This window comes from Vombatus ursinus, unplaced genomic scaffold (genome assembly GCF_900497805.2).
Source record: "Vombatus ursinus unplaced genomic scaffold, bare-nosed wombat genome assembly UNPS02014832.1, whole genome shotgun sequence".
In the NCBI taxonomy this organism is placed as follows: Eukaryota; Metazoa; Chordata; class Mammalia; order Diprotodontia; family Vombatidae; genus Vombatus; species Vombatus ursinus.
Window position 1 is genome coordinate 22250249 of NW_020954610.1, and position 67171 is coordinate 22317419.

General features: G+C 35.6%; 1 pseudogene; it reads left to right on the forward strand.

The window, feature by feature from the left end:
* Positions 1–23733: 23733 nt before the first annotated feature.
* Positions 23734–58584, forward strand: LOC114025713 (annotated as a pseudogene).
* The last annotated feature ends 8587 nt before the right edge of the window (positions 58585–67171 follow it).

Below are 67171 nucleotides of genomic sequence, written 5' to 3' on the forward strand. Positions count from 1 at the left end.
TACATGGTTTAGATTTAAAGGCTGATACTATAAGCAAACTAGGAGAGCAATGAATAGTTTACCTGTAAGATTTATGGAGAGCAGAAGAATTTATGAGCAAACAATTTAAAACTTAAAATCTTATGGAAGTGAATGTTGAAAACTAAAATTAAATAAATCAATTTAAAGAAAAATGAAGACGTGTTGATGAGGATTAAAGAGACATGATTGGATAGGACAGAAGACAAATGATTTATATTGTATTGGTCACATTTTCCTATGCTAAAATAAATTATATTTTCCATATACTTCAGATTTTTCCAGAAGTGACACAGTTATAGTAGGATGGGAAAGGATATTTTGTTTACAAATAATTAAAATTGAGTTTTCCCTGTGAATATGAACTTTTAAAAGTAAAGTTTTTTTTAAATGAATCACACTCTCAGGATTGATCCTCTTTTTGGATGATGGACATTTGGTTAACTTCGCAATTACTTAGCATATTCAAATGCTCATGGTATTTATGTTTCTTTTTCTAGTGGGGAAGTGAGGTCACACTGTAAGCAGTTGATCTAGAAGATTCAGGTCAATTTGAGATAGCCAGTTAACTAATGTGATAATAGGCTTTGTTTGGGGGATCATTCAGATGTGTGGGCCTTCTTTAATGATAGAACATTTAAGTTCTCATTCATTCCAAGTATATAGGGACTCAAGAGGACTGACTTCTGTTGGAGAAGTTGCATATCCCTGGGGGCGAATAATTGAGTTGATGAATGAGCTCTGCCACATTTGGAGATTTCTTTTTCTCCTCCTTTCCAGAAGACAGATCAGTACATAAAAGAGCTAAAATAGTTCTTTCTGTTTAAGGGTGAATGTATATAGGACAGGGTGCTGAAATAATGCTGTCCGAATATGTGAATACCTACCATGGGGCAAAGCAGGTGGTAGTTTTATGTGCCTGTATATGATATGAAAGCAAAAAAGGCCTTGTGTATTTGATTGTAGAAAGCTGGAGACGGAGACATTTCCTTCTCATGCAAGGGGAGTCCCAGTCTTGAAATGTGTCACATATGACAGTGTTTAAGAGTTCCTAATTCCAGTGATCGGGCACTAGCGTTCTGAAGGGAAGATTCTTCAACAATGTGCTTCTTGGAGAAGGAAGGGAATCTCCACTGTGACCACCTGTGCAAAACAGCTAATGTCACATCACTGGGCAAAGTGGGGAAAAGAAGAGATCTGGAACTTGATGTTACATCCTGAGGAACAATGGATATCTGATTAGGGGAGCATTACTTGCTCAGAAAGCATTTCTATGTATTTTTGCCTTCTTGAGGGGTGGAAGGGCAGTGTAATTGGTGGTGCTAAACTGTATAGTGGTACTACAAATCTGGAGTAGAATGTAGATTAATCTGTTGGAATGAGTACTAGGTTCAGTGTTGTGCTACAGTTGGCTAGCATCAGCTCCTTAGAGCTATTAAATTTTCAATATAAGCATTTACACCTTGAAAATAAGCAAATGCTACATCTAAGGGCTTGATTTATTATTTTGTTGATTTTATAGACTGACTAATTGGAAGTGTTGCCCCAATAGTATCCTCAAGAATCTCATTTTCTGCTCCTTTTAGGGTTTAAATGAATTGATGAAAGATAAAAATATGTAGAAGAGAAAATATCATTTGTAGCCCAAAATGTTCCCTGCCTTTCTTTCATGAAAAGAGGATACATTAGTATCCCCTCTGTGATGGGTACTCATCCCTCAGGGATTCAAAAGCTGCATTACCCCATGAACAGCTTCTCTTTCTCATTGATTGATTATGGCTGAGTTTCTTAGCAGTCAAAACATTTTGCAAATGACTGAGCCTGGAGAGGCCTTCCAGAATAATGTTAACTTTTCTGGATGCCTAGTTTGTCTTCCATCTAGCCACTGAAGCATTTTTTAGAACAGTTTTATTAAATTTTCTCCAACATGCGTTCAATTAGATGAAATCTTCTTAAATATTGCACTAAATGTGATTTACAAAAATACAAAATTGTTTCTACTGTTAATTCTATTTGCTTATGTTTATTACACGATAAAAATCATCATATCCAAGTAATAATCTCAATAGGGAAAAAACCCTTTAGTTTCCTGTGTTTATATAAAAAATCATTTATCTAACAATATTGGAATTTATTCATTAAACAATATGAAATTATATGCTTTCATCTTAGAAATCTTCTAAATTTTCTATTATTCAGTGGATAAAGATGATATTCTATACAGCATATATTAAAACAACAACAACAGTGTAGGGATGGGTAAATGAAGGTTAAGACATTAATTGACTGAGGCAGATTTTGAGATAAGAAGTAATGATATTTTTCTTAAATGGATAAATATTTATAGTTCCTTTTTCATTTGTACAACTAGTTAATATATTTTAGTACCACTTTTCCTTCCTTGGAAAGTAGAATAAAGAAAAAAAATTAAAAATATAAATAAATGTGTGCTTCAGGTCAAACCAATCTGATCTAAGGGAACATTAGACATTTAGACATTTATTTTCATGTCAAATGTCTTTAAAATGATATGTCATATAAAATGGTGAAATCTTAAGGAAATTAAGAAAAAGTAAAATAATTGTGTCTATCTATACCCTACAACTACATCCAAAGTGTTATTTAAAAAAAAACTATTCAAAAAGGATGATCTAAAAATTTGTGTTTGCATGTGTGTATTCACTTCAGTTAATAAAATTTCATTTTTTCTGTTCTCATGTATTTGATAAAAGTGATAGTTAAATGGATGTGTGATATAATTTTAGATACTTAGTTTACTATTCTGTGTTTTAACTCTGATATTTTATAAATAGTTTATATTGTTTTCATGTCTTTACATAATGCAATAACTAAGTAAACTGAGCAGTAACTCAGGAAAATCAGTATCCTGGAATCCTTGTTCTTATTTTCTTGATGCCTAAAGGTTACCAAAGTAGAACTCAGGTTATATAGCCATTGTTGCTCATTCTCACTCCATTTTGTCGTTGTTATCTTCTCTTAATACTGCTATGAGATTGTGAATAAAAAAAAAAGGAGCTAAGAAGAATGGACATACTAGGCATTGTTAGGTTATGGCATATTATCAGTAAAGACTGTTTGTTTCAGGAAGCAGATGGGGATCATTGAATATATGTTTAACAATTTGTTCTTGTTCAGTTCTTTCAGTCATGTCTAACTCTTTTTGACCCCATTTGGAATTTTCTTGGCAAACATACTGGAATAATTTCCCATTTTAACCTTCAGCTTATTTTACAGTTGAGGAACTGAGACAAACATGGATAAGTGACTTGACTTGCACAGGGTCACACAGCTAGTAAGTGTCTGAGGTCAGATTTGAACTCATAAAAGTGATTCTTCCTGATTCTAAGCCCAGGGCTCCATCCACTGTGCCCCTTCACTGCCCTTGTTTAACAGCTAGCTCTCCAGAAAAAACAAAGTTCATGACAGACATACTTTTAGTGTATTGCATTAGAATACAAATTTGGTTTCTAATAAAGAATTTTAATTTTAAATAGTAAATAATAGTTTGCCTGTGTCTACATATGATTATTTAGTGAAGGAGTTTATTGCATCAAATCAGCATTAACACCCTTATCATCACCATCATTGTCCTTATCAATGCTTTGCTATGATCTAAAATGTTGCCTATTTCCTGCTGGTTTTTATTAGAGGTATTTCTCTTACATTTTTTTTTCTCCAATATGTCAGCATCAAACAATGAGATGTTGTTTCATATGACTTTAATATTCTTAATGGCAATATTTAATAGTGGCTCTATCAACCAATTATTTTATGTAACATAAATTTCTATTTGTTATTTTTGTTGTTTGGTGATTCAGTCATATCCAACTCTTTTTATAATCTCATGGACCATAGTACATCAGGCCCTTCTGTCCTCCACTATCTCTCAAAGTTTGTCCAAGTACATGTTCATTGTTTCCATGACACTATCTATCCATCTAGTCCTCTGCTGTCCACTTTTCCTTTTGCCTTCAATCTTTTCCAATATTAGGGTATTTTCCAATATATCTTGTCTTCTCATTATGTGGCTAAAGTATTTAATCTTTAGCTTCAGTATTTGACCTTCCAGTGAATAGCCTGAATTTATTTCTTTAAATATTTACTGACTTGATCTCCTTGTTGTCCAAGGGACTCTCAAAAGTCTTCTCCAGTACCACAATTGGAAAGTGTCATTTCCATGGCTTTCAGCTTTTCTTATAGCCCAAATCTCACAGCCACACATTGCTCCTGGAAAAAACAACAACAACAACATATCTTTAACTATATGGACCTTTGTCAACAAAATATTGATGTTTCTGCTTTTTAGTATGCTGTCCAGATTTGCCATAGCTTTCCTTCCAAGAAATAAATGTCTTTTAATTTTATGACTCTGCTTCCATCCCTTCTCCTTCTATTTGCCAGGAAGTGATGGGACCAGTTGCCAAGATAGTCGTTGGCGTTTTTTTTTTTAATATCAAACTTCAAGCTAGCTTTTCCACTTCTCTTTTTCATTCTCATCAAGAAGCTTCTTAATTCCTCTTCACTTTTTGCTATCAGAGTTGTATCATTTGCAAATTTGAGATTGTTGGTATTTCTCTCAGCAACTTTCATTCTGGCTTTTGATTCATCCAGCCTGGCATTTTACATGATGCACTCTGCATATAAATAAAATTATGGGGTGACAATATACAGCCTTGTCATATTCTTTTTCCAATCTTAAACCAATCAGTTTTTCCATATTTGGTTCTAACTGTTGCTTCTTGGCTCACATGCAGGTTCCTCAGGAGAGAAGTAGGATTATCTGGTACTCTCATCTCTGAGGATTTTTCACATTTTGTTGTGATCCACACAGTTAAAGCTTTAGCGTATTCAATGAAGCAGAAGTAGACTTTTTTTCTTGAACTCCCTTGCTTTCTTCATAATTCAGTGAATATTGGCAATTTGGTTTCTACTTCCCCTGCTTCTTCAAAAACCAGACTGTTCTGGTAATTCTTGATTCACATATTACTTAAGTCTAGCTTGCAGGATTGTAAGCATAACCTTGCTGACCTGTAAAATGAGAACAATTGTTTGGTATTTTGAGCATTCCTTGGTTGTGCCCTTCTTTAGGATTGTGGTGTAAACTGATCTTTCCAATCTGGTAGCCACTGTTGAATTTTCCAAATTTGCTGGCCTACTGAGTCCAGCAGCACTTTAACATCATCATCTTTTAGGATTTTAAATAGCTCAGCTGAAATTTCATCACCTTCACTCTCTTTATTGTTATTGATGCTTCCAAAGGCTCACTTGATTTCATTCTCCAGGATATCTGTCTGTCGATCAGTAAACACACCATCATTGGGTATCAGTGATGTTAAGATCTTTCTTGTATAGTTCTTTGGTGTATTATTGCCACCTCTTCTTAATCTCTTCTGCTTCTGTTAAATCGCTACAACTTTTGTTGTTTATCATGCATTTTTTTGCATGAAATGTTCCCTTGATATATGTAATTTTCTTAAAGAGATCTTTCCCATTCTATTGATTTATTCTATTTCCAGCAACTGCTGATTTAAGAAGGCCTTCAAAACTCTCCTTACTATTCTCTGGAATTCTGCATTCAGTAGGGTATATCTTTTCCTTTCTTCTTTTGCTTTCTTTCTCAGCTATTTGTAAAGCTTCATCAGACAGACATTATGCTTTTTTCCTCTTTTATTTTCCCTTTGGAATTTTGTCATTGTTGTTGTTGTGACTGCCTCCTGGAGAGTATTGTGTACCTCTATCCATAGTTCTTCAGGCACTTAGTCACATCTTATCCCTTAAATCTATTCACTACCTCCACTTCATAGTCACAAAGGATGCTACTTAGGCCATATCTATATGTTTTCCCTAGTTTGTTCAATATAAATCTGAATTCTGCAATAAGAAGCTCACGATATGAACCACAACCAACTCCAGGACTTGTTTTAACTGACTGTATAGAGCTTCTTCACCTTTGGCTGCAAAACATATAATCAGTCCGATTTCTATATTGACAACCTGGTGATGTCTATGTTGTTGCAAAATAGCATTTGCCATGACCAGTGAATTATCTTGACAAAACTCGTTAGTCTCTGTCCCATTTCATTTTGTACTAAAAGGCAAACTTGGAGTACATTTATATCGATTTCCTACTTTAGCTTTCTAATCCTCTATGATGAATATGATATCTTTTTGGGTGTTATGTCTAGAATATATTGTAGGTCTTCATAGAACTGATAATCTTTGCCTCTTTAACATCAGTGATTGGTGCATAGACCTGTATTGCTGTGATGTTTACAGTTTATTTTGGATTAGAAGAGACATCAATCTGTCATTTTTGAGATTATAAACCAGTACAGGTTTTCTCACATTTTTATCAGCTATGAGGGCTATTTCCAACCACGTAGATTCTCTGACACATGAGCTATCAATGTGTAATATTTCCATCTCCCACTTGATCATATCCAGTTTACCTTGGCTCATACACGTTACTTTCCAGGTTCCTAAGCAATATTGATATAGCACCAGACATTCATTTCATCACCAGATGCATAGAAAGTTGAGCTTCCTTTGGGCTTTGGCCCAGCCACTTTATTAGTACTGGAGCTACTTGCAGTTGTCCTCCACTCTGCCCCAGTAGTGTACTATACACCTTCCTATGTCATCTCTCTTACCATTTTTGTATCATCCATGGGATTTTCTTGGCAAACATCCTGGAATTGTTTACCATTTTCATCTCCAGTGTATAATCTTTTGTCAGAACTCTCCACTATGACCTGCCAATCTTGGATAAACCTACACAATGTAGATCATAGTTTCATTGAGCTACACAAGTCCAGAAACTATAAATTCCTATGTCCTGTGCTTTATCCCAGGAATGAAGTGATTAAGACCTAATATCCATCATTCCTGTATGCCACAGCATCTAAGACATGACATAACTTATGCAAAATAAAGTGGATATGCACACATATATTATTTATATATGTAAGTATGTATGTGTGCATATATACATAAGTGTATATGTGTGCATATATACTTATGTATGTATGTATGTGTGTGTGTTTATATATATATGAAATTAACATTGATTCTATGACTCTGCATATTATCAATACATGTAATCAAGTTCTTATCAGGGATTAATGAATTAGATGAGTGTGTTATTTTGTATCATGTATATAAAATAGCAGCTATAACTAATTTTTAAAGTTTATTTTTATTGGTATTAAAAAGCGAGTTTCCAAGAGACAGAATTTTTATCTGACTTTATCTCTATACACAGAAAGAAAGATAATGACAATGATTCTAATCTCCAGTCAATATCATGTTCGTAGCTACAAGGTGCTACAAGGCAAATGAAACCAAAATCAAACTAAAAAATTCACATTCATCAGTATTTAAAGCTTTCTTCTTCCTTAGTTCCTTATTTTTTAATCTTTTTTTAAATAAAAAATAATAGTATTTTATTTTTTCCCAATTACACGTCAAGACAATTTTAGCATACATTTTTACAAGATTTTGAGTTCCAATTTTTTTTCTTTCTCCCTCCCTCTCTCTTCCCTCCTTCCTAAAATGATAGCAATTTGATATATGTTATACATGTACTTTCATGTAAAATATATTTCAATGTTAATCAACATTGTGACAGAAGAAACATAAAAAAAGGAAAAAAAACATAAAAAAGAATAAAGTAAGTGAAAAAGTATGCTTTGTTCCTCATTCAGAGTCCATCAATTCTTTATCTGGTTGAGGATAGCATTTTCCTCCATGAGTCCTTTGTACTTGTCTTGGATTATTGTGTTGCTGAGAGAGCTGTCATTCATAGTTGATAATCACACAATGTTGCCAATACAGTGTACAATGTTTTCCTGGTTTTTCTGCTCATTTCACTTTGCATCAGTTCATACAAGTTTTTCTTGGGTTTTCTGAAATTTACCTGTTCATCATTATTGTATTCATATACCACAGCTTGTTCAGCCATTCCCCAACAGATAGACATCCCCTCAATTTCCAATATTTTGCCACCAAGAAAAGGGCTGCTATAAGTATTTTAACACATGTAGGTCCTTTTTCCTTTTTTATGATCTCTTTGGGATACAGAGCTAGTAGAAGAATTACTAGATCACAAGGTATGCACAATTTGGTTTCCCTTTGGGCATAGTTCCTAACTGCTCTCCAGAAAGGTTGGATCAATATATAACTCCACAAACAATACATTAATGTCCCAATTTTCCCATGTCCTCTCTAACATTTACCATTTTTCTTTTTTGTCATATTAGCCAATCTGATAGGTGGTACCTTAGAGTTATTTTGATTTTCATTTCTCTAATCAATAGTAATTTAGAGCCCTTCTTCATATGCCTATAGAAATATTTGATTTCTTCATCTGAAAACTACCTGTTGTACCCTTTGACCACTTAACAATTGGGAAATGACTTGTATTCTTATAAATTTGACTCAGTTCTCTATATATTTGAGAAATAAGGCCTTTATCAGAGACACTTGCTGTAAAAATTGTTTCCCAGCTTTCTGCTTTTGTTCTAATTTTGGTTGTATTGGTTTTGTTTGTGCAAAATCTTTTTAATTTAATATAATCAAAATTATCTATTTTACATTTTGTGATGTTCTCTAGCTCTTGTTTGGTCATGAACCTATAATTCACTTCTCCTTTAAGTACTTGGATGCTATACCACTTGGTGCATATGTGTTCAGTATTGATATTACTTAATTGTCTATGGTACCTTTTAGCAAGATGTAGTTTCCTTTTTTAATGCTTTCAATTAGGTCTATTTTTCCTTTTTGGTACTCCTGATTTTTTTTTTTTACTTCAACTAAAGCATAATAGATTCTGTTCCAGCCCCTTACCTTTATTCTGTGTGTGCTTCTCTGCTTCAAGTATGATTGTTACAAACAACTCATTGTAGGATTCTGATTTTTGGTCCACTTTACTATTTGCTCTCATTTTATGGGAGAGTTAATCTCATTCATATTCACAGTTATGATTACTAATTATGTATTTCCTTCCATCCTATTTCTTCCTCCTGTTTGCATTCCTCCCTCCTTGGCAGTGTTTTGCTTCTGTCTTCTACCTCCCCAGGTCTGTCTTCTCTTCTGTGAGTCCTTCTTTATTTTTACTTGATCTCCTCCCCTTCTACTTCCTTATTGGGTGAGATAGATTTCTATATTCAATTGATTGTCTATATTGTACCCTCTTTGACCCAATATTGATAAAAATAAAGTTTAAGTGATGCCCATCACCCATTTCCCATCCTCTCTAATAGTATTTTTTTCATGTCTGTTCATGTGAAATAATTTATCCCATTCTACCTCTCTCTTCCTTCTGCACCCAGTGCACTCCTCTTTCTCACCCCTTAATTATCTTTATGTCATTCCCTCCATTTCACTTTATCCTCATACCTTTTGTTTTTGTATTTTACTTGTAGCTATACTATTACTGGTACAATTTTCAAGAATTGCAAGTAACATCTTCCTATGCAGGGATGTAAACAGTTCAACTCTTTTGAATCTCTTATGCTTTCTTTCCTCTTTTTACCTTTTTAGGCTTCTCCTGGGTCTTGAAATTGGAGATTAAGTTTTTTGTTCAATTCTAGGCTTCTTAGGAAAGTTTAAAACCCTCCTATTTTATTACATGACCATTTTTCTTTAATGTATTTTCTTTAATGTATTTAATGTAATGCTTAATTTAGCTATATAGGAGATTGTTGGTTGTAGTCTTAGATCCTTTGCCTTTTGTAATATCATATTTCATGACCATTGATAATTTAATGTTACAGCTGCTAAATCCTGTGTAATCCTGATTGTGGCTGCCCAATATTTGAATTGTTTCTTTCTGGCCACTTGCAGTATTTTTCCCTTGACTTGACAGTACTGAAATCTGGCTATAATATTTCTTGGAGTTTTTATTTTGGGATCCCTTTCATGATGTAATAGGTGGATTCTTTCAATGACTATTTTGCCCTCTGGTTCCAGGATATCAGGACAGTTTTCCTTGATAATTTATTGACAGGTGCTGTCCTCCTTTTGATTAAAGCTTTCAGGTGGTCCAGTGATTCTGATGTCTCTCCTGGATTTTTTTTCAGGTCAGTGATTTTACCAATAACATATTTTACATTTTTTTACATTTATTTTATTCTTTTGAATTTGTTTGATTCTTAATCATAGAGACATTGGTTTCCGCTTGCCCAATCCTAACTTTTAAGGTGTCATTTTCTTAACTTTTGTACTTCCTTTTCCATTTGGCTAATTGTACTTTTTAAGGAGTTATTTTCTTCAGTGGATTTTTATATCTCCTTTACCATTTGGCAAATTCTACTTTTTAAGCAGTTGTTTTATTTTTCCAAGTTGTTAACTCTTTTTTCATAATTTTCCTGTATCACTTTTATTTTATTCCAATTTTTCTTCTACCTCTGTCATACAATTTTTAAGCTCCTTTTTGAGTTTTTCCATGAGTTCTTTCTGGGCTTCAGACCACTTTCCATTTTTCTTTGGGGTTTTCCCCATAGATATTTTGACCTTGTTGTCTTCTTCTGAGGTTGTGTCAAAATCTTCCCTGTCACCACAATCCATGGTCAAGTTCCTTTTTAGTTATTTTCTGCTCATCTTTTTTTTCCCCTTCTTCCTTTTTGTTTACATTTAAGCTCTGCTCTCTGGGTGGAAGGAAAACTGTCTCAGGTTTCTTCTGCCAGGAGCTGCAAGAACTGGATGTTTACCTGGTGCTATACTGGTGTTGCCCTGAGGTCCACAGGCAATTTTTGTGTCTGGTGCTATGCTGAGGGGTTGCATTGGCTGGTAGCTGGTGCTACTGGAGGCCTAGTAACTTACCTAGTGCTGAGCTGGGGTCTTAGTGCTGGTAAATGCTGAAGTCAGTGGGATGCTTTTAGTTTCCCTGGGGCTACACTGGAGCAGGCGGAGTTCTGGCCACTAGAGTTTGCTCATATGTCTGGGGCTGTGCTGAAACATATGGTGCATTCTTGTGTCACTCTCATTTCTCTTCCCAGTTTTTCCTCTACTTCTCTTACTTGCTTCTCAAAATCTTTTTGAGCTCTTTCATGGCCTGGGACTGATTCATATTTTTCTTGGAGGCTTTGCATGCAGGAGTTTTGACTTTGTTGTCTTCTTCTGGTTATGTTTTGATCTTCTTTGTCACCAAAGAAAAATTTTGTGGTCTAACTTTTTTGTGCGGTTTGCTCAGGATCCCAACCAATCACTTGGGTTTTAAACTCTTTGTTAAGGAAGGGGTCTGCTTCCAGTGTGGGGAATGCACTGTCCCAAGCTTCAGGGGTTTTATGCACCTGCTTTCAGAGATACTTCTAGGGACATGTATATTTTCAGTTCTTCCAAGGTGGTATGACCAAGGGCAAGGTGTTTACTCCTTTCCTGCCCTGTGTTCTGGTCTATGAGTGACTACAAGCACTTTTTCCTGCCTTGGAACTGTGATGAGGATTCCTTCTCCACTGCCACCACAAGCTCTACCAGGCCAGCACTCCTCCTCTCCCCAGGATCACTACCCAGAACTGTGAACCCAGATCAAAGCATAGGCAAAGCAAGACAATCCTGCCTCAGCAAAAGCAAAGAGAACCCCACAATCTGCCTTTGATCAGCCACTTGATTCCCCCTCAGTCTGTGGACTGGAAGCTCAGGAGGCAACTGTTGTCTTGGGGCTGCAGCCAGGAATGGGGCTGGCACCTCTCTCACCACAGACACAGACTTCCTACTGACTTTCTAAGTTATCTTCACCATTTGTAGGTTGAAAAGCCTGGAAACCATCACAGCAGCCAGTGATTCAGTCCCCTGAGGCCTGCTCAAGATTTGTTGGGGCTTGGTCTTTGATTGTGTACCCATGCTGAACTGGGTTTCTCTCCCAGCTTGGCACAATAAACCTTTCTAATCAACCATCAAGATTGCCTTGGGTTGGAAATTTGTTTCACTCTGTCTTTTTGTGGGTTCTGCTGCTCTTGAATTTGTTTAGAGCCATTTTTTACAGGTATTTGGAGGGGTTTGGGGGAGAGCTCAAGCAAGTCACTGCTTTTATTCCACCATCTTGGCTCCACCCTGTACATGGTGATTTCTTTATTAGTTCTTTAATCAGAATTGCAATTAGGTACAATTTCCTTTAAAGATAAATTTTACTTCTCTTTTCTTCTTCTATGTGTGCTTGGGTGGTGGGTAGGTTGGAAAGGTGCTAAAGAATTAAAGGATGAATGGATAGTTGAAGAGAAAAAAGGTTATATTATTTTAAAAAACTGTGTAAGTCGAATTTCTACTTCCGGGAGCCAAGATGGCAGAGTAAAAAGGTAGTCGCTCTCACCCTCCCCTATCAACCTCTGAAAACTCAGAAAATATCACCCCAGAAAACACCCTGGAACAGTTGAACCAGAAGCAAGACGGGGAGCAGCAGTGTAGTAGCCCAGGTAGCTAGAGGGATTAACAGGAAAGGCCCCTCTTACCCTGGTGAAAGGGGAGTAGTATGAAGACTATTTAGGAAAATAGGTGAAGAAGGATTCTTACCAAATTCTTTTTATGATACAAATATGGTGCTGATACCTAAACCAGGAAGAGTCAGAACAGAGAAAGCAAATTATAGACCAATTTCTCTAATGAATGCAGATGCAAAAATTTTAAACAAAATATTAACAAATTGATTACAGCAATTATCACAAGAATAATACACTATGACCAGGTAGGATTTATGCCAGGAATGCAAGGCTGGTTCAATATAAGGAAAACTATCAGCACAATTCATCATATCAACACCAAAACTAAGAGAAACCACATGATCATCTCAATAGATGCAGAAAAAAGCTTTTGACAAAATACAACACCCATTCCTATTAAAAACACTAGAAAGCATAGGTATAAATGGAGTTTTCCTTAAAATAATGAATAGCATCTATTTAAAACCTTCAGCAAGCATCATATGTAATGGGGACAAACTAGAAGCATTTCTAATAAGATTGGGGGTGAAACAAGGATGTCCATTATCAACACTGGTATTCAACATCGTGCTGGAAATGTTAGCTTTAGCAACAAGAGAAGAAAAAGACATTGAAGGTATTAGAATAGGCAAAGAGGAAACAAAGCGACCACTTTTTGCAGATGACATGGTGTTATACTTAGAGAATACCAGAGAATCAAGTAAAAAACTACTTGAAATAATGAACAACTTTAGCAAAGTTGCAGGCTATAAAATAAACCCACATAAATCATCTGCGTTTCTATATGTTACCAGCAGCAAAGCCCAGCAGCAAGAGATAGAAAGAGAAATTTCATTTAAACTTACTGTAGATGTTATAAAATATTTAGAAGTCTACCTCCCAAAATAAATCCAGAAACTCTATGAGCACAATTACAAAACACTTTTCACACAAATAAAGTCAGATCTAAATAATTGGAAAAACATCAGTTGCTCATGGGTAGGCCGAGCTAATATAATAAAAATGACAATTCTACCTAAACTAATTTGCTTATTCAGTGCCATACCAATCAAACTACCAAAAAATTATTTTATAGAGTTAAGAAAAATAATAACAAGATTCATTTGGAAGAACAACAGGTCCAGAATATCAAAAGAAGTAATGAAAAGAAATGCAGGGGAAGGTGGCCTAGCCATTCCAGATCTTAAATTGTATTATAAAGCAGCGATCATCAAAACTGCTTAGTACTGGCTAAGAAAGAGAGTGGTGGATCAGTGGAATAGGTTAAATATGCAAGACACAGTAGTCAATGACTATAGTAATCTACTATTTGATAAACTCAAAGACCCCAGCTTCTGGGATAAGAACCCACTCTTTGAAAAAAAAAGTGCTGGGAAAACTGAAAAAAAGTATGGTAGAAACTAGGTTTAGACCAAAATCTCACATCATATACCAAAATAAAGTCAAAATGGGTTCATGATTTAGATATAAAGACTGATACTATAAGAAAACTGGGAGAGCAAGGAATAGTTTACCTGTCAGATGTATGCAGAACAGAAGGATTCATGACCAAATAAGAGATAGAGAGCATTACAAAAAGCAAAAGAGATGATTTTGATTACATTAAATTGAAAAGTTTTTGCACAAAGGAATTCAACTAAGATTAGAAGGAAGGTAGAAAATTGGGAAAGAATTTTTACAACCAGTCTCTCTGAGAAGGGCCTCATTTCTAAAATATATAGAGAATTAAGTCAAATTTATAAGAATACAAGCCATTCCCCAAATGATAAGTGGTCAAAGGATATGAACAGACAGTTCTCAGATGAAGAAATTAAAGCCATCTCTAATTATATGAAACAATGCTCTAAGTCACTATTGATTAGAGAAATGCAAATCAAAACAACTCTGAGGTACCACATCACACCTATCAGAGTGGTCAACATGACAAAACAGGAAAATGATAAATGTTGGAGAAGATGTGGGAAAATTGGAACACTAATGCATTGTTGGTGGAGTTGTGAAATGATCCAATCGTTTTGGAGAGCAATTTGGAACTATGTCCAAAGGGCTATCAAAATGTGCATACCCTTTGACCCAGCGATAGCTCCTCTAGGGCTATATCCCAAAGAGATCACACAAACGGGAAAAGGACCTACATGTACAAAAATATTCATAGCAGTTCTTTTTGTGGTGGCAAAGAATTGGAAATTGAGAGGATGCCCATCAATTGGGGAATGATTGAGCAAGTTGTGGTATAGGAATGTGATGGATACTATTATGCTATTAGAAATGGTGAACAGGCTGACTTCAGAAAAACCTGGAAAGACTTGTATAGTCTGATGCTGAGTAAAGTGAGCAGAACCAAAAGAACATTGTACACAATAACAGCCATGTTGTGTGACGACTAATATTGATAAACTTAACCCTTCCCAACAATACAAGGATCTAAGACATCTCCAGATGCCTTGTGATGGAAAACGCTATCCACATCCAAAGAAAGAACTATGGAAGTTGAATTGCTATTTTTTGTTTCTCTTCTGGTGAGTTTTGTTTCCTCTTTCTGATGGTTCCTCCTATTGGTTTTAATTTTTTACTTACAACATCACTAATGTGAAAATATGTTTAATATGAATGTAAATTTATAGCCTATATCAGATTGTGTGCCATCTTGGGGAGGGTCGTGGGGAGGAAGGGGTAGAAAAATTTTAAAATCAAAATCATATGGAAGTGATTATTGATAAATTAAAATAAATTAATAAAAAAACAAAAAGGAAAAAACTGTGTAAGTCTTAAAAGTCTAAAACCAATTAGATTTAAAAAAACTAGTGAATTCAGCATTCTTTTAAATTACTATTATCAGTAGTCACTTATTATGATGCTCAATCCTCTTGTAAGGAGGGCTTTGCTGAATTTTAACTTCTAAATAATTAGGAGACTATCACTTCAATTCAGGTGTAAGTTTATGTGGGCTGACTTCATGTGGTCGCTCAGTGAATAAAGAAGAAGACAGATAAAGGAGCTATTGTGGGTGTAGCCATTGTAATAGTGGACAAATATTCTCAGGATATTTTCCCATGACTCTCTTTGATCATGATTTAAAGTCATTACACTTAATTGAATTAATATCCCACTCCTATGCATTAGTGATTAGGGATATGCCCTGTAAGCTGCCCATGCAGAAGGAGATGGGAAACCTGACTGACTGAGAGACACATGAGCCATAATGGTGTATACACCAAGTTTGGAGAGACTTCGAAGAAGTGGAATAAGGATCAGTCAGACAGACATACATACAAACAGATTGAAATAATGAGAGAAAGAAAATCAATCAGTGACAGAGAAGAAGAAATTGTTTATTCTTTTTTACATTAATAATCTGTCACTCCTTTAGAGACATCATTTCAAAGCATTGTGATAATCTTGTTAATGATCACAGTATACCCCTAAAAATTCTCAGGTAAATTCAAGATTGTTGTTGTTGTTGTTGTTGTTGTTGTTTTGAGTGATTTGGTGAATGTGGTATTTTTGTTGTATTTGTTGTATTGTATTTTGTCAGTTTAATTCTTATATATTAGGACTGAAACATTATCCAGTGTTTTAGGTACTCTTTAGCAGAACAACAACAAGGAAGTTCTTCTGTTCTATTTTTTTTCAACATTTTTGCTTCATTTGTTCTTTCTTCATTTTTATAAGTAGCATGAAATGTGTTTATTTTGATTCATCTCAATAAAAAGTCTTTGTGCAAAAGTGGAAGAACATAGCAATCCAATGTGGATGGGCTAGAGGTTCAAAATGAGACATACATTTTTGTATTTTGAATCTAATGATTAGTTCAACTTGAGTGTGTGTGTGTGTGTGTGTGTTAACAAAGGAAGGCTTCTACTTCTCAAAGAATATGGAGATCGGTGGGTCTAATAGTGTGTGTGTGTGTGTGTGTGTGTGTATACACATCCATGCATATGTATATATGTGTATGTATGTATAAATAAAATAATGTCAATAAAACATTAAAGAAATACATAAAAGAGAGTAGAAGGAAGCTCAGAAGAGGACACAGATAATCAAGGTAGTTTGGTTGCTACGGTGTTCAATTTGATATCCATTTAAAAGACTATATATATTAGAAGTGCACAGTTTCTTATATTCATTATTTTCTCTTTTTCTTTGCATATTGAAATATTTATTTTGGTTACTGTTTATTAAATTAAAAATTAATCAGGATAACTGGAGACAGTTCAGGATGCAATGGAAAACCCTGACTCTTTTAAGTTACGGTTTTTTCAGGTCCTCACTTTGAGTGAGGTAACACCCATTCAGTGGATAAGCTTCTTTAAGAAGTGAGTCAAGGGATGGCCCCTTTAATAAAAAAAAAAATCAAACTGGAAGGGGAAGACCCTCAGGGTTGCTGGCCAAAAGAGAAACAGTGACTACATTCACTTTGAACCAGGAGGGCCCCCCAAAAAGTCATTAAGTGGTGCTTGGGCAGGGACCTATTGTTATCCAATCTATGAGCTCCAGTGAATTGGATTTAAGGCTTGGTCTTTGAGAGAGAGAAATGTAGCCATTAAATCCCAGAGAGCAGAAAGAGAAAGAGAGGAAGAGGGAGAGGGAGACATACTGAGTTATTTAACTGGAAATGGCCAGCTTGGTCCCTATTCAGGTCATCCTTCTGAGTATCTGGCCACTGGATCCAGATGGCTTTAAAGGAGAAAGTGAGTCTGGTGACCTTGCACAGCCCTCTCTCACTCAAATTAAAGTCATTTCCAAGTCATATCATCATCTCCCTGATGTCATGGTACTCTTTGAGAATGAAGGACAAGCACAACCTATGAACTAGTTTTGACACAATGGGGAGGAATTAAGAATTCATGGACTTTCTGACTATCTTCCTTTTACTTAGCAAATTTTTGTTCTTCTTTGTTCTTGATGATGGTTAGAGGAAGAATTGATAGTACTTCTCTATTACTATTTCTCTTTCTCCCTTTTTAGTTTGGAATTGGGAAGTCTAGAAAGTCTTTTGTTACATAGGCCCAAGTGGGCCCTGAAATTTTAACATATTTCTATTCTATTTGCAGGAAAGATGTGGGTTTTGAACCCTTATTGGTATAGTTAAATATTCTGGTCTCAATATATAATTTTTGTTGTTACACATGCATGTTTGCATGAATTAAGAATTTTCCCCAGACATGTACTTACTAATGCTCATAAAATAGTTCCCCCTCACACACTCCTCGATTATGCAAATTTTCTGTGTTTATTCAATGGAATTCAGTCAATCATTATCCAGTAATTATTTGAACTTTCTAAATGGGAAAAAGAAATTAGTTGCACTCCAATGCCCTTTTAGGCAGCATTATCAACATTGTAGAAAACAGTACCGGGATAAAAAAATGACTTTAAGGGCATAAAACAACTCAAATTTAATGTTAAACTATAAGAGGACTTCTCTAATGATGCCTGATGACTTCTGTTTCCAGCAATGTAATTTATAGGCAGCGCTGTGGTAGTTTAATGATTACCATGAATGAATGAAAAGCTTAATATGAATTTAAAACTAAAGATGTACCATTTTAGGTCTTCAATCAGGTTCATTTCCAGCAATAAAAATAATAAACCATGCCTCCATTTTACCTTTTGATGTTTTAGTTCAAATACAACAAGAATAAACTACTTTATGAAAAATTTAATTGCATTTGAAATGGATAGATTGAACTCTGTAAAACTGCTAACCTGCATCTAAATAGTGAACATTAATGAACTTAATGCCAACTTAGGGGACTAAAAAAGATATAAAGAAGAACTTAGCAAAATGATCTTCTCATAAAGCACCTCTAATTTGATGGAAAGTTAGTCTTTTTTTGTTTTGGTATAATGATAAAAGTAAGAAAAAAAGAAATTTCTTAAATAGAATAGCTAATCATATAATTTATCTATGCAATCTCATTATTGCCTCAGTCCAGAATTATTGGGTTCCCTTAATTCCAACTGTTTAGTTTCAACTGTTTATTTGGAAAAAAAATTTTAGAAAATACTTCAGAAAAATTAGAAAATAGCATTATGTAACTTAAAACCATGTCACACCCTAATAGTTCTTTCCTATTTTGCCTGCACCTCTGAATTCTTCATGGATGCTGACTCTCTGAACTCAGATTGTGTGTGTATCTGTGCCTGTGTGTGATTGTGTCTGTGTGTGGAGATAAATGATTGTGTCTATGCAGTAGTGAATGTATTTTTAGGGAGGACCAGAACCTCTGGTGTGAGGACTTGCTGAGCCCTGTTCAGGGTTATTCAACCACCTTTGGTATCCATTTGGCACTCAACTCTCACCTATGGCTCCAAGGAGCTGTAGTATGCCCAGAGGACACAATCAGTAAAACTTCTCAGTAGACAGGATAAACCAGGTTTAGAGTAGCTGATGGGCCACAAACCTATTGCTGAGTTAGGCAAGCATCTACCCCCAGCATGTGAAGACTTTCCTGGTGGAATGGGTGGATGAGAACTATTTATTCCAACGGTCATGAAGGTGACTGAAGCAGGTAGTATGGAGTGCTCAGAGCTGCATCAGATACTGAAAATGCCAAGGTTTTCTGCATCTCAGGCCATTTTTAAGTTATCTTCACTTTCATCTTGCTGCTGGATAAATCCCAGGAGAAACAAATCTCTTAATCATTTTGTAATCTGTATTATGCACTTTATTCTCAACCTGTGTGAGAGAGCTTGTAACTTGTAGAACTGTTGCAGGCAGAACAAATACAGAGAGTTAGATCCAGAGATATGCAAAGTAGTAACTGCTTCTGTAGTATGTGTTGAACATTAGAATTTTCCCTTGAAATAGGCTTTTAGAAGCCCTATCTTCCCATGTTAAGTGATTGATTTGCAAGTTTCCATAGCTGTGATCTTACCATTTCCTTTCCTAACTCTTTATTTTAGTATAGCTGTGGAAGGAGTTCATTTTTTGATTGAAGATGATGATAAAGTGTTCATTTTTTTAAATGACAGCTTTCAGTTCACCTGTACAATTAATAGGAAATGTGTTTGTTTATTGGGGCAAGAAAGATATTTGTACTTACAAAAGAATTGCATATAAACATATACACACATATATACACATATATCTATATGTATATAGAGATATAAAATGATATACATACATACAAATACATTTTTGTTGAACAACATACATATATATCTATATAGTCTGGATGGGGTAGAAACATAGGCCTTAACTACCTCTATGTTTTACATTCTTGGAAGGAGAGGGACCCCTAAAGTTTGTCTTTCAGATAAATATATGTTTCTAATTAGTCATTTTTTGGTCAAATTTTGTTTACACACCTGGAATGAGCATCATGGAATGCTGGTTGAAGTTAGTTCTGTGGGACATACTGAAGTTCTTGAGAAACAGACTTTTAAAAAGACTTTTGTGGAGACTTAAAAAAATTACCTTTATAAAAAGGAAGGGGAGTGCTTTTAGAAGCAGCTAGGTAGAATAATGGTTAGAGTGATGAGCCTAAAGTCAGGGATCCCTGATTTCAATTCTAGCATCAGATATTTATTACCTGTGTGACTCTGGGCAAGTCTCAACCTCTGTCTCAGTTTCCTCTTATATAAAATGGGAATAATAATAATTCTTATTTCTCAGGTTTTCTTTGAAAATAAAATGAAGTATTTTAAAGTGATTTGCATAAGATGTTAGTTTAGGGAAATGCACGTTTTTCAATTAATACTGAAATCATATTTAATGTCACATTTGGCAACAAAAATAATATCTGGATTGATGCTTCTTTTCTTTTTTAACTCTTATTTTAATGTAGTTATTAGGTTAGCAGTAAAATGTTGGATGATACTTAGTCAATTCAAGAACACTTAAATTGTTAAATGTTGAAGGTTTCTTTTTTGTTTTGTTTTTTAATCTGGGCTTTTCTGAATAATGTTTTTTAAACTATATATATTTATCAGATATATTTATCTATTTATCTATCCATATATCAGAAAATATATTTTGAAAATATTCAATCTGAGATAAATAGTAGTTCAGGGAAAAAGGATAATGAAGATCTGGTTATTAATAGATACAGAGATTTGATAACAGCAAAATCAGGAACAGAACAGATTGGAAGTGAACACATCTTTATAGCTGTAGTTATTTGGAATTTAGGAGAACCCATTAACAACTTAACAAAGACTCTGTTATCCTTTACATTTTATTCTCATTTTATGCTATGGGGATTCCTGTAGCTTCATCATGTGTTATGGAAGTAGTGTTGATTTCCTGGGGTCATGCACCTAAAAAAGGACATCACCATTAAACGATAAACTTGTTTCAACTTCTCTTTTAGTAACTGTATTGTTTTTATATTAAGGAAAATGTCCATATGAAAGTAGGTACTGAGAGATAAAATTGTATCAACAATCAGAGGGATAAGGCTATCCAAAAGGATATTTTTTTTTTGGCAAAGAATGAATTTTTAATTTTACTCATTTACATTTTATGCAATAACTTTAAGGAAAAAGTAAATAGCAATTTTAGAAAACTTTTGTAGTCTGAATTCAATACTGAAAGAGATAGAGGACATTTGTGGAAAATTATATGGAAATGACTATATGAAAAGGTTTATTATTTTGAAATGTACTATCAAAATGTGTTCTCTCTTAAAGCAAAAGTTTAAAGTATTCAACAGTCTTTATTTGGAACTTTCATAATATCAGCAATATAAATGGGAATTATTTACTTGAGAATCTTTCATAGTATTTATGAACAATGTAAAAAGGTTACAGGTGGATGAATCATTAGAAAAGTGTTTCTTATTATAGAAGTATTATCCTTTGTGAAGTCCCTTATATCCATGGTATTTTTCCTCACTAAGCTAGCAAATGATTGCAAATTATATAGAGCTCTGATTCTATGATTAGCTCTCTTCAGTAAGGAATGTAATATACGTACGTGGCAAGAACAAATACATGAATTCGCACCCTTAGCCCCAAGGGGAAATAAAGGAAATGAATATCCTTTCCATCTTTGCAGAAAGAGATTGCTAGGGATGTGAAATACTGCATGTGTTGTCACATTTGCTAATTTTGCTGAAGTATTTTCTCCTCCCTTTTTATTTTTGTAATCATTGTTACTTGGAGCAACATATTGGTTATGCCATGGTTGAAGGACATATTTATAAATGAAGGTTAGGTATAGTGGTGAATGCCTACAATCTCAATGGATCTGTCTCTTGAACTTGGTAGTTCTGAATTATAGAGGGCTTAGTCAATTAGATTTTTATACTAAATTTCACATTAATGTGATGGGTCTTCAGAAATGGGAAACCACTAGAAAGCCTAAGCAGGGATGAAACATTCCAGGCTACAAAATGAAGGTGGTCAAACTGCTCATGCCAATCAAAGTAAATTGAGCCCATAAGTAGTCTCTGTACTTCCAACATAGGTTAGATAGAAAGATTCAGTCTAGATGAGAAGGAGGAGAAAAATAAAAAGAAAATCATGATGATGTCAGAGCAAAAATATTATTACAAACCATTTCTTAAAAGAAAAAAATGTGTTTTCATATTTTAAAAGTAATCAGTGAAAATGACATAACACCAAGCTATAGTTTCACAGCAATTATGAAATGTATATAGCATGAGAATTGCAGGGAGGGTTAAGGAAGAGAATTCATTCAATTTTCAAATTATGAAAACTTAGCTAATATAATTTAAATGCTTTAAAACATTGTGTTAATCATTGATAATTCTCTGCTGTGGTTTATCATAAAAAGTGTCATCTGTAGTTGCTCTTGTTTTGTTTTGTTCTGTCTTTTGTAGAAAATTTGGAAGTAAGTGCTACAAAGGATAGCAGTAATGGAGTCTAAGAATTCGCCATGTAATATGTCCCATTATTGAAACCATATCCATGATATTCTGAATCAAATCCCAAAAGAAGCCAAAACCCACTCATGTTCAATTGATGAGTCACCATAAATCTCTCATAAACTCCATGAGCAATTTCAATTATCCAATAAAGTACAAAGATAAAATTGAGTTACAAAAATAGAATAAATTGGTTGAACTTCCAGGAGCTAAGATGTCACTCCCCCTGAAGTCATTCTCACTCTCCATTTTTTACCTCTACAAACCCAGAAAATGTTGCCCTAGGAAAAACCCCAGAACACCTGAGCCAACAGAAAGATGAGGTGCAGCAGTCTTATAGACTGGGAAGCTTGGGGGTTTAACTGGAAAGGTCCCTCTTCCTCTGGTGGAAGGGAAACAGTACAGGACAGGAGGCCTCCCAACAAGACAGTGGCAAGGCCCACCTCAGCAAACTAGAGGAAGATCTTGAGCCTCTGGGTGGAGGAGCAGGCAAGTGCCAAATCCAAGACCCCCTGAGTGCCTTAGAACATGCTGGGAAACAGATAGACTCCAGCAGTCAAGCCTCCTGGTACTTCAGCACAACACCCAGAAGCACAACTCCAGGAAGCATAACTCTGGGTACATGTCATCCTCCAGAAGCCAAACCTTGCTTCACTTCAGCACAACTCCAGGAGGCACAGTTCCAAGCCGGTAGTTTCCTGCAGCAACCAAATTTTCCAGTGCTTCAAAGCAGCCAAGGTGACCAGGAGACCTCCTGGGCCCAGACTTCAATTCCACCTCAAGAGTTTCCATGTTGTTGACCCAGCTCAGCAACTCAGGCAAGCTTCCAGACACCCACAGCTTCCAGTTGCCAGCACCCAAGGCCTCAACACACAAGAAACTTGGATCAGTGCCACCTGTGCTACAGTGGGAGAGCTCAATTTAAAAGCCAGGAAATAGGGGAATACCATGAGCTTTAAAAAAGCAGAAATGGACAATGGCCTTAAATTCTATGGAAACAGGGAAGAGCAAAACACAAATTCAGAAGAATACAACATTGTCAATATACCCACATCTGAAATCTCAAAGGGGAATATAAATTGGTCTAAAGCCCAAAAAGCCTTCTTGGAAGAGTTCAAGAAGGATTTTAAAAGTCAAATAAGAAGGTAAAAGAAAATTGGGGAAAGAAATGAGAGGTATGCAAGACAGAGTCAATAGCTTAGAAAAGGAAGGACAACAACTGACTGTAGAAAACAATTCCTAAAAAAAAAATGCAATTGGCCAAGCAAGGAAAAAAGTACACTGAGGAAAACAACTTCCTACAAAGAAGAATTGACCAAATGGAAAAGGAGGCACAAAAGCTAATTGAAGAAAACAATTTGATAAAAATTAGAATTGGGAGTAGAAGCAGTGACTTGTTTGAGCTCTTGCCCAAACTCCTGCAAATGCCTATAGAGAATGACTCTGAAAAAATTCTAGAGCAGCAGCGCCCACAGGAGGACAGAGTAAAACAAATTTCCAGCCCCGGACAACTTGAATCATTCATAGGAAGTGGGTATTGCACCAGGCTGATGGAGGAGAGCAGTTCAATGTGGGCCATGCAAGCAAAGACAGGGACAGAACAAACTCAGAGTGGACCTCAGGAAACTGAATCATGGGCAGCTCTTGCAGTTTCCAGGCTTCTTGACCCACAGAGGCCAAGGACAACTTGGAGGGAGAGTAAGAAAGGTCTATCAGTCCTGGGTGACAGAACATTGCAGTCCAGCCCTAGGCCTGACACAATCCCAGGGCAGTGGTCACATTGGCAGCAGTTGCTTCCAGAACTCTCAAGCCAAAGAAGGTGGAGGTGGGGTTGGGGGTTGACCAACTGATCAGAGGTGGAATGCAGGGATCACTTTGCTGCTGCTGAGATAGAATTCTCTTGCTTTGCCTGTGCATGGATCTAGGTCATATTCCTGGGTGAAGGTTATGGAGCAAGGAACAGCACTGGTGTGGCAAGGCTTGTGGTAGCAGTGGACAGGGAAACCTCTTCACAGTTCCAAGGCAGAAAAGAGTGCTTTGGTCATTCATAGACCAGAGGACAGGCCAGGAAAGGAGTAAACACCTCACCCTTGATGATAGCACCTTGGAAGGACTGAAAATTTACAAGTCCCTAGAAGTATCTCTGAAAACAACTGCACAAAACCCCTGAAGCTTGGGACAGTACACCCTCCACACTGGAAGAAGAGCCCTACCTTAAAAAAAGATTTAAAAAGTCAAGTAATTGGCTGGGAACAAAAACAAAACAGCAGAAAAAACTCAGACCATAGAATCTTACTTTGGTGACAAAGAAGGTCAAAACAGAATCAGAAGAAGACAACAAAGTCAAAGCCTCCCACATCCAAAGCCTCCATGAAAAATATAAATTTGTCTCAGGCCATGGAAGAGCTCAAACATGTTTTTTGAAAAGCAAGAGAAGTAGGGGAAAATTTGAGAAGAGACATGAGAGTGATGTAAGAAAATCATGAAAATTAAGTGAACAGCTTGCTGAAGGGGACTCCAAAAACGCTTAAGAAAATAGCATCTTCAAAAATAGACTAGATCAAATGGCAAAAGAGGTCCAAAAAACCAATGAGGAGAAAATGACTTACAAAACAGAATTGGCCAAATGGAAAAGGAGATCCAAAAACTCACTGATGAAAATAATTCCTTAAAAATTAGGCTGGAGCAAATGGAAGGTAATGACTCCATGAGAAATCAAGGAATTATAGAACAAAAACAAAAGAATGAAAAAATGGAAGACAGTGTGAAATATCTCATTGGAAAAACAACTGACCTATAAAATAGATCCAGGAGAGATCATTTAAAAATTATTGGACTACCTGCAAGTCATGATCAAAAAAAGAGCCTAGACATCACCTTTCAAGAAATTATCAAGGAAAACTGCCCTGATATTCTAGAACTAGAGGGTAAACTAGAAATTGAAAGTATCTACTGATCACCTCCTGAAAGACATTCCAAAAGGAAAACTCCTTGGAATATTATAGATAAATTCCAGAGTTCCTAAGTCAAGGAGAAAATATTACAAGCAACTAGAAGGAAACAATTCAAGTATGGTGCAAACACAGTCAGTATAAAACAAGATTTAGCAGCTCCTACATCAAGGAATCAGAGGGCCTTGAATATGATACTCCAGAGAGAATGACAGCTAGGATAAAAACCAAGCATCACCTACCCAGCAAAACTGAGTATAATCCTTCAGGGGAAAAAATGGATATTCAACAAATAGAGGACTCTCAAGCATTCTTGATGAAAATATTAGAGCTGAATAGAAAATTTGACTTTCAAATATAAGACTCAAGAGAAGCATGAAAAGATAAACAAGAGAGAGAAATCATAAGGTAATTGTTAAAGCTGAACTGTTTACATTCTTACATAGAAAGATGATATTTGTAACTCATGAGACCTTTCTTAGTATTAGGGTACTTAGAGGGAGTGAGTAGAATATGAAAGAATGATATCTAAAAAATAAAATTAAAGGGTGAGAGAGAATTTTACAGTGAGAAGGAGAAAGAGAGAGGTAGAACGGGCTAAATTATGTCACATAAAACAGACAAGAAAAGTCTTTTAGAGTGGAGAGGAAATGGGGGGAGGTGAGAGGGAATGAGTGAATATTATTCTCATTGGATTTGGCTTATCAAAGGAATAACATACACACTCAATTTGGTATGAAAATCTGTCTTACCCCACGGAAAAATAGTAGGGAAGGCAAAATCCCAAAGAAATAAAAAAAAATGGGAAAATGACCCATACATACAAAAAATATTTATAGCAGCTCTTTCTGTGGTGGCAAAAAATTGGAAATTGAGGGAATGCCCATCAATTGGGGAATGGCTGAACAAGTTGTAGCATATGAAGGTAATGGAATACTACCATGCTATAAGAAATGATGAAGGGGGCGGAGCCAAGATGGCAGAGTGAAAGCAGTGACTTGCTTGAGCTCTCCCCCAAACCCCTCCAAATACCTGTAAAAATATTGCTCTAAACAAATTCTAAAGCAGCAAAATGCACAAAAAGACAGAGTGAAACAAATTTCCAGACCAAGACAACCTGGATGGTTAATTGGAAAGGTATATCGCACCAGGTGGGGAGACGAGCGGCGTGGTGTGGGTGTGCAGGCCACAGCAAACCTGGAGCAGGCCTCAGAGGACTGAATCATCATCAGCTGTGGCAGTTTCCAGACTTCTCAACCCATGAACACCAAAGACGACTTAGAAGGTCAGTGGGAAAAGTCTGTGACTTTGGTGAGAGAGAAGCTAGGTCTCAGCCACAAGTCCTGAGCCTGGCAGCAGCTGCCTCCTGAGCTTCCAGAGCACAGACTGAGGGGGAATTGAGTGGCTGATCAGAAGGGGATTGCAGGGATCTCTTTGCCAGTGCTGAGGCAGGAATCACTTGCTTTGCCCGTGCTTGGATCTGGGTCACAGTTCTGAGGGGCTGTCCTGGGGCGAGGAGGAATGCTGGTGTGGTGAAGCTTGTTGTGGTGATGGAGAGGAAACACCTCACCCTTTTCATACCACCTTGAAAGAACTGAAAATTTACATGTACCTAGAAGTATCTCTGAAAACAGCTGTACAAACCCCCAAAGCTTGGGACTGTACATTCTCCACATTGGAAGCAGACTTTTGCCTTAACAAAAAGTGTAAAACTCAAGTAATTAGCCGGGATCATGAGTAAGCAGTGCAAAAAGAGTCAGACTATATTATCTTACTTTGGTGACAAAGAAGATCAAAACATAAAACCAGAAGACGACAACACAGTCAAAGCTCTTACATGCAAAGCCTCCAAGAAAAATATGAATCAGTCCCAGGCCGTGGAAGAGCTCAAAAGGGATTTTGAGAAGCAAGTAAGAGAAGTAGAGGAAAAACTGGGAAGACAAATGAGAGTGATGCAAGAAAATCATGAAAAACAAGTCAACAGCTTGCTGAAGGAGACCCAAAAAAATACTGAAGAAAATAACACCTTAAAAAATAACCTAACCCAAATGGCAAAAGAGGTCCAAAAAGTCAATGAGGAGAAGAATGCCCTAAAAAGCAAAATTGGTCAAATGGAAAAGGAAGTCCAAAAGATTACTGAAGAAAATACTTCCTTAAAAATTAGAATAGAGCAATTGGAAGGTAGTGACTTTATGAGAAATCAAGACACTGTAAAACAAATCCAAAAGAACGAGAAATTAGAAAACAATGTGAAATATCTCATTAGAAAAACAACTGACCTGGAAAATAGATCCAGGATAGAGAATTTAAAAATTATTGGACTATCTGAAAGCCATGATCAAAAAAAAAAAAAGCCTGGACATCATCTTTCAAGAAATTATCCAGGAAAACTGCCCTGATATGTTAGAACCATAGGGCAAAATACGAATTGAAAGAATCCACCTATCTCCTCCTGAAAGAGATCCCCAAAGGCAAACTCCTAGGAATATTGTAGCTGAATTCCAGAGTTCCCAGGTCAAGGAGAAAATATTACAAACAGCCAGAAAGAAACAATTCAAGTATTGTGGAAACACAATCAGGATAACACAAGATTTAGCTGCTTCTACATTAAGGGACCTCAGGGCATGGAATATAATATTCTGGAGGGCAAAGGAGATAGGATTACAACCAAGAATCACCTACCCAGCAAAACTGAGTATAATCCTTCAGGGGAAAAAATGATCATTTAGTGAAATAGAGGACTTTCAGGCATTCTTGATGGAACGACCAGAACTGAATAGTAAATTTGACTTTCTGATACAAGACTCAAGTGGAACATGAAGGGGTAAATAGGAAAGAGAAATCATAAGAGACTTATTGAGGTTGAACTGTTTACATTCTTACATAGAAAGATGATATTTGTAACTCATGAGACCTTTGTCAGTGTTAGGGTAATGGAAGGGAAAAAATTAGACAGATAGATAGATAGATAGATAGATAGATAGATAGATAGATAGATAGATAGATAGATAGATAGATAGATGGCACAGGGTGAGTTGAATATGAAGGGATCATATCTGGAGAATAAAATTAAGGGGTGAGAGGATTATACTAGGAGAAGGAGAAAGGGAGAGGTAGAATGGGGTAAATTATCTCACAAACAAAACAGAAAAGAAAAGGCTCTTGCAGTGGAGGGGAAATGGGGAAGGTGAGAGGGAATGAGTGAATCTTATTCTCATAGGATATGACTTAAGGAGGGAATATCATACACACTCAATAGGGTATGGAAATCTGTCTTACCCTACAGGAAAATAGGGGGGAAGGGTACAAGAGAGTAGGGGAATGATAAAGAGGAGGACAGACGGGGAAGGGGAGTAATCAGAAGCAAATACTTCTGAGATGGGACAGGGTCAAAAGAAAGAATAGAATAAATGGGGGGACAGAATAAGATTAAGGGAAATAGGGTTAGTTTTTCACAGCATGTCTACTGTGGAAGTGTTTTGCATAACTGCACATGTATAACCTATATTGAGGTGCTTGCCTTTTCAATGAGGGTGAGTGGGGAGGGAGGAAGGGAGAAAATTTGGAACCCAAAGTTTTAAAAACACATGTTTAAAAAAATGTTTTCACATGCAACTGGGAAATAAGAAATACAGGAAATGGGGTACAGAAATCTATCCTGCCCTATAATAAAGTAGAAGGAGAAGGGGATAAGAGAAGGGGGGGAGATAGAAGGGAAGGCAGACTAGGGGAAGGGGTATTCAGAATGTATGCCATCTTGGGGTGGGGGGAGGGACAAGATGGGGTAAAAATTTGGAACTCAGAATCTTGTGGAAGTAAATGTTGAAAACTAAAAATAAATAAATTTATTAATAAAAAAAGAAAAAAGGAAACAAAAGAAAGCCTACTTTTTGCTAGGTGCTAGGGTTACCAAGATAAAACAAAATATCTCTTAAGGAATTTGCTTTCTAATGGAAGATTCAGTTGTTGCTGTTCAGTCAGTCATTTTCAGCTCTTTGTGACCCTCTTTGAGATTTTCTTGGCAGAACTAATGGAATGTTTTGCCATTTCCTTCTCCATTTCATTTTACAGATGAAGAAACAGAGGCAAACGGGGTTAGGTGACTTGCCCAGGATTGTGTGAATAATAAGAGTCTGTGGTTGGATTTGAACTGAGGAAGACGAGTCTTCCTGATTCCAATCCCAGTGCTCTGTCCACTGCAACACCTAGCTGCCCTTCTAATGGAAGATAGGGCATAGGTAGATGACACAGTGGATGGAAACCTGGACATAGAATCAGAAGACATTAGTTTGAAATGTGCCTCAGACTCCTGATAGCTGTGCCATCTTCAGCAAGCCTCTTGACTGATGTTGGCCTCGGTTTCCTCATTTGTAAAAATGGGAATAATAATAGCACTTGCTTCACCAGGTTGTTATGAGAATCAAATGAGATTATATATTATACATATGTCTATATCACTTTGCAAACTTTGAAGTGTCATATACTACGTAACACTTTTTATAAGAAGATTTTATAAGGAGAAAAAGGGAGGCTACTTTTTGTCAAAGTACAAACTGGATCCATATGTCGTGCTTCACAAGAATAGGATCCCTCTCTTGCATAGGCTCTGGGAACCTCAAAATCTGAGAAAGAACATCTCTTCCATGAAGAAGCCTAGATGAACCTATTGCCACACTGTGGCAAGTTACCATCCGTTGTCCAGTCATTTGTGACTCCAAATATCCTTCAGTAAACTTGGTTCTAGTTACCTAAGTTGGCTTTCATTTCTCTTGCTTACCACAAAACCACCCATTTAGAAATCACTGCTGTGAACCCCTAAGCTAAATATAAAGAAAATGAAAATGTTTTCACTTCTTTATCCCTCAAGGAGGTATAAAGGTCTTTAATTAAATTGGTGGAATTATAGGTTGGCTAGACATTAGCTAGCTGAAGAGTAAGCCACACCCCCTGGGCCAATATAAAAAAGCATACTAGAAAGCTCTGCAGGGAGTAGAGAGTCAATCATCTCTAGCACTCAAGAAGAGAGCTAGCTAGCTACTTCCTGTTTTGTCTACTTAAGACCTTAGCTTGAAAAGGCCAAGGTCCCCCACTGCATCCTGGGCCATCTCTGGTTGTCCTGATATATATCTGGCCACTGGACCCAGAGGGCTCCGGAGATGAAATGAGGCAGGTGGCTTTGAACTGCCCTCCCTCACTTAAATCCAATTCATTTGCATGTCATGGCATCACCTCTCTGATGGTCCTCTTCAGGAACGAAGGACAAACAACACCAAACTAGCTACAAGGAGAGAGATTCTTTCTTGAGAAGGAATGCTTCTTCCACTTGAACTTTTCCCTTATCCCTCTTATAGAGTGCAGCAGGGGAAAGGGCTTCTGCTGCCCTCAGCAGAGAGCAAGCCCAGAAAGTCCCGTAGTGAAACCAGTCCAGCTACCAAGAAGAATAATCTAAGGAGTCCAGTAGAATGGCTTGCCCAGTAGGACACCACAAGAAGAGAAAGACGTGGGGGCTCTGCATGGTTGGAGGTGTGAGGTGCCTTGGCTGTATGCCCTCCCTACACATATGCCTCTCTCCTACAAAACTGTATGCATGCACCTATTCTTCCCATTGATGCTATGTGTAATTGTGGAAGAGTGTTCCTTAGGCTTATTTGGGTAGTGTTTTGTAACTAGTATTGTTTACCTCAGTTTCCTCATCTGTACTCTGGTATCTTTGCCAAGAAAACCCAAATGGGTTCACAAAGAGTGAGACACAACTGAAGTGACAGAACAACAATAACAAAATTCATGCTATACCGTTTTTTAATATTTAATTGTCTTTATTGATATAGTTTGGTTTTATATTCTCTTCATTTCTGAATATCTCTTTCCCCAGAAATCCTTTCCTTGTAATAAATATTTTTTTTATAAAAAAAAAAGAAATGATGAGCAGGCAGACTTCAGAAAAACCTGGAAAGACTTATATGAACTGATGCTGAGTGAAGTGAACAAAACCAGGAGAACATTGTTCACAGTAACAGTCAAAATGTGTGATGTCTGATTTTGATAGACTCATCCCTTCTTAACAATGCCAGGACGTAAGACAACTCAAAAAGACTCATGATGGAAGATGCTGTTTTCCAGCAGAGAAAGAACTCAGGAGTCTAAATGCAGATTGAAGCATACTATTTGCTCTTTTTTGTTGCTGCTGTTGCTGTTGCTGTTTTGTTTTGTTTCTTCTTTTTGTGATTCCTTCCATTTGTTCTAATTCTTCTTTACAACATGATTAATGTGAAAATGTTTAATAATAATGTTTATGTAGAGCTTATATCACATTGCATACTTTCTGGGGGAGGAGACAGGGAAACAAGCAAAGGGGAGAAAATTTATAACTCAAAGCTTATGGAAGTGAATGTTGAAAACAAAAAATAAGTAAACAAAATTTAAAAAAAGAACAACACCATTAAAAATTAAAAATATATAATAAATCAGCTATTTTTCTTTTGTTTTTTCTTTGTATAAATTTACCTTATTTTCATACTCTTTAATTCATAGAAAATTTATGAATGTTTTTCTTTTTCTTTTTTTAAACATATAAATGTATATATAATAAATCTCATTGAAGGATGACTTAAATTTTTATTGATTTTGTTGATACTGAAATAAAAAAATACACAGGATTAAAAACTCACATTGATGAAGTTATTAAGAAATTCTCCCATAAATTCTGTAAAGAACAACATTTAGAAAGATAATATATTTGAAATGTAATAGAAAAAAGTATTTTGCTTTATTACTTCATTTAATTAATATCTTTCAATTTTTACTTCATTTTGAGTCAACTCAATTGAATGTCAGAATTGCCTTAAATGGAGTCTAAATAATAGTGTTTATAATAGTGCAATAAGTATAGTTATATGTGTAACTGTAAGTCAGCTAATCAATAAGCATTCATTAATACCTGCTATGTATCAGGAACTTTCCCAGGGATACAAAGAAGTAAGAAAGACAGTCCTTGCTCTGATAGAGTTCATAATCTGCTGGGGGAATAAATATAAAAACAACAATGTACAAAAAGACTTGTAGAGAATAAATGGGAGACAATCAAGAGAAGGAAGCAATTAGCTTTAAGTGGACATAGGAAAGTCTTATGAGAGATGAGATTTTATCTGGAATTTCCATCCAGTCTCTAAAAAGCTTTGTTTATACACAGAGCAAACATATTAATGATAGATCTGTTTTGGTAATGGCAATCATTGGTACATTTAGAGAAATGGATTTTTCCATAAAGCTCCCTATGTGATGTGATGACAGGCTATTTGTCACTCTGACTGAAAGTAGAAATCCCCAACAATGTAGATTTTACAGACAAAGGAATATTCCCATCAGGAAATAGCAAAATCTGAAAAAAAAAAGTGTTCTACTTGTGTTGAGGATACCTATTTATCATATAAGTATACCAATAATAGTTTTGTCTTCCCTAGAACCAGTATGTGAAAACAGTAACTAAAAGACTCTTCTAAATAATAGTTAAATTAATAAAGTTAAAATGCTAATATATTTGTGAATTTAAAAAAAATACTTTTACTAACACTCATAGAAGGGTATGGAATAAGAGCTGTTTTAACAAATGATTAGACTTCACAACAAAATTATAGGCCCCCTAATGCAAAAACAGAACTTAGTACATGTAATTCAACTCTTTCATTTTATTTATAAGGAAAAAGATTTAGAGAAGTAATTCAAAAGTCACACAGCTAGTTACTGGCAGATCTGGCACATGAACTCAGGTCCTCTTCACTGATAGAGATCCTTCCATTATAATATGTTGCTTTTCTTATAGAATATAAAATTCTTATAGAAAATAAAGTTCCTATTCAGTAGATGCATTAATTCCATGCTTTACATAATATATATTCTAATAGAAGCTTAGACAATTAGTGAATATCTCTGTTGAGGACATTGATCAACTTAACTCCATCTCCAAGGATGTTAAGAGAAAATTGAAAAACTGAAGGAAATGACAACATTAATTTTCCTTTTCAAGGTCAAGGATTAATCAGGTGGGTTGCACTCCATTCTGAAGAATCAAGTGATTTTTGTCCAGCTCAATAGTTCCGTAGAGGTAAAGTTCAACATTCATTTTCAGAGGTCAAGTAGGCACTAGACTTCCATGACTTTGTGTGTGTGTGTGTGTATGTGTGTCTGTGTGTAAGGAAACTGACAGAACTAATAGAGTTTAAATGTCTTCCCCAAAGTCACAAAATAAATTATTGGCAAAATAGGACTGAGAATACATAATCACTCTGTGAAAAATAGTGCCAAATCTCCACCATTCATTAGCACCTTGACTAAAGTGTAGTGGAAAGACTTTGTGTAAGCAGACTGAGGTTTGAAATTTGGTTCTGCTGTTAACTGTCTTTATAACCTTGAAAAAAACTTTTAACCTCTCAGTTTCTTCATCTAAAAATAGAGATTATAATACTCCCTCCAACCAGCACAGAGTTGTTGAGAGGCTCACATGAGATAATAAAGGTAAAAATCCTTACTAATGCTGAAACATTGTAGTCATGCAAGTATAAATAAATCACACAACCTTCTTTGCTGTATCATATGTGTATCCTCCCCCCCTTTTTTTTTAAATGCAAGGTAACTCCTTCTCTAGCTATCCTCTGCATTGCTAATCTTTGAAAGGCCAATTTCTTTTCATGCCTGGAAGTGGAAAGCAGATTGCATGACAATGAAGGTGATGAAATGGAAACAACTATAGATGGTATTTTATAGGAATTTGGCTTTAAAAGGAATAAGAGATATATGATAAAAGTTTGAGATAATGACATCCTTATATCAAGACTTTCAATGGATGAAAGAAACTTGAGAATTTTTATAGATGACTGGAGAGAATTAGAAGATTATGAGAGAACAAAGGTGAGAGAGTGGGAAAGACAAAAGGGTTATGCTCTCTAAGTAGACAGGAAATAATGGGACTAAGAATCCAAGCAGAATAGTTAGCTTTGACATAGCTAAGGTGTCTACTATTTCATCAGAACCTGGAACAAAGAAGCAAAAAGAATACAGCATGATAAAAGGAGATGTTGAGATGTGAAATGTGGGAGAAAAGGGACCTTGCAATGAAAGGTCCCTATTTTCTTAGCAATGTAGGAAGTGAAGTCCTCTTTTAAAAGAGAAGGAAGAGGTCTAAGGAAAGCAGAGAAGGTTTGCAATTGCACCAATAGAGAATGTGATATGCTTGATTAGAAAAGAATAAAGGGATTTCCTGTAATAGTGGGCACTCAGTAAAGATGAGATAGCATAAATTTTTAAAGAATTCAACTGATACTGCTCTTGCTTTCATTTTTCCCTTTCCCTCTCAAATATGAATTTATTAACAAACAATCATGTTAAAGGCACTGGAAATACAAAGGCAAAAACAGAAGTATCCCTACTTCTAAGACTTTATAATCTACTGGATTCCCTCTATATTTTTATCTGAGAAAGATTTTATCCAGGAGCATTCAACAATGAGTAGAAATGGAGAAGGTATAAGGTGGGGATAATATAAGGAAAACTGTAACTGATGAATGGGCAAAAGGGCAGAATATTCAAGGGAAATTGATAATCTATGGGTAAACCTTACAATCAAGGTAGGGAGATGAGACCAGGTAGGTTGATAAAGCCAGAAAACTGGAAAGCTTTAAGGAATTTAAGAGAGGGAACATAATAGATTTTGGAGGGGTCAGGAAAAAGAGATTGAATTAAAGGAGATTGTGATAAAAGAGACATTTCAGAGTTCTGAAACTTGGAAGGGAAACAGTTATGGATAATTGGCATGTAACTCTTGCCACATCTTGTTTCTTCTACCTCTGAATTGTCTTTTTTTAATCAGTAAATAGGACAATAAAAGTTTGGGGAGAAACATACAGGCCAAACTGTAATGATGAAGCTGATTTCTCTTCTTGCCTCACCAGAATTCTTAGAAAGTGGATCCAGCCTTGGAACAGAGAGAAAACCTATGTAGGATAGAAAGGGACATGTGATATGTACACTGGTGTATAGCACTGGGTACTGGTCCTTTCTTCAACTTCCATTGAAATTTCTGAAGGCACCATAATTCTCCCATTCATAGAGGCTAACATCTTAAATGTTACCTTCTATTCCTCTTTCATATTCAGTTCACATATCCAGTCTATTTGCCCAGTCTTGTCATTTCTACCTTCGCAGCATCTCTCTTTTGTGTACTCCTCTCTATGTTTCCACAGCCACCACCCTGGTATAGGCAGATAGGCAGATGGTCAAGTAGGTAGGACGTGGACACAGACCTTTGGCTTTTCCAAGACTTTTGGTTACAGTCAGGGAGGCAAACAAGAGGCCCTGATTCTAGGAATAGTTCCCAATTAATTATCTCACATCTGTTCTATTGTAGTAGCTTTCTGGTATTTCTTGCCTATCATAAACACCCTTCCACTCAGCTGCCAAAATGATTTTCCTAAAGTTAAAGACTTTTCATGTCACTGCCTGCCACACATGCAATTAGATCCAATGACTCTCTATTACTTCTGTTTGACATTTAAATCTCCTGACAAACTATCTTTCCTATCTTGACTTGTAATTTACATGCATGCATGCATGCGTGCACATATATATTGACTGTACACAAGTATGTACATATGCACATTCTACTTTACATACTGAGATCTATGCACACAAATATAAGTATATGTAACTATATGATGAACATTTGGTGTGGATTCTCTAAATTTGTGCATCTTGTGTTTCTTTTGAGTCACTTCAGTTCTGCTTCACTCATAGAGCACAGCACCTTATATACATGTTGTGTAATGTGTATACAAGTGGATATGTATTAAGTATGCATATATAGCACTGTGGTTCTATATGTGGGTTTTATTGCATATATATGTGAACATACCTATATAGACATGTGCATATGTGTTCATATGCTAACATTTAAACTAATATTATATTTAATCCCCTAAGCAATTCTGGACCTAGGAATTCTTTAGTTTGAACAGCTTTAAGATCACTGCTGTAACATAAGCTTGACAATAGGAGAAGCTATCTAGATTCCTGTAAGCAAAGTATTATATGGTGGAACATATTTATTCTGTGGAACAATGATGTCAAACTCAAATAGAAATGGAGGCCACTAATCCATACATAAGAATCCCTGAGGGCTGCCTATGAACTTAGTTTTAAAATACATTTTATCTGTTTTATTATATTATTTTGTTAAATATTTTCCAATTACTTTTTAATCTAGTTCAGGACACACTAGGAAATGTTGTGGGCTACCTCTCCCCAACAGGAAACATATCATATTTTTGAAAACTCTGCTGAAGAACTGAGATAGTTAATACATTTGTGGCTTAAGAAGTGTCTCACCTGGTGGGAAGGTTAGATATTGCACTCCCTTGATTAAGAATCAATACAATGATACACTGCCATGCTACATGCTTAAGGAAGGAAATACGTGAGTCAAAACTTATTTTACCACAGAGTTCTATACTCCATTTCAAACTAAAGAATTTCTAGGTCCAGAGTTACTTAGGGGATGAAATATAATATTAGTTTAAATGTTAGCATATGAACATATATGCACATGCCTACCTAAGTATGTTCACGTATATACCATAAACATCCTGGTGAGTGACTGAAGACCAGTGAAAATGAAGGTCTTAGGGATTAAAGCCTTTGATGAATTGAAAGTCTGGGGTTTGTGTTGAAGGGTATATCAGCATCTGCCATGTAATCTCTGAGCATAAAAGCAGAGGTTAGGGGTAGAGATCTGATTGTGAGCCACCTACTGAACTACTTTGGTAGTGAAGGAAAATGACCTTTTGACTGATAGATTATTGCTACAAAAAAGAGTAAGCTGTATGATAGTGGCAAAGAGTTACTATGGAAATAGGAGTAAGGAGTATGACATTTTCCTTTTTAACCATATCTTTCAGCTACCAAAGGTATTTTTTCTGGGGAAAGCCAGATTTTAACAAATACTATTATCATGAAAAGATGGAAGAAATATAAATGAGGAGACATAAGATAAACTGGGTTTTTATTTCATTTTCAACAAGAGAGCAAAGATTTATGAGACACAAGGAGAGCATGATCAAAGGAAGATTAAGATTTGAAGGTATAGGGCAATCACGAGCTGGAGCCAGCTAATGCTCTACATTATATTGTGAGCATTTACACCTCAGAAATTCACAAGAATATTTCTCAAATATATAGAGAAATGAGTCAAATTTATAAGAACACAAGTCATTGTCGAATTGATAAATGATCAAAGGATAAGAACAGGTAATTTTCAGATGAGGTAATAAAAGCTATTTCTAGTCACAAGAAAAAATGCTCTAAATCGCTATTGGTAAGAACAATGCAAATTAAAACAATTCTGAGCTGTCAACCACTCTGCAACTATCACATTGGTTAATATGACAGAAAAAGAAAATGACAACTGTTTGATATGATGTCAGAAAATTAAGACACTAATGTACTCTTGGGGGAGCTGTGAACTGATTTAGTCATATTTGAGAGCAATTTGGAAACATGCCCAAAGAGCTATAAAAGTGTGCATATCCCTTGACCCACTACTAGGTGTATAAGGCATTTATATATTATATTAAACACACTGACTTTCTTATGTCAAAATGCTTCAGTGGATGCTTGAGCTAAAAGAATAAATCCTATTTGAACTTTGGAATATAAAGTTTTCTGGTTTATCAGAGAAAATAATACACATTTTACTATCATCAATGACACTTTACTTGTCTGAACTAAGTCTGTATATGTAGCCGTTAAGAACACTGACTTGGAGTCAGAGAACTGGGATAAAATACCATCTACAATGCTTGCCACAATATCAGAGTGATTTCAGGCAAGCAATGTAACCTCCCTGGTTATCAGTTTCTTTTGGTTGTAAAATAAGGTGTTGAACAAGGTAAACTATGAAGTCTCTCAAAACTCTAGTTCTATTATCAAACAATCTCTATTAGTGCTTGAAAAATAATTATTAGTATTGTTACAGCCAAGGACAAAACTTTGGGAGCATCACTGAAAACAAGATATCACATTATAGTGACAACAAGAGACAACAATAAATATTACCTATTTTCATTAGTGGACATATGTATCACATAGTTTTATGTTATGTTAGTATTTGTTAGGCATTATAAATATGTTCAGGAAGTTTTAATTTTGTTTAAATAAAATTTAAGCTTTTTTTCTATGAAGATATTTTAATTAAAAAGTGTGGGGTAATGGGGCATGCAGCATCTTTTTAATAGGACATTTTTACATAAAGTTTAGAAACCCCTTATTTTAGACCTATCTGACCCAGTGGTTCAGGTTCAGGATTAAAAGGAAATGAGATATTCATTGGACATACAATATTTATTTTTTTTAAAAAAACATTTATTTATTTTTTGTTACATTTTGAAACCTGAGCTGTCTTCTTCCCTGCCTTCCAATCTCACACTAGTAAAGGTCAACATTTGGCACACTTATATATGTGAAACCATATAATACACACTTCCGTATAAGTAAAGGAAGTTTACTCAGAGAATCAGAAGTATATTCAGCAAGAATACACCACTGATCCCATTGGATGCGCAGCATGTTAATCTTTGGAATATTGGCATGCTGTTGTCAGGGAAGAAGCTCTTGACTTCAAGTCTAGTGTATTTGTTAAGCTACCAGAAACCAGTGGCTGTGGTTTGACCTTTAGTTAGTTCTTTAAGTGAATTAGATCTCAGAGATACTTTCAATATTTTTTTTGGTTTTTTTTTTTGGTGAGGCAATTGGGGTTAAGTGACTTGCCCAGAGTCACACAGCTAGTAAGGGTTATGTGTGTGAGGCCAGATTTGAACTCAGGTCCTCTTGACTCCAGGGCTGCTGCTCTATCCACTGCACCATCTAGCTACCCCAAATTTCAATATTTTTAAAGGACAATCTATCTTGGCCAGCTGTGAGGTAGGGACTTAGAATAAGCTAGCCCAAACTACATAGCAGGGATTGAGGAAAAACTAGAAACACTTGGTGATATTGCTCTTAACACACCCAGATAACAAAATCTTTCCCTCAACAATACTGAGTAATATTCACTTACTTTTATATATTAAGTATTACAAAGTACTTGCTTCACAACAAAGGTATAAGGCAGGCAATGTAGGGTGAATATTAACCCATTTTGCAGATATAGAAAATGAGAATCTGAAGTCAAATGAATTACTTAAAGTCAACTTGGTGGTGTAACAGTGAGGATTTTAATCCAGGTGTTCTGAATCTAAGTTCTTCACTAATTCTACCATATCACATGCTTACTATTACAGGAATAGTATTGCACATTCATATGGTGCATTGAATTTTGGAATATCCTTTTCCATTTACATTTTTCCCATTTAATACCAGAACAGTTCTGTGACATAAGTAATATAAATAATATTTTACACTGTATTTTAGACAGTATTTTACATTCATTCCAGTAAAACAGGAGGACTGGATGATGAGGAAAAAAATATTTATAAGCATTTTCATTGGGCTCCACTAGATGACATCATTGAAGTAGACTTCAGAAAAATCATAGGTGTATTGCAACTGTTTCCTGTCTATTTAATATTTGGTGACAAATTTGAATTTTGGTTGGTTACTGAATTAGTGTACATTTAAAAAACATTGACCAGCCAATAGGACAATGTCTCTAACTTTGTATATCTCTGTCTGGCTCTGATTGGCTCTCTCTCTCTCTCTCTTTCTCTCTCTCTCTCTCATGCTCTCTCACTATTTCTGTCTCTGTGTCCCTATCCCTATCTGTCTTTCTATCAGTTTCCCTTCTGGTCATGAATAATACTTTAAAAATTATAATATAATAATAATAATTGGGGATGGTATCTACCTTACCTATAGTCTGCCTTAATAATAATGTGTAAGGAGTTCCACTTCTGGGAGCCAAGATGGCAAAATAAGAAGTAAATTGCTCTTATTGTCCCTTATTGACTTCTGAAAGCCCAGAAAATATTGCCCCAGGAAAACCCTAGAGCAACTAAACCAGAAGAAACATGGAGTGCAACAGTCCAATAGCCCAGGTAGCTTGAAGGGTTAATGGGAAAGGCCCCTCTTGCCCTGGGGAAATGGGAGCAGTACAGAATGGGAGGTGTCCTATCAAGCTAGTAGAAAGCCCCACCTTGGCATACCAAGGGAAGATCCTGAACCCCACGTGGTGGAGCAGGCAAACACCAACACCAGGACCTCCAAGTACCTCAGTACAGGCAGGGGAACCAGTGGAAACCAGCTTCGAAAATCACCACATGCCTTGGTGTTTTACAGCAGTCAAGTCTCCCAGTGCCTCAGAAAAACTCTGGGAGGTGCTCCAAGGGGGAAAGCCCCAGGTGAAGAAACATCCCATAGCAGGGAAAAATCCATCTGAAAGGAGTCAAAGAAAATAAAAGGAAAGAAAGAAAAAAGCAGGCTACCTCCAGGGGCCAGACTATCCAATACAACCCTTAGAGTTCCAGGGTTGCTGATTCCAGCCCACCAACAGGTAAACTGTCAGAACCCTACAGCCTCCAACTGCCAGTATTGGAGGCCCTAGCACACAAAACCAGTGAACAGACCCCAGGCTCCCAGCACAAGAAGCTTGGGTCAGTGGCCCCTGCTCCCCAGCAGGATAGCTCAATTGTTTTTAAAGGCCAGGAAATAAGCAAATACCATGAGCAAAAAGAAATATACCATAGATTCTTTTCATGGAAATAGTGAAAATCAAGGCAGAAATTCTAAAGAAGACGACATTGACAACAACTCCACATCTGCAACCTCAAAAGGGAATATAAACTGGTCTGAGGCCAAAAAAGCTGTCTTGGAAAAGCTCAAGAAAGATTTTAAAAGAGGTAGAAGAAAAATTGAGAAAAGAAATGAGAGGTATGCAAGAGACAATCAATACCTTAAAAAAGGAAGGATGAAAGTTAACTGCAGAAAACAAGTCATTAAAAAATACAATTGGTCAAATGGAAAAAAAGTACACTGAAGAAAACAACTCCTTAAAAAGCAGAATTGGGCAAATGGAAAAGGAGATGCAAAAACTCACTGAAGAGAACTCTTTAAAACATAAAATGGGCAAAGTAGAAAAGGAGGTATGAAATCTAATAAAAGAAAATAATTTGTTAAAAATTGAAATTGGGCAAATGGAAGCTATTGACTCTATGAGAGAGCAAGAATCAGTCAAAAAGAAACAAAAGAATGAAAAAAATAGATGAAAACCTACGAAATCTCATTGGTAAAACAACTGACCCGGAAAATAGATATAGGAGAGACAATTTAAAAAATTATTGGATTATCTGAGAACCATGATGAAAAAGAGCTTGGACAGCATCTTTCTGGAAATCATCAAGGAAAACTGCCCTGAAGTCCTAGAACCAGAGGGTAAAATAGCCACGGGAAGATTCTGCCTATTTCTTCCTGAAAGGGATCCCAAATTGAAAATGCCAAAGAATATAGTAGCCGAACTCCAAAATTACCAAGTCAAAGGGAAAATACTTCAAGCAGCCAGAAAAATGAAATTTAAATATCATGGAACCACAGTCAGCATTACATAGGAACTTTCAACTTCTACATTAAAAGATCGCAAGGCATGGAATACAATATTCCATAAGGCAAACAAGTTTGGATTACAGCCAAGGAACAAATACCCAGCAAAAATGAGCATAATCCTTCAGGGGAGGAGATGGACATTTAATAAAATAGGGGACTTCCAAACCTTCCTGATAAAAAGATCAGAGCTAAACAAAAAATTTAATCTTCAAATACAAAACTCAAGAGAGACATAAAAAGGTAAATGGGACAGAAAAAAAAAACACAACAAACAACATGTCATCAATAAGGGCAAACAGTTTACATCCCTACAACACAAGATGACACTTGTAACTCTTGAGAACTGTATTTTTATTATACCACTTTAAAGGAGTATATATACAGGGGATGGGTATAAGTTGACTTTGAGGTAATGATTAAAAAAATCTAATAAAGTGGGTTAAATGTATCTAAGTAAGCACATTAATCTGATCTAACTAAGAAAATACATTGAGAGAACATGAAAAGAGGCAGACAAGGATAAATTAAATTACGTGAAAAGTCACAAAAACCCATTATAGTGGAGAGAAAGAAGGGAGGGAGATGAGCATTGTTTGAACCTCACTCTCATCAGATTTGGCTCAAGAAGGGAGTAACATAATCTGTTAGGTACAAAAATCTAACTTTCCCTATAGACAGTAGGAAGGAAAAGGGGAAAGAAAAGGGAAGGGGCTAATAGAAGGGAGGCAGAAATGAGGGAGGCGGTGGTCAAAAGCAAAACACTAGTGAGAAGGGAAAGGGAGAAAGGACAAAGAAAAGCATAAATGGGAGAACTATTGTGGAAAGAAAGACACAGATAGTAATCATAACTGTGAGTGTAAATAGGATGAATTCTCCCATAAAAGGGAAGCAGATAGCAGAATAGATTAAAAAACCATAATCTTACAACATGTTGTTTACAGGAAACACATTTGAAAAGGAGTGACACACATAGGGTAAAGGTACAAGGCTGGAGCAGAACATATTATGCTTCAGCTGAAGTAAAAAAACAGGGGTGGCAGTCCTGATCTCAGACAAAGCAAAAGCAAAAGCAAAAGTAGATCTTATCAAAAGACATAAGGAAGGAAATTACATCCTGCTAAAAGGTACCATAGACAATGAAGCTGTATCATTACTAAACATATATGCACCAAATGGTACAGCATCCAAATTCTGAGAGGAGAAGTTCAGGGAGTTACAGGAAGAAATAGACACCAAAACTATACTAGTGGGGGACCTCAAACTCCCTCTCTGTGAACTAGATAAATCTAACCACAAAATAAACAAAAAAGAAGTTAAGGAGGTTAATAGAATTTTAGAAAAGTTAGGTATGGTACACTTTGGGAGGAAATTGATTGGGGATATAAAGGAATGTATTTTTTTTTCTCAGAGGTACATAGCACATACACAAAAATTAACTGTGTACTAGGGCATAAAAACTTCAAAATCCAAAGCAGAAAAGCAGAAAAATTAAATGCATCCTTTTAAGATCATGATTATATATGTATATATATATACGAATATATATATATGTATGTATGTATATGTATATACACACACATATGTATATATACACACATATACATATACATATATACACATATATACATACACATATATACACATATATACTTATATACATATACACATATATGCATATATGCATATGTATATACATGTACACATACACACACATATAGAGAGAGATATAGATATAGATATAGGTATATATACGTGTATATGGAATAAAGGGCCACAGAAAGATAGACTAAAAAATAATTGGAAACTAAATAATCTAATCCTACAAAATGAATTGGTCAAACAACAAATCATAGAAACAATTAATAACTTCATTCAAGAGAATGGCAATGAGACAGCATACCAAAACTTGTGCAATGAAGAGAAAGCAGTTTTTTGGGGAAGTTTTATATCTCTAAATGCTTACATGAATAAAAAAGAATAAGGATATCAATGAATTGGGCATACAACTAAAAAAAAAAAACTAAAAAAAGAACAAATTAAAAATTCTCAATTAAACACCAAATTAGACATACTGAAAACCAAAGGAGAAACTAAGAAAACTGAAATTAAGAAAACTATTGAACTAGTAAATAAAACTAAGAGCTGGTTTTATGGGGAAAACAATAAAATAGATAAATCTTTGGTTAATTTAATTTAAAAAAAAGAAAGAAGGAAATCAAATCACCAATATCAAAAATGAAAAGAGTGAATCCACCACCAAGGAAGAGGAAATTAAATTAATAATTAGGAACTATTTTGCCCAACTGCATGCCAATAAATTTGACAATCTTAGTGAAATGGATGAATATTTACAAAAAAAATATAAATTGCCCAGATTAACAGCAGAGGAAGTGAAATACTTAAATAACCCTATCTCAGAAAAATAAATTGAACAAGCCCTCAATGAATTTCTTAGGAAGAAATCTCCATTGCCAGGTGAGTTTATAAGTGAATTCTATCCAACATTTCAAGAACAGTTAATTCCACTACAATATAAACTATTTGGGAAAATAGGCAAAGGAGTCTTACCAAATTCTTTTTATGATAGAAATATGGTGCTGATACCTAAACCAGGAAGAATCAAAACAGAGAAAGAAAATTATAGTCCAATCCCTAATGAATTTAGATGCAAAAAAAATTTTAAATAAAATATTAGCAAAGATATTACAGGAAATTATCACAAAAATAATACACTACAGCGAAGTAGGATTTATACCAGAAATACAGGACTGGTTCAATATTAGGAAAAGTGTCAGCATAATTGATCAGATCAACAACAAAATTAATTGAAACCACATGATCACCTCAATAAATGTGGAAAAAGTTTTTGACAAAATACAACATCCATTCCTTTTAAAAACACTAGAGAGCCTAGGAATAAATAGAGTCTTCCTTAAAATAATAAGTAGCATGTACCTAAAACCTTCAGCAAGCCTCATATGTAATGGGGACAAGCTAGGAGCATTTCCAGTGAGATCAGATTTGAAGCAAGGATGTCCATTATCACCACTGTTGTTCAATATCATACTGGAAACATTAGCTTTAGCAATGAGAGAAAAAAAGAAATTGAAGGTATTAGAATAGGCAAAGAAGAAACAAAGCTATCACTATTTGCAGATGATACAATGATATACTAAGCAAATCCTAGAGAATCAAATAAATAACTACTTGAAATAATAAACAGCTTTAGCAAAGTTGCAAGCTATAAAATAAACCCACATAAATCATCAGCATTTCTATATATTACCTACAAAGCTCAGCAGCAAGAGATAAAAAAAGAAATTTCATTTAAAGTCACTGTAGACATTATAAAATATTTAGGAGTCTTCCTACCAAAACAAACCCAGGAACTACATGAACGCAATTATGAAACACTTTTCACACAAATAAATTCAGATCTCAATAATTGGAAAAAAAATCAGTTGCTCATGGGTAGGCTAAGCTAATATAATAAAATGACAATTCTGCCTAAGTTAATTTAGTTGTTCATTGCCATACCAATCAAACTACCAAAAATTGTTTTGTAGAGCTAGAAAAAATAATAAATTTCATTTGGAATAACAAAAGGTCTAGAATATCAAGGGAACTAATGAAAAGAAATGCAGGGGAAGGTGGCCTAGCTGTTCTGGATCTTAAATTGTATTATAAAGAAGCAATCCTCAGAACTATTTGGTACTGGCTAAAAATAAAGTGATGGATCAGTGGAATAGGTTAGGTATAAAAGAAACAGTAGTCAATGACTATAGTAATCTACTATTTGATAAACCCAAAGACCCCAGCTTTTGGGATAAGAACTCACTCTTTGACAAAAACTAATGGGAAATCTGGAAAAGAATATGGCAGAAACTAGGCATAGACCAAAATCTCACACTGTATACCAAATTAAAGTCATAATGGGTTCACGATTTAGATATAAAGACTGATACTATAAGCGAACTGTGAGAGAGCAAGGAATAGTTCACTTCTCAGATTTATGGAGAACAGAAGAATTCATGACTAACAGGAGATAGAGAACATTAGTAAATGCAAAATGGATAACTTTGATTACATTAAATTGAAAAGTCTTTGCATAAAGTCAATGCCACCAAGATTAGAAGGAAAGCAGAAAATTGGGGGAAAAAATTTTACAACCAATCTCTCTGATAAGGGCCTCATTCCTAAAATATATAGAGAATTAAGTCAAATTTACAAGAATTCAAGTCATTCCCCAATTGATAAATGGTCAAAGGATATGAATAGGCAGGCCTCAGATGAAGAAATTAAAGCTATCTATAGTCATATGAAAAAATGCTCTAAATCACTATTGGTTAGAGAAATGTAAATCAAAACAATTCTGAGGTACCACATCACACCTATCAGATTGACCAACATGAAAAAACACAAAAATGATAAATCCTGTAGAAGATGTGGGAAAATTGGAACACTAATGCATTGCTGGTGGAGTTGTGAAATGATTCAACCATTTTGGAGAGCAATTTAGAACTATGCCCAAAGGGCTATAAAAATGTGCATGCCCTTTGATCTAGCATGCCCTTTGATCTAGGGCTGTATCCCAAAGAGATCATACAAATGGGAAAAGGACCCACACGTACAAAAAATATTCATAGCAGTTCTTTTTGTGGTGGCAAAGAATTGGAAATTGAGAGGATGCCCATCAATTGGGCAATGACTGAACAAGTTGTGGTATATGAATGTAATAGAATACTATCGTGCTATAAGAAATGATGAGCAAGCAGATTTCAGAAAAAACTGGAAAGACTAGTCTGGACTGAGGCTGAGTTGAGTGAGCATAACCAGGAGAACTTTGTATACACTAACAGCCCTTTTGTGCCGTGACTAATGTTGATAGAAGTAGCCCTTTTCAGCCATGCAAGGATCTAAGAAATCTCCAAAGTTCTCATGATGGAAAATGCTATCCACATACAAAGAAAGAACTATGGAGCTCGAATGCAGATCAAAGCATACTATTTGCTCTTTTTTCTTCTGTTTTATTTTGTTTTGTTTTCTCTTTCTTGTGGTTCCTCCTATTGGTTCTAATTGTTCCTTACAACATCACTAATGTGAAAATATATTTAAAAGGAATATATATGTATAGCCTATATCAGATTGCATGATGTCTTAGGGAGGGAGGTGTGAAGGGAAGATGAGAAATATTTAAAACTCAAAAGCTTGTAAAAGTGATTGTTGATAAATATAAATAAATTAATAAAAAAAATTGAGTGTATTTAGGTGGCACAGTGGATAGAATGCTGGGCCTAACATTAGGAAGACTATCTTCTTGAATTGAAATCTAGCCTCAGATACTTATTATCTGTGTGACCACAGGCATCACCTAAGCCTGTTTGCCTTGGTGCCTTATTTGTGAAATGAGCTGGAAAAGGAATTGGCAAACCATTTCAATATACTTGCCAAGAAAACCACAAATGGGGTGGCAAAGAGTCAGACATTACTAAAATGACTGACCATTAATAACAATAATGATGATAACAATAACAACAACAACAATAACAACAATAATAATAATGATAATAACAATAATAGCAGCTAGCCTGTATGCTGTTTTTGAAGGTTTCCAAAAAACTTTACTAATATTAACTCTTTTTTTCTGATAGATAGATTCTACTATTATCCTCATTTTATGCATAAACAAACTGAGCCAGGCAGAAGTTAAATTAACCTGCATATAGTCACATAGCTAGTAAGTGACTGAGGCTAGATTTGAACTCAGCCCTTCATGATTTGAGGTCTACCACTTGGTCCACTGCATGACTTACCTGCCTAAGTGGGGAAGAGAAAGTGAAGCATGGGAAGCAGTGGCCTTCTGCTTCCAGAAATTTATCTCCACACAAGGTGTGATACGTTGTCATGAGTGGATTATCTCTGTTTGTCTTATTCTTTACATTTGTTTTTTCCTGTTATTAGGCAAAGATAGGTTTGTACTATGCTTCTTGATATATCTCCTCAGTTAATATCCCTTTTCAAAAGCTAATTAACATTAATTGGTTAATTATTCGTGGTCAGCCCAGTGGTATAACAGACTTACTGAATCTAAGCTACCATATCACGACTTCTCACAATTACAATATTAATATTGCACATTTATATAATACATTAAATTTGGGAACATCCTTTTACATTTACATTTTTCTCACTTACTCCTAGGACAACATTGAGGCTCTAAACAGAGGGTCAATCAATGATGCATAGAAGACAGGAACTGTAACTTGACAGTTAATATTGAGGCAAACACACCAGAATGTGTTCTCCAGCAGATTACATTAGAGAGAAACTCCACTGCCTTTCTGGGGTATCTAGAATCCCTAGACCCGATAGTAGGACATGTACCAATGTTTTGGGGATTCATAAGTGAATGTGGGAATTTGTATATGTAGCTTCAGAGTTGGAGGAGTATGTTTGAGTCAGTTTATATCTGACACAGAGTAGATGTGTATGGAGTAAATGGATGAAAAAAATTGTTAAATTTCAGTGTGAGCATTTATACTTTGGAAATTAACAAGAAGTATAAATAAAAGCTTGATTAATTATTTTTGTTGGTTCTAGACTCAACAAATGGAGAAATGTTTATAATGAAAAATTGAAACCTAAAAATGTATTGTGTGAGTTATTTCTTTTTTTTTTCCTTCAGAAAGCTGGTTAAACATTTAATAGCATGCCCCAGGCTGCTCTTATTTCATGACACAGGAAACTGGATCTCTGAGAGGAAAGACAATGCAACCAAAATTACCCAACTGAAGAAAGCAGAAAGCAAAATTATACTATGTTTTCTAATGCTAAAGGTAGTCTTTCTACCATAACATAGCAGCTGAAACCACTAGTTATGCAAATCCTTATAATTTCTTATACTGAGATAGGTGGATATGTTTTCCAAATTATCTAAAATTATTCTCAGAATCATTCTAATAGCATTATTTTTCATGTCAGCTCTTATTACAATCATATTTGTTTAAATTGTATCTGTGCAAGCTTTAACTTCCCTACTAAAGTATAAGCTCCTACTTTTATATGTCTCATAGTGCCTAGCAGCATGTACACACTAGAAAAGAACATTAAATAAATGCTGAATTAAAATATAAATAACAAATAAACTGGATTTGTCTGCCTCCACAACATTCAGTTGAAAAGTGAAAAATCACATAATGAAACACCCTCCCTGATCTCTGATCTCCATCACCCACCACCAAATGACCAGTTATGGAAGAGATTAATTCTTTATACTTGAGGTCAGGATACACCTTGATGATAATGTCTTTTATATTGAGTCCAATATAGCAAAGGAATCTCTTCCAGGGCTTATTATTCTGTACATGTTTTTAGCATTATCTTCTATAAATGATTGGTTGGAAGACCTTGTTTGAAACACAAAGAATGTCCTCAGAATTTTGTGAGTTTATGGATTACAGTATTTTAAATGGCACCAAAACCTTTTTTTTTAATGTCAACTGTCTCATTACATTTTTTTCTATTGCACCATAATGTCTTATTATGTTTTAAGCAACATTTTGTATTTTATTAGTTTTTCCTTGAATAACCTAACAAAAATTTAATGGTGGGCATCCCCATCCTCCTCACCCCCCTCCCTTGTTAAGCATAAATTCAGCACATACTTCTGAGGAGGGACAGAGTCAAAAGAAAGAATAGAATAAAAGGGGGGCAGGATAGAATTAAGGGAAATAGAGTTAGTTTTTCAAAGCATGTCTACTATGGAAGTGTTTTGCATAACTGCACATGTATAACCTATATTGAGTAGCTTGCCTTTTCAATGAAGGGTGGGTGGGGAGGAAGGAAGGGAGAAAATTTGGAACCCAAGTTTTAAAAACACATGTTTAAAAAAAATGTTTTCACATACAACTGGGAAATAAGAAATACAGGAAATGGGGTATAGAAATCTATCCTGCCCTACAGGAAAATAGAAGGGGAAGGGGATAAGAGAAGGGGGGGGATAGAAGGGAAGGTAGACTAGGGGAAGGGGTATTCAAAATGCATACCATCTTGGGGTGGGGGGGAGGGGTGAGATGGGGTGAAAATATGAAACTGAAAATCTTGTGGAAGTAAATGTTGAAAACTAAAAATAAATAAATTTATTAATAAAAAACCACTGATAGACCTCAACTTAAGTGACAAATTCAGGAATTTGCAGTCCAATATGAATATATAATCTCTGTACTTCATTCTACCTGCTTTCCCACTCAAATGTTCTCAGAAAATTGATTTGTTGACCTTCTGCTTAATGAAGAAATACTTAAGTATAGTCCACATGTAAGATAATTAATAGGTATGTAGTCTGAAATTCTTTGAAAATATTTTTGTGTGGCTTTTTTCATTGATTAAGAAAGCTTGATTGTTATCAGATTCTTCTGTTTACTGTCCTCTACGGAAACCAAAATCTCCTTAAATATAGGCTTGACATTTTACCAACATCAAAGACTCAAAACAAACTTGTGAAATAGAGGGAGTGGGAACATAATTCCTTAGTGTTTGAATTTTGTTGTACATAACTTTTATGCAATTGATAATACACTATTCAATATTTTCTCAGTGATATAGCTTGTAAGTGACTGAGGCCAGATTTGAACTTAGATTTTTCTGGCTAAAAAATATCAGATAACCTCTTGTCCCTTTCCAGATAAAGAATTAGAGAATTTAGTGCTTAAAGAGTTCCTGGAGATTTACTATTCCAATTGGCTCCCTTTTTAGATAAGAAAATTAAGACCCAGAAACAAATAAAAAACTTTACTGAAATCACAGTGGTATTCTAGAGCACTGGTAGATCCTCTATTCCCAAAGCCAGCTCATTTTCTACTAATAGAATTACTAGTAATATATAAATTTTCATATACTAACCTAACAATGAAATTCAATTTCTTCCATAAGGATTTCATTAAAATCTACCTTTTTCCTTTAAAATTGTATATGCTAATTAGTTTCAATATTATTCTTTCTACTTTCAGTCAACAAGTGCATTTGGACAAGTTCTTTTGAACATTATAGGTACATTTAGAAATATGTTTTGTCTGACTAGAAAAGTTGATAAAATTGAAAGTCTTGACTCATAAGTTACCTTCAGAAGGCATCAAAGGATAAATCTTGATTTAGCAGGAATCTAAAACCTTTTTTTGTACAGCCTTCTCATCCTACAGATGTGTATATTGGAGCAACCTCAGAAAGGATAATTGTCTTACACAAAAAAGCACAATTTGTTAATGAAGGGGTCAGCACTAGAAACCAGGTCTCCTGAATCCTAATATAGTCTTCTTTCAATTCTATCACACTGCTTTCTATGGGCCACAAAGAAGATGTTTTGATTGGTCTTATATCTTCCATATTTTATACCCTAAATTTGGGAAAGGAGGAGTATAGAAGATTCTAAGATAATTTAATTTTATCGAGTTCTTTCTCCCAAGGTCCAAAGCCTAGTTACAGCAAAATATTTTACAAAACATTGTTATGTAGTATGTCATAGTATACAGCCATACACACCAATCATTTAAAATTCAGTGTTCACTGTATCATCCTGATTCTACTTCAAACTTAAAAATAAAAATAATGATCAGAAAACCATTTCAATCAATAACATTGGTTTATTCCCAAGAGACAATCAATGAATACTCTTAGCTTGTAAAATCAATATATTGGAGTTGCATAAAGATTTTTAGATTTCAACAAAAAGACTCTATATCCCACAAGTGCTTTTAAAGGAATGTATGAAAGGTTAGGACTTGGCTGGATTCATGAAATCAGAAGATGCAAACAGCCACGTAACCTGAACAAAGCAAATGAAAGACTTTATGTGTAACATAAAATATATTTCATTTTTTGCCTTAATGAATTAAACCTCTAGTGACTTTATAAAAGGTATGACCTTTATTAAAACATATTTTCCTCATTTTACATAAAAATCAACATGACTATATAAAGTAATAGTCAGAGACTGAGGCCTCTTTTGTTAGAGGTGTCAACCTGAAAGTTGGTTAAAGAGGCAGCAAGTTAGGTGATAAATAAATTCATATTGTTTATTCCCTTAAGTTAGCAACATGTACATGGAGCCAGAGCTTTAACTGTGACTGACTCAAGTAATTTTAGGAGGATATTTAAACCCTGACTCAGGATGTCTGTGTAACTCAAAATAAATAAATAAATTAATTAATAAACAAAGCCTCCATATGTTTTTTTTTTTTTTAACACATAGCATGGGAAAGGAAGTTTCTTAATTGAATATGTTGTGAATACAATAAAATAGGAAAATGTCAAAGTGTCAATTGAAATTATAGATCCAAGATATCTGTGTTTCCCCTACATAACATATGTCCACAGGATACCAAGATAAGAAAAGCCCTACTATTCAAAAGAGTGTCTGGTCCCAGGTATCCTATCCTTAGTCATCACAAACAGGAAGAATGCTGGTCAGTTTCATCTAATCCTATAGTTGCTGACACAGGAAGGGGCATTGTTATTTCACTCAGATAGAAAAGATTAATTCAGGTTTTTGGCCCTTATTGGAGCTCAATTGATCTTAAATGATTATCATTTCCTCCTTTTGGTCAAAAGTATGCTGAAGGCATCACCTGTAGATCAAAGAAGGTATGGGAAAAGCCTTTCTCTTCCTCAGGGAGTGGGAAGAGATGTCTACTTGGAACTGGTATTTTCAGATGATCCTGGAGTCCATATCCAGAAGTATGGCAGATGGACCTGACAGGGGCTCTTAGAAGACATATGAGTTGATAATTGATAGAAAATAATGTAACATAGGTCCTTAGATAAAGGCACATAGAGATGGTTCAATTTCCCAGCCACACAGGGTTAGGTTTAAACAACACAACAAAGTTTTTCTCATAATTCACACAATTGCATAATTATATCAAATCAGATACAGATTAAACTACTTAGAGTGCTCACAATAGACTAGTTTTGAGAAGGGAGATTTACATGTCACCAAGATAACCAAGAAAACCTTACAAATGAACCACACAAATCAATGCAATCATTATTACCAATGTTAACTAACATTAAGTTCCTTGGATCCCAGTAACCTATTCCCAATGTCTTTTTAAACAGTACCTTTGAATCCCACATGTCTCATGTATTTATCTGGTCCCTAGACATCCTTTCTTGCACAATTTTATTCTTAGGACAGTGTCCAACCATAAAATGAGCTCTCCTGCCTTTTAAAATTATCAGACAGATACTTTAATAAAGGAGAAATAATTTCACTTACTTTTACCACTATCCTACATAGTTTTTATGTAAAAATTTAAATTTGAGATCCTATTACCAAAACATGCTTAAAGCTTGGATTTCCATGATAGATAAATTTTGGAAACCAATCATATACATCTGTATATAATTCTTAGAGCAATCAGTCTAATCCTTTTCTCAAAATTTGTTATCCTTTTTAATTAGACATCTATCACATTACATCTTTTTCTTATTTGTCTAATCATTTCCTCCTTAGGAGGATATTGTCTCTATATTATTATTATTTGGCCATAAGTGTAAGTTAAAATTGTAAGCTATTCATACTTGCATCCTATTACAGTAATTCAAAGATGTTGTAGTATCTATTATTTAACAAATTTAGTACTGTACTTACAGAACTTCTTGATTACAGAAATTTGTTATAAAAGGAAAAGAGGAATAATGTCATATAGCATATCAGAAGGAAAGAAATTTCTTAGTTCTGTTTGATTTCAGGCATGAGTCATATCTGATAGCCAATCATATAAGTCATTTGATGTTAAAAGCAGGGCTCAGGATTAATTAGGTGGAGAATTTTCCTTTTCAGAAAGGAAGTAGCACAATTGGGAAATAGAGTAAGGTAGATACTACCTAGGCTGTGTCCAAAGTTGTCCTCAAAACTCTTCCCCAACACAAACATTCACCTTTAGCAGTTCTCAGCCTGCAGTACATGCCATCCTACTGTTGACTAAATGACAACTCATTCAATTATCCCTGCAATCAAAGCTCAAAACAACAGTTATTTGCTGTCCCATAAAGTCACACATAGTAGTTAATATGAGTTTAATCTCACATTGGTAACAATACGATATTGATCACAGAAAAATATTACTGCTCTCATAATTCCTTTAAACAATGAGAACATCTTAAGGTGAGTCTTAAGCAGTTTGCATAAATTTCTGCACATGTTCTAATTCCAGATTAAAAACAATATTAGATTTCCCATTAAGTTAACACAAAAGAGCTCACAAGTTACCACTCTTCACTAACATAACTATCTGTACTGGAATCCTAGCCCAGTTTAAACAAAACAAAGAGGTTCCTGATTAACCTCACAAGTTAATGGATTTATGTTATGCACTTGTCCACAAGCTTGTTTATTCTTCTCCAATTATACTCAGTCTGGGAGAATGAGACACTTCAGGTTTTGTAGATATATATCATGAAATAACTACAGATTCAGATCAAAACAGCAAGATCTCTTCTGCTTTACAGCTCATTACAATAATTTAGCAACAAATTATCTTGAAAATGAAAATTTAGTAGGTCTTCAAAAAAAATCAAAACAAGAATCTTTTTCAAAACATTTCTTCTAAAAGTATTTCCCTTCTTTAAAAACAGTTTTAAAATTTATCTTGATGTTAAGAAGAATAATCACTAAACTTTTATAGAGGAAAATTAGTTGGAAACTTTAAAAATGATAGATATCTCTCTTTTCCACCTTAAAGTAAAAATAAACCTTTAAAATTGGAATTTATTGAAACTAATGTAAGATATACTTAGGTACCGTAAATAAATTCCCAAAGTATTATAACAAGTCAAATTCCTAGTTATTACAGATTTCCTAGGTATCACAAAGTTCCTTAGTCAAAAGGTGTTTGTAATGGAGAAAAACGTGTTTTTATAATGCATGAAGAACATACCCAATTAAATTAGCCTTATCACAATAACAAATATTATGAAACCTTTAAAAACTTACTCAGTATTTTTTTGTTTTTAAGCATGTCTTTAGAAATTAGGAAAAATTATTATATTCTGGAATCTCACATAGTGAATATGGTAGTGCATAAATATCCAAGTTAACGTATATAAATATATCCTTATATGAAGCAGGCTTGAAAATCACATCACTATGTATTTTTCAAGGATTCTCATTTACTCAGGAATTCTACAACACAGGAAACTTTTACACAGAGTTGATAAAAATTTTAGGTGAAACTTCCTCTTAGATATAGACAAAACTTGGAAGTTTATTCTAACCCATTCATTCACCCCTATTTTGAGACGGCTGGGTAGAATTCTTGATGTAACATCTCTAGATTTTAAGAGAAATTGCTTTTTCAACAGCATAAGTGATACAATTTGTTTACAAGATTAAGAAAATTCAGAAATATAACCATACTAGAAGCAATTATCATGTATTTAAAACTTGAAACAGAACCAATTAATTCCTATCAGGTGACCTTAATTTAGTTGGATGAGCAAATCAAATCTGGATTCATAATCATGGTAACATTTTAATTTCTAAGTCCCAACACTTTTAGCACTTTAAAGGAAAAGATTATTTTCCATAAATTCACACTTTTTTTTCTAATCGAGGCTCTGATATATGGGAGAATACCTAATTAATTCCAAAACATTTCATATCAATAAGTTGCTCACAATAAAATGTGTTTGTACCAAAGGACCCACAGTACAAACAGGTATCACTTCCATGATAGTAATAAATTTTGAAATGATCCATTATCAATTTAGATGAATGCACTTCTAGATCACTTTGCACAGAGAATGTCATCATTAAAATATGTTGAAACTATAATTTTAAACCACCATATATTTTTATAATAGTCAAGATTTCAAATGAAAAATCTGCTATCATAGTAAATATCAGTATTATTATTACCTGCTTATAATCAAATATGCCTCATTAAATATTAACAGTTTTCAAATTAATTCATTTTTTATCACATCATTTTAAAAGACCAATTCATATGCACCATTTCTACCTTACAATGGTCTTTCAAATTTTACAAACTAAGAGAGTTTTAGAAATACAATACAGTTTAGAAATACAGTAATAACAGAAACAATAAACTTCAGATGACATTGATCTTATTACTCTTGGTATTTAAAAAAAATTCCAAAGTTATTAAGTATGGAACAATTACATTTAAATTAGGGAGATAATAATAATGTTGTCTAACATCTGCCATTGTGTTTAGCACTTTACAATCATTATGTCATTTTGATCCCATAACAACAACCATTATTATTTTTCCCTTTACAAATTGGGAAACAGGACAAACAGAGATAAAATAACTTTCCATAAATTCCAAAACTGGAGCAGAGAAGTATGGAGCTTACCAAGAGCAGAAGTTGTCTTGTCACCTCATAATACTATTGCCAGTCCTTGCCAGGGGTTTGGGTGGCTGATGCCAGGGACTTCCCGGTGGTGCTAATTCTTGGTGGCAGGGCTTAGGGAATCTCATCATAGTTTTGACCCATCCACCTCTCCTCTCCCCACAGCTGCAGAATTTACTGAGGCTGGTGCCATTTCTAGCTGCTGGGGCAGGGTGGGCAGAATGTTTTGAATCTGGATGTTACTCCCAGGCCTTGCCTAGAGTGGTGGGCTGCAAGGTGCCCAGGGGCACGTGGCCTTTAGGGTCACTTCTCTGCTCCTCCCCTCCTTTTGCCGATGGGGAAGGCTAATTGAAGTTTTCCCTATAATTCTTCAGCTTTCTCTTCTCTTTTAAATCTTCATATTGAGATGCTTATCTCTGGGGAGGGAGTAGGGAATGCCGAGGAATCAAGATTGGGAGGAGGTGTTTTAGAAGAGGGTAAGCTCCCAGAATTACCTCCAGTCTCAGGAGTTTTCTCTTGCAATCTTAAAATGATCAATTTCCCAATTTCTTAATGATTACTCTCAAAACCTCCAAAATCTGCTAAGATGTTTTTAGGTGTATCTAACTTTTCTCTGTTACTCCAGGCTGGCCAGGCCTGGATCCACAAAGAAAAGAGTCTTACAGGTTTGTTTGTTTATTTTCCTAGCTGCAGCACTTCCAAGTCTCTGGTTGCCAGCATTTTATATCTTACAAAGTAATAGCACAGCACACATGACACAGACACAGAGACATACACTGACAGACAAATTGATAGGACAAATACCATACAAATATAGCTCACACTTAATGACACAGAGAGAGGGAATTAGAGGCCTGTTGGAAAACCTCCAACATGAATTGGCTATTTATTATTATTCCAAGGATTCAAGACCAGATAGTGTAACTGGATCTTTTGAGCCTTCCTCAAAATGCTCCTGAGGTTGTACATTTAAAGGGCTAAGTCCCAATGAAGTTACATTCAGGGATCTGAGTCCCTGTCAGGACCATAGCTTTTAAGGGAAAGGGGAAGGGGAAAGGCATTACCAGGAGCCTGGGAAAAAGCGCTGAAGCAGCTTTGTGAGCCTTAAGGGAAGAGGCTTCTTCTGCCTTTCCTTCTCCCTCAGCCATCTCAGCAACCCAATGATGAAAACATCCCCCCTCCTGGCTAGATGTTTTGTTGGCCTTTACATTCAATTTAGTTTTAAGATAAAGTAATTTTGACTGGTCAAAAGAACCCCTATTGTGGCTAACATAATTTGAGGCTATCTTTAGTTAACTGACATCAGTGCTGGCAATATTTGTGGTCATCAGATTGTAATGGCTTGACATATAAGAGGTGGTGATCTTGTTAGCCAGATTTCTAGTTTTAGTTTCTGTGGCAGTCTTGTTTGCCAGTTTTCTAATTTTAGTTTCTGATTGACCCATCCTAGATCAATCCTTCCCTGAGGGGACCTAAATGATACAGTAGCCAGAGTTTCTGAACTTCGATTTGATCCCCAATCCCAGAGCTAGCTTAAAGAGAATTTTTTTCAGACTTCAACTAAACTAATGGGAGGTCCATGAAAGATGGAAATAGGACAACTTACCTGACCCTGTCAAGGTTAGGAATCCAGGAAAAAATTGATCCTGAGGTGCCCGAGCCATTAACATTGCCAGGGTGGGGTGTTGTTTTCTCCTTCAGTTCCATCTGAAGTCATGGCAACGTTACTGTTGACCTGAAAGTTGATTAAAGAGACAACAAGCTAGGTGATAAGTAAATTTATATTGTTTATTCCCTTAAGTTAGTGACATGTACATGGAGGCAGAGCTTTAACTATGAGAGACTCAAGTAATTTTAGGAGGACATTTAAACCCTGACTCAGGATATCTGTGTTACTCAAAAAAAAAAATAGCCTCCATATTTTTTTTTGTTTTTTGTTTTTTAACATATAGCATGGGATCTTTCCCCTCAGAGCCGGTAGCAGTGTGGCTGTTCTGAGATCAGGGCAAAAATCAAGACCAGGGATCTTCATGGGAGGAAGAAGGAGGAGCTACTCAAACAGTTAGATGACTTACAGGTAGAATTTTCCCAATTGAGAATGGCCAAGGTCACTGGAGGAGCAGCATCCAAACTTCCTAAGATGCGAGTCATCCAAAAATCTATTGCCTGAGTTCTGACTGTCGTCAATCAGACACAGAAAGAGAATCTCCGGAAATCCTATAAGGACAAGAAATACAAGCCTCTGGACCTTTTGCCCAAGAAGACCTGTGTCATGCCCCCAGGTTTAATAAGCATGAGGAAAGTCTGAAGACCAAAAAATAGCAGAGGGAGGAATGCTTGTACCCTCTTTGGAAATTTGCTGTTAAGGCATAATTTGTTAAGGTGCTCAATAAAAAGACAAATTGTCATAACCTGTGTAATACTGAAGAAGACTGACTTTTGGTCCCTTTTAAGAAAGAAAAACATATAGCATGAGAAAGGAAGTTTCTTAGTTGAATAGGTTGTAAATACAATAAAATAAGAGAATGTAAAAATGATGGGGTATGGTTCCAAGCAGAGACCTTTGCCCCTTCCTCCAGAAAGAATTTGGCTCCCATTTGTCTATGGGCCCTAGAAAACCCTTATACTTCATTCAACTGGCCTTTCCTTATCTCTTATTCTTATTCGGATCTTTCCCTATCTCTCTATGAAGCCTGTTCTTGAAATCCTAAGGAAGAAGCTTAGTCTTTGATCCCACCTTTGATCTTATCAACCTCTTCCTTCCAGTTCTTTGTTACTCTCATAAAAGCCTAGTCCTTCATAGTCTATTCCTGGGTGACCCCATCCAGACACTCCCATTCTCTTAAACTCCTCCCCCAGTCATGCAGCTCCTCTTCCCAGCCCCTCCTCTGGTCACCCAAAATTACTTGAGTGTATATGAGATCCACACTAGTTCCCATTTAAATGCTGAGACTTTCTCATGCCCGCTCATCTTTACGGGCATCACTCATGTTCAGATTCCTTAAGAGTCTGGCCCCATATGGTTTATCTCTAATAAACTTTTTCTCTGGCTGAAAGAAGATTTGGGTTGAATTCATTCAGGCAGGGACTGCATGTCATGATCTCAGGGTCATAGCACCCCTAAACCTCTAGACCTCATCAAAAGTAACAATTAAAATTGTAGATATAGGATATCTGTGTTTCCCCTATATAACATATGTCCATAGGATATCAACATAAGAAAAGTCCCACTATTCCAGAGAGTGTCTGGTCCCAGGTATCCTATCCTTAGTCATCACAAACAGGAAGAATGGTGGTCAGTTTTATCTGGTCCTGTAATTGCTGACACAGGAAGTGGCATTTTTAGTTCATTCAGAGAGAAAAGATTAATTCAGGTTTTTGGTCCTTATTGGGACTCAATTGATCTTAAATGATTATCAGAGGGCAGAACTGTAAAACTGCTTTTCCATCAGATTTTACAAGGTGCTGAGAAGGACCATTTTGAACCTCCTTTTCTTTATACTTTTTGCCTATACTAATGATAGAATTGAGGTATTGATAAACATCTACCTTGTTTGGGGGGGACATCAAATTTATACCATGATCTGATTAAATAAAATTCTCCTGATATTGTTTTCTTTTTCAATAACAACATGCCAATATTAAAAAATAGATTTCTTTTTAAAAAGGTAATTAATCTGTGTTAATACTCTGCAACAATGCCGTTTTCAGTCCTTTCTTGTTTTTGTAGTTTGACTTTGTAATTTGCTTTGGCAAAAGAAGTTGTCTAATGTTTAACTGTACTATTATTAATTAGATTTATTCTTAGTTACAAACATCCTTAATTCTGCCTACATGCAAAGCCTTTCCTAATTGGCAGCACCTTTCAATAGCTTGTGTCCCATAAACATATCCTTCAAAAACCTGAGTACCATGCTTACACCAAGATGAAACAAGGAAACAGGATCTAAGGAGAGGGGGAAAAAAGGTAATATTACTGCCCCCTAATGACTGAATTGTATTGCTTAAGGTTAGAAAGAACCTGAGATGATTTCTTATTCAATCCCATCATTTTACAGTGAAACTAAGATAAGTGATATTTACCCAAAGCCACATGGTGGGGGTATTTTCACTGGTGTCTCCCAAGCCTGGAATGCTCTCCCTGCTCATCTCCATGTCCTATCATTCCTATCCTTCCAGGTTTCTTTCAAGTCCCAGGCAAGGTACCACTTTCTGCAAGAAGCTTTTCACACTACTCCTTAATTTTAGTGTCTTCCTTCTGAGATTACTCTCAGTTTCTATTGTATATATCTTGATTATACGATGTTTTTTTTGTTTCTGTTTTTGTTTTTGTTTTTGCATACTATCTCCCTCATTTGACTTGAGAGCTACAGGAGAATAAAGACTTTTTTTTTGTTTTGTTTTACCTTTCTTTGTATCCCCAGCACTTAGCAGAGGGCCCTACACACAATAGATACTTGTTAATTGCTACTTGACTGACTATCCCTTACCTCTCTCTTTCTTTTCTGTATGTTCAAGTATCCTCTAACTTGAAACCAACCACCCAACAAAAACAACTTTCCTTAGATTTTTTAAGGAATGCCCAAACATTGGGTCCTTGATTGGTTCATCTCTTTACAAATTCTTTTTTCCTTTGGGGGCCTGGGTGGAGGATGGGGAAGGAGCCTAACTCTCCAAATATATACTGTGGTTCAAGATATTAAACCTCATCCTCATGAACTTCTTGACTACTTACTGCTTGGCTTTCTGTATTCAGACATCTGACATACTAGCCAAATTTAAGATCGGATAGTTTAATGATCAAAGAATCTCTTACTAGAGTAGGGAACTGACTGCTGAAGCTTAAATATAATGATTGATTACAGTTACTGCTAGAGCACCTGTCCTTGGGACCTTCTCAGTACAAGGACCTTTACTCCTTATAACAATGTTCCTTATGCATTTCCATCACTCTAATCCCCTGTCCTCTTGCAGATAGTTTCTCATTTTCATCTTTATTGTAGTAATTTTTACACTTGATTTATCTTATCTTGACATTCTGGACAACCTGTGAAAACAAGGTGCATTCCTTCTTCATGTTATTTTTTTTTCTTACATTGACAAGACAATTATGTCTTGCACATAATAAATTGTCATTTTTTGAATGAATGAAGAAATAAATGAATGCTTCTTAATTTATCCCTACATTTGCATAGTTAATGAGTCATACTTGTTGATAGTGTAAGCTCCAAAATTTGTGGCTCTGAGAATACTTCCTAATGAACATGAAACTTTGAAATCAGAGTGATAATTACCCCTCCAAGGGTAAGATATTTAAGAAGTCTCATAGTTTTGACCAAATAACTGGTTGTTGATTATACAGTAGAAGTAAAATCATTTTGAGTAAATCCTAACCAATTTGTGGTTTTCTTTCAAATCTTCTCATCTAAATTTCCTGTATGGGCTTACCCTTGATGCCTTTTTAAACATAATGTTGTTTTGAGGTTTGGGAAGATTCTTAGCATTATATCTCAGGATCTAAAGAGAAGAAAACAATGCAAAAATCAAGAAAACATAGCACAGGATACATTTTCTGAAGGAAATTGTTTCCTATACTATATTTAGTGACACCTTTACTTGCTTCATTTCATAATTATCATCTTTATCTGTCATTTGAAGAATGCCCAAAAAACTCTTCAGAAAATTATTTCCTATAATTTGCAGTGAATTCTCTCACTTGGATTATGGAAACAGCTGAGAAATGATACCTTGAGACTTGACAAAAGTTTCCAACTCAATAAAGAAATATGAAAATGGAACAATACAGAAATATACTATAATAATTAAAAATTGAAAACATGGTAGTTTAATGAAAATTTTTTCTATATTACTTCCCAGTCTTGTTAAATATAACTCAGAAATGAGTTAAATGAAACTGGTCATCTCTGATTGAATAAGGAAACTGATTTGAACAAGCTCCAATATTATCTTTGGAGACAAGATGGAAAGATAAAAGATACAAAATTTAGGGAGCTTTAGCACTAGTTGAATGGATATAACCAAAGACTACTCATCAAAGAATCTATGTCAATTAATAGGAATATTCTAGCAGAGTGCCTTAAAGGATCTGTCTATTTTCCTGCTATTTATTTTTTTTTTGTATTGGTGACTTAAATAAAAACATAAATGAAATATGGTGGGTAATAAAGTCTAGCTTGAGAAATATCTCTAGATGATAAAACATAGGGCTAAATCAAATAAAATGCCCCAGTGTATGAATGCAAATTTATTTACTATGTCATAATATGATATTACAAGTATGAGATAAGGGAATTCTAGCTAAACAATTGATTTTCTGATAAAGATACGTGGACTACAAGTACAAGATAAGCCATAATGGCCTGTCAGGCCACAAAGTAAATGCTATTCTAGGTTATATAAGAGAGGACATATCTACATCAACAGTTGTAAGAGCTTTTATTCTCTGATCAGACCATACCTGAAATAACATGTCTGCTTCTAGATACAGACACAGAGAAGCTGGAGTTTTTGCTGAAGAGGATGAACAGACTGATGAGGAGACTGAAGTACCTGATACAAAGACTGATTATAGGAACTGTGGATGATATGAATACAAACAGTAATGTAAGTGTTAAAAATAATATTAAGGATTGCTTTTCCAGAACCTTGTGAAGATCCTCCAAGGGGGGTGGGGTTCATTTTGTAGTCCATCCTGTAACCTGAGTTCCTGTAACTTGAGGGTGTCCTGAAGTCCTTTTTGCCTTATCTTGAAATACCATAAGACTTCTCCTTATTTTGTAACACCAAAATAATTGCTTTTTTCTTCTTTATCCCATGTTTCCTCTTATCCTTAATCTTTAACCTGTGTTCCCCTACCCTTATCCTTAAATCTTTAACCCACCATAAAAAATTCTAAATCTACATCATCATTCTGAAACCTCCATATAAGCCTGCGTCTCAGGCTTATCAGGAACTTCCATTAGCTTCATGCCCATGTGCTTCACATAATAAAGCTCTCAATGGCTACTGTGAACATCTAAGTGAATTCTTTCACACTCAAACAACTCTCCTGAATCTGACTGCAACAGTGGATGTTCATCATGGAGAAAATAATATCCATAGTGTGAGGCCCAAAAAAGAACCCCCAATTTTGAAACAGAGTCAGCTCTAAGAAAGAAACAAACAAAATTGAGGTGCATGTGTTCACAGTTTAATTTCTCTCAAGGTGGCTCGACATGCATTGCTTGGGAGTTCAGTCCAAAACTGGACCCCAAAGGGGGCCAGTTCAGAATTGGCTCAAATTGGAATTTTGGGGTACAGTCTTACATGCCCTTCAAAAAGTAGGTGTTCCCAAGGGCTACCAATCAACTCTGGGAGGTGGCCCATATTAAAATGAGGGTCTTTCAGTACTTGACACTCATCACTTAATCCTGGACAAAGAGACATCAATTTCCATATCACCTGTCTTGACAATACTGAGGAAACAACATTCTCCCAGACCTTCTAAGCAACATAATGAGCAGGAATAAATCCATTTAGATTACATCTTAATGTCTTTCTGAAGAGGACTCAACTTAGAAAGAAATAGGGATGAGGAAGCTCTGAGTTTCTAAAATAATGATTACTAAGAAAAATCATTTTTCACAATAGAGACATGAAAACTATTTTCATGTATCTTAAAACCTTTCATTTTGGAAAAAAAAAAGGTTTAGAATTATTCTTCTTGGCCCCAGATGATAAAAAGAAAACAATTTATATAATGAAGAATTTTGTAAAGATGATCAATTTTTAAAGATTTAGTAACTAATCAACACAGTGACCAACAACGTTTCCAAAGGGCTCATGATGAAACATTCTGTCCACCTCTAGATAGAGAACTGATGCACTCAGAGTACAGACTGAATCATATTTTTCCCTTTTTCTGTCTTAATGCAGAAATTTGTTTTTCATGACTATATATATATCCTTCCATACATACATCTATATTTGTCTTCTCAATTCATGACGGAGGAGAAAGGGAAGAATTTGGAACTAAAAACTGAATTAAATTTTAGAAATTGCAGAGACAAATTTATGCTTGACATAATAAAAATATTTCCAAACCATTAAAGCTGTCTCAATAATGACTGACTGACTCAGGATGCAGTAGGATCCTATTCAACAGAGGCCCTTAAGAGGAGGTTAAGTGATGTCTTAGTACAAAATGAGTAATGTTTAGCATTTAAAGGTATAGTCAAACAAAACTAGGAGCACAATACAGGCAGCAGAAAATTAAGAAAGCCTGTTCTAGTGAAAGAAAATATAGACAATTAAAATGATCAATCAGGGTTTATGGAGACAGGTCACGTCCAGTGGGATTTAGTGGAAGGGAACACCAAAACCATTGAAGTTTTCTGGATTTATATAAGATTCTTTGTAGGAATAACCAGGACCATGACTTGTGAAGAGAGGCACAGATCTGGATCTGGCAAAAGGTCAGTGTTTGGGAGTAGTATTTACTCATGCAGAGTTAACTCATGCAGAATATTTGGAAAATTGACATCTGGTTGATACTCATATATCTAGCCTGCTAGGAAACAACTTTTAGCCATTACTGCAGATCTGAATTTGAAAGGATGATTTTGTGGATTTGATCTTCCTTGGGGCATCTTCCTTTAGAAGGTTGAGGAAGACTATTCAAGTTCTCACAAATGATCACTGCTTGTTGCTGCTGTTGTTTGTCTTTCCTTCTTGAAGAGGATCATGACATCAGGGAGGTGATGCCATGACATGCAAGTGAATTGGATTTAAGTGAGGGAAAGCTGTGCAAAGTCACCAGTCTCACATTCTCCTCCAGAGCTATCTGGGTCCAGTGGTCAATTATGTATCAGGACAACTAATGGCCCAGGATGCAGCAGAGGACCTTGACTTTTCAAGCTAAGGTCTTTAAGAGGTCTCAGTTTGACTGAGGCAATATCCATTCAGTGACTAAGGCTTAAAAAAAATGAGACAAAAAAATGGCCTCTAAAAAATAGATCTTGGAGGGAGAAACCCACATGGTTTCTGGCCAAAATAGAAACAATTGTTATTTACATTCATTTTGAGTCAATCAGAGTCCAAATAGGGTTTGGTCTGGGGCCAGAGCGAATTGGGGTTAAGGCTGGTCTTTAAGAGAAAAAAACAAAACAAACAGAAAAAAAGTTTTAGAGATTAAAATTTGCATTCCCTTTGGGCAGAACACCAGCAAGTAAGGGTGTGATAACCTTTGTGAAGAGAGAAGAAAGAGAGAGAGAGAGAGAGAGAGAGAGAGAGAGAGAGAAGGAAGGAAGGAAGGAAGGAAGGAAGGAAGGAAGGAAGGAAGGAAGGAAGGAAGGAAGGAAGGAAGGAAGGAAAGAAGGAAAGAAGTGATGAGGTGAAGCAGATGGGAATGTTCCAGGCAGATGGAGCAAGCAGGATGCAGGATGTGAGATATGAGATAAGATGAAGAATGTGAGCAGCCAGAAGAGTCATCAAAGAAGACTATGCATTGAAGTCTTCCATCATGTGTGCTTTCACAAAGCAATACCAATTAACCTGACAACTCTTCCCCTCCCCTTTCCTATTCTATTTGCTTATCTGTATGGACTATGTGACCTCCTAGAGTAGTCCTCCCTTTCCCCCTCTCTGACCTGATAATCCTAATATTCCCTTATCCCCATTTTCCCATTGCATAAAATTATATTTAAACCAGATCTTTAATCTGGCCAACCACCTTTGCCTCCTACTGGAAGCAGGGCCTCCAGTCTGCTGCCAATGCTCTGCCTCCCACTTGGAGTAGAGCCCATTATGGCTCTGCTTCACAGGGAGCAGGCCCACTTGGATGCATCACTTCTTGGAGACTGTCTGAGTGAATTTCATTCAGGACAATAGAACCCACACATCTTTTTCAGGCTTGATACTTTTATTATTTGGTAGGGACTGCCAAATATTTTACTCCATAGGAAATGCTTTTGAGTGCTCAGGTTCACCTCCACGCCATGATGAGGGATCAGAGCAGGATGCTGGCAAAGGATTACATGATTAATTTCAATGAAATTTATAATTATCAGGCACCTATTATGCAGAAAATGTTGTATGATGTAGTAGGTGATAAAATTAAATATTGCTTTCCCTTAGAAATGAAATCTGTTAAAAAATGATTTCTCTTGGTAATCTGATAAACTGGAGACTCAGAGCTACTCTCCCCACCCACCTCCCCACTCCCCCCATTAGCCTTCTGACCAAAGGATATCTCTGACAATGAGAGTGCATTGAATCTTCCTATTTTGGTCAAACTCCAACCCAGACCTGAATTGATTTTATCCTACTCAGATTTGGATGGAGACAGACTTCCAAGATTGGGGGTGGTATTTCCTTTTATGGTGGGTGATATTGGCCCCTGTGGATTGAGTGAGCTAAGGAATCCACTCACCTCCTAGTATGTCAACTAATCACAGTGGATTGGCACTCCTTGGGAATAACTATTTTTCAAAGAGCATATAAGGCTGTACACCTAAAATCCCAAACTGAGCCAGTTCTGAACTGGCCCCCTTAGGGGGTCCCAGTTTTGGACTGAACTCCCATGCAATGTATGTTAAGCCACTTTGAGAAATTAAACCATGGACACATGTACCTCAATTTTGTTTGTCTCTTTCTTAGAGCAGACTCTGTTTCAAATTGGGGTTTATGGGGTTCATGGGGCTCAGAGTTCACAAATCCTACTAAAGAAATGCAGCTTGTACAGAAAAGTTGATTTTACACAATTTTGAGAGAGATTACAAACTAGACAGATTCAGGAAATCTTCGTGTAGGAGGGGGCTGAAGTCCTAAGCTGAACTTTGAATAATGATAATGATAACAATAATAATAACAATAACAATAAGAAGAAGCTGTATCAGCTGTAGCAGCAGCAGCACAAGAAGAAGAAGAAGAAGAAGAAGAAGAAGAAGAAGAAGAAGAAGAA